Raw genomic sequence first — 50514 nt, 5'->3', positions numbered from 1 at the left:
CGAATTAAAGGCAAAAAAAAATTGTTTTATTGTGGTTATCTCATAAATTTTAGCCAATCTGACAATTCTGACTTCGGATTCGGATTCAGCGGGAAAAAGTACATGGGAATACACTAGTGTAGTGTCTCGGCCAAGACACTTTTTTTTTTGTGTGCCTGTGTTATTAGATGTGTAGTAGATAAACTCATATCAAATAGATCTGCAACATTACGTATAACACACTTGTTACCTGCAAACCTAAAAATAAATAAAAATTAATGTAAGCAATTATACAAATATAAAACTTATTTCTCATTAATTCATGGTATGAATAAATAATACAATATATATTTGAATGTACCATAAAAAACACAAAATATGTTCTAAAGCTGTTTTTGATTTATAACCTCCTTTTCTTTCTCCCTCTAAAGAATAATATTCACTTTGTTCGAATAAATCAACAAGACAATCAACACGTTTCACGTGAAATACGAAAACGAGATTTAAACTGTAATCAAAACATATTTTTGTATAAAATTTTCTACATACTTTTTATTTTCAATAAGTATGTCTAAGGTTATGTTCATACTAACTTTTTTATTATTATATAGTTCAATTACTTGTAAAAATGTTAGGGCGGCAGTGTGGTCTAGTGGTAGAGCGCCAGACTCGTAATCTGAGGAACCAGGTTCGAGTCCACTAGAGCCATGTAAACATGGAATGTTTTTCCGAAGCTGCGCCCCTCCGTGCAAGATAGGCTCTTGTGCGGAGCAAACTGGGCTCAGTAATGAAAGTTCTGGCTACGAGCACCCACGGTGCTCTTGGAGTGGGGGAACGCCACTACAAGCGCGCGCCGTGTCCGTGTGACGCTCCGCGCTCGGCTCTGCTCGGGTCTTAGAGACGAGCAGACATATCTCCTTTCCACCAAGGCAGCCATGAGGCGACGCGCGACGCATTCCGCGTTTCTGTTACGTTGCTTCCGTAATGCTGTTTTAAATGCTAGATTTTACAGATGTATTTTCCAATAACTCTCGTCAGAGTCGCTAAATGTATCTCAGATATATTAAAATAATACTTTTCTAACTTCTTCATATCTATACTAATATATAAAATCCTTACGGGTGGTGTATGTTTGAACGTTAATAACTTAAAAACTATTGCACCGAATTTTTACCACAAGTATATGAAATAGGGGTAGAATTTTCCGGGGAGTGCTATAGGGTGTGTAGTTTTTCGTTATCTATTTTCTGGAAACCGATTTCTTTAATTTTTTTAATATTTAAAAAATAAAGAATTAAAAAAAATCGGTTTCCAGAAAATAGATAACGAAAAACTACACACTCTATAGCACTCTCCGGAAAATTCTACCCCTATTTCATATACTTGTGGCAAAAATTCGGTGCAATAGTTTTTAAGTCAAAACGTTCCAACATACATCACCCGAAATGTGATGGACCGAATTGGACCGAATTTTTACCACAAGTATATGAAATAGGGGTAGAATTTTCCGGGGAGTGCTATAGGGTGTATAGTTTTTCGTTATCTATTTTCTGGAAACCAATTTTTTTAATTCTTTATTTTTAAATATTAAAAAAATTAAAGAAATCGGTTTCCAGAAAATAGATAACGAAAAACTACACACCCTATAGCACTCCCCGGAAAATTCTACCCTATTTCATATACTTGTGGTAAAAATTCGGTGCAATAGTTTTTAAGTTAAAAACGTTCCAACATACATCACCCGAAATGTATGTTTGAACGTTTTTAACTTAAAAACTATTGGATCGAATTTTTGCCACAAGTATATGAAATAGGGGTAGAATTTTCCGGAGAGTGGGAGCAAGCAGAAAATGTTAAACGGAAGACTAGGGAAAAGAGCCCTGAAAAGCGTTACGGTAAAAAATTTTAAAGATGTATATTTGTTGTCTTTTAAAAAATATTGTTAAAAAAAATTTTTCGTTGTATAGGAAGCGAAAGTGTAACGAAAAAGACGAGGAAAAAGATAAGAATGTATAAAATTTACTGCAGAAGAAAGAATAAAAAAATAACTTGAATGTTAAAATGCTTTATATATAAAAAAATATTTATTAATTTAAAATTGAATAAATAAAATTTTATTTTAAAAATATCTCTTTTTTTAAATGATTTGGTATTCAAGATCTCGAATATATCGTATTCATGTATTCACTTATTATAAATGGTGATTGGTATATCGTTCGCCTGTCTTATGTGTGGCATGCTTCATATGTATGTGTCAACATTGCGAGGTTCGTTTCGCAAAATGACTAAAAACTTACATAATTATTAAAAGTAAGGTATTGCAGTCTTCTTGCAATAACCTGCAGTTAAAACGAGAGAAAAAAGACAAAGAGACAGAGAGAGAGAGAGAGAGAGAGAGAGAGAGAGAGAGAGAGAGAGAGAGAGAGAGAGAGAGAGAGAGAGAGAGAGAGAGAGAGAGAGAGAGATAGAGAAGAAAGAAAGCAGAAGTGTGATAAAGGAAAAAGGTAAGGATGTGTTTTAAATATTAAATTTTTATGATAATCTTATCTATATTATCTATATAGATTGCAAAATCTTGAATGTGCAAATTTTCATTTCTAGTTTATCAAAATTTTTAATAATAATCTTGACCTATATTAGATAATATTAGAGAGACACAGAGAGGAGAGAGAGAGAGAGGAGAGAGAGAGAGAGAGAGAGAGGAGAGAGAGAGAGAGGAGAGAGAGGAGAGAGGAGAGAGAGGAGAGAGATGAAGAGAGTAGAGAGAGAGAGAGAGAGAGAGAGCGAGAGCGAGAGAGAGAGAGAGAGAGAGTGAGAGAGGAGAGAGAGAGAGGAGGCCAGAGAGAGAGAGAGAGAGAAAGAGTAGACAGAGAGAGAAGAGAAGCAGAAGTGTGGCAAAGGAAAAGGTAAGAATGTTAGGAAAAGGTAAGGGGATGTATTTAAATATCAGTCTCTGTTTACCGCTTATATTATAAGCATCTAAAATTACATCAATTTAAAATGACCAAGAATGCTTGGTGGAAACGCGGTGACGATTCGTCACGACAATTATAATTAAAATGTATTTTAAATATGAGTCTCTGTTGACCGCTTATATTATAAGCATCTAAAATTACATCAATTTAAAATGACCAAGAATGCTTGGTTGAAACGCGGTGACGATTCGTTACGACAATTATAATTAAATTATAATTGTCTATATAGATTGCAAAATCTTATATTTTACGCAATGAATTTAAGGAGGTTGGTTCGCTCTTCGTGCGGGGAAGGGGAAAAGCAATAGGTTAGATTTTCGTCGCGTGAAATAAACGAATTTTAGCAAATAAATATGTGGAATGCATTTAATTGCTGTTTCTTAAGGTTTAAAAAGAGTTGTTTGTACAATTGAAACCCAAATACGTTATTATCCACATTGAAATGTGGAAATAATAAATGTGGTCCTATTTTATTTTTACAATTTTTTGATAACTATAAAGACAAATCATTTCAGTCTTCGAGAAAGTTCTTCCTAAATATGTAAAGAGTTATTTGCACCTATTTTCACTAAATTCTTATCATTTTTAATATGCTTTCGAGAATTACATTACAGGTTAGGTAACATTTCTGCTGTGTCGCCCGTGTATAAGAGAGAGACAAGAGTATAACTTCAATAATTAATTACTCGATAACCATGCAGACGATTGTCTTCAACTTTGGCATGGACGACAGATTCCCATAGACGAATATTCTCCGTAAATTTGAACTAATTCTTATCAAAGTGATTGAGATTGCTCGCTCGCGATGAACACATAACCTCGATTTTTCACTTAAAAAACTAATGGAAAAAATCGGTAATTGGTAAGATTTTTCACTTAAAAAACCAATGGAAAAAATCGGTAATCGGTAAGTGAAATATCGAGGTTATGTGTTCATCGCGAGCGAGCAATCTCAAAATTCCCTAAAAAACGCCAGGGTAAACCAAAGGATGATGTCGCTAATCGGTAAGTGAAATATCGGAGAAGCGGAAATGACTCAATAGTGTGAAACTTGAGTAGAAAAAGACCGGTTACGACATGTTTAATCCATGAAATCATTTATGCGGTCCATTTTGAAATTAGAAACATTTAGTTATGATTCAAATTACGAATATCAATTTCATTCGAAAGTAATAATTTGGAAAATTGATTTAATATGTGATCATTGTTAAGCAAAAAAGTTTAAAACTTAAGCACCTAAAATGTGTTATTCATGTGTAAAAGTTAAACTACCGTCTTTAAATCAACCCGACTCCTTATGGAACTCCTTTAAGAAAAACGACTCCCGGGCGAAGCCCGGGTAACCAGCTAGTGTTTAATATAAATTTCTTCCCAATAATTCCCTATAATTGTATATGTATAATTATTAGACATGTATAAAATATTTTTCCTTATAAAATAAGAGAATAAATATAATTTAACAAATAATATACATAAATCTTGTAACATATTTATTTTGGTCGTAGTTAACTTATATTAATATAAGTTTACTATATAATAATATGATACATATTATTATATCATACATATTAATGACGTACAGAAATGAATAATATTAAAGACACATAATATTACATTGTAATAATAGAATATATATATATATATATATATATATATATATATATATATATGTTTTACAAATAATTGCTATTGCAAATTTAAAAAATGCATTTTCTGCTGTGAAATTAGAATTTGCGTGTTATTTGCGTATATTAAATATAATGTATAATTTATTATTATTAAAAGTGGTCTTCCACACTACCCATGAGGTGCCACTAATAAAGCGCGTTAGGTTTTTTTACGTGGACCTTCGCCTGTAGCCCTATCATACCACATTTTAATATATTGAAAATTTTACTTGGTATGCTTAAGAAGATATGATGTCCAACACACAAGGTGTATCCGACAGTTTTTTTACACTTGTATTTTTTATAGACGTAATGTCCGACATACAGGGTGTGTCCGACAGCATTTTAACACATCTATTTTTTATAGATTTGATGTCCAACACACAGGGTGTGTCCGACAGTTTTTTACACATGTATTTTTTATAGATTTGATGTCCAACACACAGGGTGTGTCCGACAGTTTTTTACACATGTATTTTTTATAGATTTAATGTCCAACACACAGGGTGTGTCCGACAGTTTTTTACACATGTATTTTTTATAGATTTGATGTCCAACACACAGGGTGTGTCCGACAGTTTTTTACACATGTATTTTTTATTTTAAGGCATTGTGTTATATTCTATGATACAGTAGACGAGCAGGGACTAGTAATTTCATTTTCATCTGCAGCATATAATGTTAAATTACTTTTTCGTTTTCTGGGATTTGCAGCATATAATTTGTCCGTTGACATTAAAGATAAATGTTTTGTAGTAATTGTTATGTCTGCAGCAGTTTCCTTTCTCGCTTTCAATGCTGATTTAACAACACAAGAAGCATTGACACTAGCAGACGAAAGTTTATTGCGTTTTTTTGTTTTTAAATCTGGCAAAATTGAAAAAACTCTTTCTGCTTCGGCATTTGAATTTGGCATCGATCTAACTGCATTTAAAAGAGACTTTAAATTGGGATACTGATGAGAACATTGAAAAATTTGTTTCCACATATCATCAAAATTTAGTCTTGCAAGATTATCTTTTTCTATTTCTGTAATATCTTGATATAAAGCAAACCATTCTTTCTTCAAACCGTTGTCATCAAATTCACTAATAGTTTGAGCAACAGAAGAGACATCATTAAACGAAGTTTCTCTGTTAACATCACGTAAAGCTGTCTCCGATTCGAAAACTTTTAATTTTGATAAAAATTTGTCGTTAATTGGCAATCTTTTGCAAATATCTTGGGCAGTAGTTATGTAAAATTTTAAACAATTTTCCCGAATATTTACAACTACATCTATATGCCCTTGTATGACTATTTGATTAAGATAATTTTCACATTCAGGTCCTACATTTATTTCATTTAAGGATTTTTGATTTTCTTTGTTACAAAAATCGAAATTATTATTTACATTATTTAATACGTTAGATTTTATAAAATGTTTACAGATTATAATTAGGAACTGAAGTGATTTTGGCTGTAATAATTGAATTCTTGTTTCGTTACTTTGGAAGAATGCATTAAAAGAATTAAAAAAATTTTAAATATATTTTAAAAATAATAAGTATGCTTTTACATCAAGATTTTGCATTACAGATAATAAATATTCGCCAGACTTTGTCTTTTCACTCATTACTATTTCTCTTAAAAAAAGCTTAATAGTACTCCAAAATTCAATAAGTCTTTCAATACATGAATGGCGAGAAAACGTGTCTCGGACAACTTTAAAATTTTGCAGTTTCTTTTCTGAAAACATTCAATAAATTCTTCAAAAATAGCAGATCGTTTTGGGCTACTGTTAATATAATTTGCTATTTTTTTTACAAATTCCTCACAATACTCTGGAATTTTACTACATGCAGCATGTGCAATTAACGCAGCGGAATGGCATGGGCATGGTAATGTTAATAATTTTGTACACTTTTCTTCAAGTTTTTTTTTAAAGGATATATATTTGCCCAACATAACGGATGCATTGTCGCTTGACAAAGCTACAATATTTGAATATGGAATTTGTAATTCCAACATTTCATTGTTAAATGCTTCAAATAATTTTTCCGCGCTACTATTTTTTGCATCAATATTAATTAATTTAACTAATTGTGAGCGAGTATCTAATGTTTTAGGCTCGACATATCGAACAAGAAATGTCATCCATTTCTGATTAGAAATGTCCGACGTTTCATCAATAAAAATACAAAATTTTGTATTTTGAATAATATTAACAATACGATCCGTTTCAATTGGACACAACACATTAGAAACAATTTTTTGACATTTAGTCCGACTCATTGTCATGTCTTGCAACGTTTTAGAATCTTTTATAATTTTTTTAAAAAATGTGAGATTTTGTTGCGCAGTTTGATACGGAAGGCTTTTTTCAGTAACAAAGGCAGCATATTTAATTTCTGTCACCTTTTTTTGCTCCTTGTACGACAAAAGTGATTTATTGATTGCACTAACATTTTCGTCACTTCTTTTTCCTTTATTTTTTTGTTTAGCAATTGTTGAATGCTTAACGGAATCTGCATGACGATAGATTTGACACAACTTAGCAAATATATATTTTTCACAAAAAGAGCAAAAACATATTGTTTTATCATGTGATGCCTCACGCAACCACGGTTGGAATTGCTCAATTTCTAACCATTGTTGTCGAAATGTTCGTATATCATCAGTATTTTTTTTCAAGATAGTATTACTGTCAGTTACAGTATCATTATTTAATACTTCAGGTGTGGATTTTTTAATGTTATTTATGTGACACGCAGAATCCGCATGTCTTGCAATACGCGTGTTGCAAGAAAAATCTTTCTTACATATTATACAATAAAATAAACTATCATTAAGAGGAACTTTCCGTATCCAACTTTTACATTTATCATCGTTAAGCCAAGCTTCTGAAAAGCTTCGCTTATATTTTTTTTTTTGTTAAATCGCTCATTTTAATATCTATGTATGTATATATATATATATATATATATATATATATATATATATATATGTATATAAAATATATATTATATATAAAAACTTACACAGTCTATTTCAGCTTCATGCAATGATATTGATTGCAAGATTTCAATTCAATAAGCGTGATTATTATGCTTTTGACACTATGTCGAAGTGAAGACGCAGCTCACTTAACACGAATGCTTCGAGCGCACACGTATATACTTTCTTTCTGTGAGCGTATCTCTAAGTCAACTGTTTTTCTGGTAAGCCGCGTCTCCACTTCAGAAGAAAATAAAAGAGAAACAATGTACAACGCGCAACGCGATTGTTTACGCGTGGTGGCGCGGCGTGGACCACGAAGCGATTTCCACTATTTTGGTTTCGACATGCAAAAGGAGAACATGGCAGACAATTCGTCCCGTAAGTAATCATTATATTTCAATGTTTCTGTCTACTATCAAGCCACGTTATAGTATAATTAATACCACAAACTTGAGTTAATAAAATATAATAATTAAAAACGTAACGTAATATTAAACGTAATATTAAACGTAATTTTTTAAATTTGCACTTGTTGATCAATAAAGCCAGTGAAGATTTATATTGAAGATGGTTTGATAATAGGCAGAAGCGTTTTTATAATTTTGTTCATAGCTTTGAGATATATTTATTAATTGTTGATTATACAATTATTTGTACAGAAAACGTAAATCAGCCAAAGCGAAACCTCGCTAAAATTTTGGAGGAAATGCAGCGAAAGCTGGATTTCCTGTACCAGCAGCAGCAGCAGCCTGTTCCAATAGAACAGGGACAGGGGTAGGGACAGAGACAGGGGCAGGAGCAGGAGCAGGAGCAGCAGCAGCAGCAGCAGCAACAACAGCAGCAGCAGCAGCCGCTGCCAGTTAATAAAGGTACAATATTTAATTAAAAATAAATAAATTAGCGTTTTTGTCTAATAGAACTTTCCTTAATATTGCTTGATCTTGGTCATTTTATTATGTGATAAATATTATTTATAAGTTTCATAATTAATGTATAATATATAATAATATTAATTTTAATATGTATATTATTTTATTTCACTAATAATGTTTATTTACATTTATTTTTTAGTAAAACGGAAAAGAGGAGCGGGTAAAGCCCGCGCCAAATGGTACCGGCAGCGGGGTGGCCGAGGTGGTAGAGGTGGCCAAGGTGGCCGAGGTGGCCGAGGTGGCCAGGATGGCCAAGGTAGCTGGGGTGGCCGGGGTGGCCGGGGTGGCCGGGGAGGCCGGGGAGGCCGTACTTGTAATTTTTACATTAATTTTTAAAAAATAAAAAAAATTTATTATATATATATATTTATTAATTATATATTGATTTTATTTTTATCTTAAATCCTTTTCCCCTACCAATACATTCTATATACACAAGATGTTATCCTAAAACGATTTGTATCTGTTCTGAATCTTAAAATGATCTACTTAGGATTCTCTTCAAATTCTTTTTTTAAACGATTTTTTATTAACAATTTAAATTATTACAACTCAACATTTTCAGTTTTTATTTAATTGCAACAGTAATTATGTGTGTGTGTGTCTTCTTTAGTAGTATACCAAGTAATAAAATTTTCAATATATTAAAATGTGGTATGATAGGGCTACAGGCGAAGGTCCACGTAAAAAAACCTAACGCGCTTTATTAGTGGCACCTCATGGGTAGTGTGGAAGACCACTTTTAATAATAATAAATTATACATTATATTTAATATACGCAAATAACACGCAAATTCTAATTTCACAGCAGAAAATGCATTTTTTAAATTTGCAATAGCAATTATTTGTAAAACATATATATATATATATATATATATATTCTATTATTACAATGTAATATTATGTGTCTTTAATATTATTCATTTCTGTACGTCATTAATATGTATGATATAATATGTATCATATTATTATATAGTAAACTTATATTAATATAAGTTAACTACGACCAAAATAAATATGTTACAAGATTTATGTATATTATAAGGAAGTATAGTATAAGGAAAAATATTTTATACATGTCTAATAATTATATACAACTAGCTGATTACCCGGGCTTCGCCCCGAGAACATATGTATAAGACACACAAATAGTCTCTCTCTCCTCTCGCTTCTCTCATCTCTCTCTCTCTCTCTCTCTCTCTCTCTCATCTCTCTCTCTCTCATTCATCTCCTCGTCCTTCTCTCCTCCTTACACTCTCTCTCTCCTCTCTCACTCATCATCTCCCCTGGTCTCCGTGTCTCAATCTCTCCTCCTCTCTCTCGTCGATCTCTCTCGCTCCTCTTCTCTCTCCCTCTCTCCTCTCTCTCCCCTCCCTCTCTCTCCTCCCTCGCCCTCTCTCTCTCCCCCTCTATCCATCCCTCTCTCTCCCTCTCCCTCTCCCTCTCGTCCGTCCCTCCCATCCCCTCCCTCTCTCCATCCCTCTCATCCCTCCCTCTCTCCCTCTCTCTCCCTCTCTCTCTCCCTCTCTCTCTCTCCCTCTCCTCTCTCTCTCCCTCTCTCTCTCTCCCTCTCTCTCTTCCCTCTCTCTCTTCCTCTCTCTCTCTCCCTTTCTCTCTCCCTCTACCCCTACTTCATGTATAATTCTTTGAAATTCAATCAATTATTTCCCAAAAAATTGGAAAATTATAAAAACCGGTTTCCAAAAAGATCAATAACAAAAATAGTACACTTTATAGCACTTCCCGGGAAATTCTACCCCTACTTCATATACAATTCTTTAAGATTCGGTCAATTAATTCCCGAAAAATTGAAAAAATTTTGGTACCGGCTTCCAAAAAGATCGGTAACGAAAAATTATACACTTTATAGCACTCCCCGGAAAATTCTACCCCTGTTTAATCTATAATTCTTTGAGATTCGGTCAATTATTTCCCGAAAAATTAGAAGAATTGGAAAAACCGGTTTCCAGAAAATCGGTTACAAAAAACTATACACATAGTGGCACTCCCCGGAAAATTCTACCCCTATTTCATATACTTTTGGTAGAAATTTGATCTATAATTCTTTGAGATTCGGTCAATTATTTCTCAAAAAATTAGAAAAATTAAAAAAACCGGTTTCCAGGAAATCGGTAACGAAAAACTATACACTCTATAACACTCCCCGGGAAATTCTACCCCTATTTCATATACTTTTGGTAAAAATTCGGTCGAATAGTTCAAGAGTGTATAAAGGACATACATACATACATACATACATACATTCATTTTTATATATATAGATTATAGGGAATTATTGGGAAGAAATTTATATTAAACATATGAAGAAGTTAGAAAAGTATTATTTTAATATATCTGAGATACATTTAGCGACTGACGAGAGTTATTGGAAAATACATCTGTAAAATCTAGCATTTAAAACAGCATTACGGAAGCAACGTAACAGAAACGCGGAATGCGTCGCGCGTCGCCTCATGGCTGCCTTGGTGGAAAGGAGATATGTCTGCTCGTCTCTAAGACCCGAGCAGAGCCGAGCGCGGAGCGTCACACGGACACGGCGCGCGCTTGTAGTGGCGTTTCCCCACTCCAAGAGCACCGTGGTTGCTCGTAGCCAGAACTTGCATCACTGACTGGGCTCCGTCTTTCGCAAAGAGACGTTAAGCCGTTGGTCCAAAAGGGTTAAAGTGAGAGGAGAAAGGGTAGTAGTGTGAAGGTTGGGTAACGTTCCTTATAAAAACAACTTGCAAACCCTGCGGGGATAAGCAATAAAGATAGTTTATGAGTTTTTTACTTGTAAAAATGTTGGTATGCGAGGTATTTTTCTTGGTATACTGTTTATTACTTTTGCTATTATTTCCATATCTTCATTATCAGAACTATCCTCAGAAAATATAAACTCTGTAAGAATTAGTACTAAACGTTGTCGATTCATAGACGATACCTAAAGATATAAATAAAGCTATTAATTTTATATCACATAAAAATATTAATTGCAAATCAAACTTAATTTATTATATTATATAATGTTATTCAATTTCTCAAGTTTTTACCTTTTGTGGTTGTGGTTAAACGGGACGTCACTTTTTAATGCTTTATAACCAGAACCTGAACCAGATTCAAACACATTTTAGGTTGAACATATGTTCACATGGAAACGAGTTTAATCGACCTCGGGTCGATCAAATCCGCTTCAATCGAAAACGCTATAAGATGTGCAGGTTGTAAATGACAAGATATTTATTTAAGGACGTTCTCGTGATTTTCACATTTCTACAGATTTCCTTAAAACTTGGTGTACAGCTTGATGGCAGCACTATCCATAACATGTTTAATTTTTAGAAGTCCCAGCCTCACCGAATTAGAGATATAGAGCTTCAAAGTTTCATTATTTAACACGTAACCCCTATACTGAGGCTTCACAAAAGTAACGTTTTCATTGATTGTAGACGGAATTTTCTACAGATTTCGTCAAAAAACTAGTATGTCGCGCACATTAATATTACAAATATTGTAAAAAAGATCAAGGAAGCCTAGCCTCACCGTTACTGAGTAATTTTAATTCAAAGTCTGCAATTTCTCGCTCGCATATGACGCGAGTCAACACGACGGCGGCGGCGACGGCAACACTGCGCATGCTCTCTCCGACGTAAGCTAGTGTCGCGTATACAGACAGAACGTCGCTATGTGTGCGCGTACAACCATAGCAAAAAGTTCCCCTCTCCAGAGAGGCACTGCGTACAGCAGTCTCTCTCGCCCGGCGCGCGGAACTTTTGAGAGGGATTATACCAAGAGAACGTCCTTAAGTAAGACGCGTCGAAGTACACTACATATGTCGCTACGGAGCATGCGCATGTGGTCGCGGGGCATGCTCGTAGTCGCTACATCTTGTCGGTATGACAGGTCTCATAACCTGATAGTCGTCAACTTTAACTGTTAATATCTCGCTTCGCGGGGCAGAGCGACACTTTTTTCTGCCAGATTCGGTCGTTTTGTGCAAAAACGCGTCGATTAAGCCTAAGTTCAACGAAATCGGTGAGGAGGCCACTATTCTTCAGATTTACCCAAAATTTTACATAAAACGCGAGATTCACTTATGTATGCAAGTTTAACGCCTATTGAGTTAATATGTAATAATTTTCCTAAAATCAAAAATAACACGATGTTATATATGCGGTTTGGCGTGAAAAAATATATATATATTATATATGTGTGTGTGATTTCTGTCCAGTGCTCTGAATGTTATGTGATTTTTGCCCAGTGCTCTGAATGTCATCTAGTCATACATATCAAGAATTTTCGATGGGCTTCTTCAGAAGATAGGATACGAAGAAAATCCTAATGATGACGATATCACAAAGATGCTAAGGCTAGATGCCACGAAATGGGCATGTACCGTCGATCATGTGGAAGCGGAATACAAGAGAAAAGCCGCCGTTAAATTGAGCGAACATCTCACGAATCCTGATACCCACAAGTAATTTCTTACAATCTTCTTATGATCCCGATTATCTCATAATTTGTGTTTTTGTATATTTTATGATAGAAGGAACGTGAAAAAGAGCAGGAAAAGGAAAGAGCGCTAGCGGCGAAGCAGGCAAAAAAGAACAAACAGAAGAGACAAATTCAAGCTTTGTCTTTTAATTTGGACGAAGACGAAGATGAAGCTGAGATGTCTTCTGACGAAGACAATGCCGAAAAATCCCCGCAGTCAGAAAATGTGCAATCTGATGGCCCCGCGATTAAGAAGATTAAGAAAAATCCAGATGTAGATACAAGTTTCGTGCCAGATAGGGAAAGGGAGGAGGAGGAAAATAAACTTAGGGAAGAATTGAGGCAAGAATGGGCTAGAAAGCAGAACGCGTTGAAGAAAGAAGAAATTGAGATCACATTTAGTTATTGGGATGGATCTGGCCATCGTCGGAGTGTTATAATGAAGAAAGGTGAATGTCTCAGTGATTTAGAGAATTTTTAAGTTATTAAAATACTCCAGTGTAGCTTTTGGAGTAACATTGGCGTGATATATAATGTTCTGCTGCATAAATTAAATTTTTACATACAGGTAATTCTATCTATCAGCTTCTTCAGAGATGTTTAGAAGTTCTGAGGCGTGAATTCAGCGAGCTTAAAACAGTAATAGCAGATCAGTTAATGTATCACATTTGACGTTCACGATGATATTCGTGTTATGCACGATGCTTCTGTCGAAACCAAGGAATCACATGCCGGAAAAGTTTTACTTAGGTATTTATCATTAATTAAAAGAATACTTTGTATAATTCTCTTATGTTATTTTTTTATTTTAGATCATGGTACAAGAGGAACAAACACATTTTTCCAGCGATTGCTTAACTTCTATTCGCCTCCCGACTCGACGTATACGCTACTATACTCGTCCAAGACGTTATTCGCGACATTTACAAGCTCTCTGTCTTTCTCTTCAATCGCTTTAAAAAAAAAAAGAATGTGCCGTCTTGAAGCGATTGATCTCCCTAAAGGATTTAAAAATTACGCTTTGCAAAGGCATAAGATATACGTTATAGCTGGAAAGTCGATTCACAGCGGGATTAGAAAAAGTTATATATACCAATAGTTTCCCTTCCATATATCGTTACAATCTTCTTTAACAGTACTCTAAGAAACCTGCAAATCTTATCACTTTACGCACTGGCGACAGATGGGCACATACGAATTGTTTGTCAAAAACTTAAAACTGAAAGAAAGATACGCATATCAACAAATATTTTGCAGATTTTTCTACTTAACGCGATCATGAATATCGTCGTCACTTAACATTATCACAAACATTACGTTTGTCGTTTCGCTATAATAGCTTTGGAACTTAATCAGTATCGCAAAAAAGAACGTACCCATCCATCCCTACACTTTATTCATTATCCCTACACTTTTCTCTTTCTTATTTGCTATCCTTATAAATTTTACAATCTTCTAAAATTATACGGCATTCTCAAAAGATTCAACGAATTGTCCAATTTTGTTTAAAGAATTCAGATTCAAAGGACTGTAAATATTATAATCAGATAAATAACTTTGTTTCATCGTACAATTGATTCATTATAGAACAGATTGTAATATATAAATATATATATATATATATATATATATATATATATATATATATATATATATATTGTAGCTACATTGTATTTTTAAGGACTGTGATTTTAATTCATTCAGTTATGTGATCATATCATCATAACCAACGTGAAGGCTTGCATAACATATCGCGAGAAGGCTTAAGGCGGAGTTTGAATCATGATAACGTACATACAGCGACCAGATTGTTGCTATTTACTGAAACAAGTCGGTAAATACATGATATGTATTTTAGAATCACAAATTAGTAACTGGTAAATACAAAATAAATAGAATGCATAATAATTATTGTCACATGGTATATGTAGGGGAGACCGGGGCTAAACAGTCTGGATTTTTTCGGTGCCGATTTTTAACAACAAAATAAATAATTGTAGTTAAATGTGGTATACCACTGTAAAGATTGAACCTTTAGCTACAAAATTTATTAAGGAAATTTTTATCTACGTCGCTTTGTTTAACCGGTATAGAGCAAAAACGACAACGGTGCAAAAATTGAAATCTCAAAAATGCCGGGGCTAATCGGTCCCCCCCCGGGGCTAATCGGTCACACTGCATTTTCAACACATATACGTACATCTAATCCTGAAAAATGATAGGATACATTTTAATAATTGTTTTTTAAGAGAAAAATATAAAAATTTATTAAAAAATTTTATGCGAAACATTATTAATTGTTTTACCTATTCTATAAAACAATTAAGGCACGTGAATACAGATCCTGACAAGCGCACGCATGTGTTGTGTGCCCTACGCTCGCACGCAATGCACTGTTTCCTATATGCTCTGCTTATTGTCAACTTCTCTGAGCACACGCAGCACGTATTATCCAAGTTTTCGTCAGAATCTGACCGCTGCTGCTTCCTTGATTTCGATTTACGCCCACTGCTCGTCGAAGGCTGCGGTTCTGTTTGTGTGGCATTTTTTTTGAGCCGGCCTCTCTTTCTCGGCGCAGTGGCAGGTGTAGATTTTGACGTCTTTCTCGTAGCAGGTTTTCCTTTTTTTTTTCCGCATGGACTCCGCCTGCTCAGCCGCCAATTCCACCATTTCAGGCAAGTCAGTAAGAACGGCGCTCTTTCTTCGTTTTCGTCCTTTACGAGTCTGTTGCCTCGGAGCGGCTTTAGGAAATGGTCGAATACTTTGAAGCGTCGCGCTCAAGTTCTGTGTATCACCAGGACGAGACATGGAAGAAGCCGAAGGATCGAATTCGTTCTGGTCGGCTGTGTCGGGTTCGGTTGTCTCCGAATTGGTTATGTCCGGGTCGGCTGTGTCCGGGTCGGCTGCGTTGAGGTTGACTTCTTCGGGATGAGCGGAAGTAGAAGGCATCTCCCTATCCGTAACACTGCTCGGCAAAAATTCGTATTCCTGGAAAATGTCCGGGTTGAGTGGACAAATTCCAGTGCATTCAAACCCGGACACAATATTTTGATACGTTACGGCAAGTGGCAGTGACTTAGCCACGATTCCGGGGATATCGTATATTGTCATTGTTCTACCAGGATTCATCGACATCCAGTTATCACACTGTGCGTGTACACTTTTCTTTAACGGGCCAAAGACGGTGCGATCCAGCGGTTGCATTTTGTGCGAGCAATGCGGCGGTAATGATAGGAGAATGATTCCATTCGCTTTACAAAATTCGAGACCAGCGATGGACAAATGTGATTCGTGATTGTCGAGTATTAGTAAAACTGGGGCGTCGACGGAAGCACGCACATGGGACTGGAAGAACTGTAAAAACTGGACAAAATGCTCCGCATTCATCCAGCCACTTGAATTCGCTACACCTGTGCAGCCTGTTGGTCCGCCGTTAAGGAAATGTTCCTTGAAATTTTTACGAGGAAAAATAAAAAATGGAGGTAGAAAATGCCCGGTCGCTGACACCGCCATCGCCAAAGTTACGAGGGTTCCTCTTTCCGCAGAAGTCACTCGCCCGACTTGTTTCACTCCTCGACGTCCGATGACTTTATTTGGTGTCTGAACGGTTGTAATTCCCGTCTCATCCATATTCCATATGCAGTGAGCCTGGAAATGATGAGAAACGTTATTTTCGACCAAAACTGGCAACATTTATTCATCAGTTAACACACCTGGAAATGATGTTTATCCATCAGAGATCTTAGCAGCGCAAAGAACCTTTCTACATTTGTTCGATTGAAACTGGTGGCACGTGCTAAACTTGTCGCTTCTGGTTTGCGTATGGATAACATTGGATGTCGTTTGAGAAAGCTGCTTAGCCAATCTTCACCGGCCATGCGAGCGGCTTCCCACGATGCTGGTACCTTGACATTAAATTTTTTGGCTAAATCAAAGGCTAAACCACGGGTGTCCTTCGCAGATAGCCCAAAGTACATATCGTTGCAATGTACTAAGTATTCCACCAAAGTCTTTTCAGTTTCAGAGTCCATAACCTACATTTGAAATTAAGACGTTGCATGAATATAAACTTTGCTGAGCAGAGTGCATGCTTTTAAAAATTAATAATCGTTAAGTACTCACCGAGAAGTGTCCTTTACGTAGTACGACCACGTTATCTAAGTTTTTTATCTCATCGTTGTTCTTCTTTAACCAGTTGTTCAACGTGGTTCTCCGGACATCGAATTGTTTTGCGGCTTTGTAAGTGCTCATTTTATCTTTTCTCACCGCAAGAACTGCCTTCTTGAGTTGCTCCTTGTCGACAGGAGTCGTTTTGCGACGATACGTGCGTACCATTTCCCTCCTACACAAACTGACGCACGTGCAAGGGAAGACAGAATCACGCTCGAGGGAAACCTAACCTGAAATCGCCGTGAGCTGAAGTCGTGCGCCCGGCGCGCCACAGTGACGAGATTAGTCCGATTAGCCCCGGGTGCTTGTAGACTGATTAGCCCCAAACACAAGTTTCAGGTTTGATCGCCCATGAAATATTAGACATCAACGATAATGAAAAAACTACACTGGATTCGTGTTCAGCATGCATTACTCTTTATAATCACTTACTTTGAGATTCGGTGATACAATAATATTTAAGATATTACAAAATTTCCACGCGCAGAAAATTTCACTTTCACCTTCCGAAAACACGTTTGCCCTCGTAAAAATCATAACACGGCAGGTAACCTGCCGAAACTCCGTTGGTCATATGGGTACCATAAACAGCGTTTACAATGTTAATAGCGAGTTCGCACAATATACAGGTTCCGAGATATTTGATTAGACGTATTTACCCCGTAGACTTTTTAGCCCCGGTCTCCCCTATTTCAGAATCACAAATTAGTAACTGGTAAATACAAAATAAATAGAATGCATATGCTAATTGCAAATGCTTATACGAGTAACCATTAGGTTTTGTTTATCATGTGATATACGGTTATATAAGATAATAAGAATAATTCCTAAAATCATTTTATAAAGTAAAATAGCAAAATGTGATATATGCATGGTTATATAAGATAATATACAATATTAGCTTAGTACATATTCCTAAAATGATATAAAGTAAAATAGCGAAAGCTATGTGATATACGGTTATATAAGATAATAGCAATAATTACAGCTAATCTACGTAAAGCTTCTAGAACATTCTCACGCATATCTCAAAGACGTCATAAACACGTTCAAAAAACGTGAAAAGTAGGAATTTTAAATGTTTTTATCTAAAATGTCTTTATCATTAAAATAAAACGCTCATAAAACATTTCTGAAACGTGTATGTGCTACCTAGCTTATATTACCCACATAGCACATAATATTTCAGTAATATTACAGCAATATTATTTTTCCATTGCAATATTACAATGAAATATAGCAGAAATATTGCAGTAATATTACTGAGATATCTCAGTAATATTAAAATGTCCGCGAAAATGAATCACAGTAATATTACTATAATATTTGCGTGATATTTGTATAATATTGCTAAGAATTAAACCATTTTAGTAATTTTTATCTGCACCGTATGCATTTCCACTGATAAAGAGTGACGTAACACTATAACATAATACAAAAACTGTAATTATTATTATATCTGATTACACAGGGTGAGTTTTATTTTGTATGCCAATTATCTCCGCTAATTATCTCAGAAAGTATTGGTTTATTGGAAAAATATATCAGATAAAAGTTGGAGGGTTCAAAGAGAAATAATGGATGATCTTATTAGATTTTGGGTCCGGGACCCATGTTGAGCCCAGTAGGGTCCAAGTTTTTAAATAAAAACTCCCATTTTTTTATTATATTATCTATTTCTACTAATTAATATAAACAACTTTTGTCTGAAACATTTTTTATTTGCCTTATACTTTTTGAGATATTGAAGAAAAATTTGGTAATTTTTTTTAATATTTAGCTTATAATATCTTAACCTTGGGACGAGTGTACCTAAGTCCCCAGGATCTGGAAAGTGCTAGGGTTATAGATCTAATAAACCTGGTACAAAGCTCAAGACTGACCTTAGAAACCTAGCAGGAAAAAGAGTGGGGAGGCACAAAGGATCAGTAAGATCTAGGTGCCGTCGGGGGCCCCAGTGGAACCACCCACTATTCTACTACTACTACTACTACTGTAATACCTTGATAAATGTTTGTCGGAGGGAAAAATGATACAAGACTTTTTGACTTGATATGGTCTCAAGAATATGCTATTGCAATAATACCCCAATTTCTTTAATTATTATTTGTGTATACATTTCCTTGGAGCTTTCATGTGTACACAATTATTTAAAGAAATTGGAATACTATTGCAACAGTATATTCTTGAGACCAAATCAAATCAAAAAGTCCTGTACCACTTTTCCCTTCGACAAACATTTATTGAGATATTGTAAGCTAAATATTGAAAAAATTACCAAATTTTCCTTGAATATCTCAAAAAGTATAAGACAAATAAAAAAATGTTTCAGACAAAAGTTGTTCATATTAATTAGTAGAAAAAGATGATGCAATAAAAAGGGAGTTTCTATTTAAATAATTTGGTTTGGATCCTACTGGGCTTAACACAGGTAGGTCCCGGACCCAAAATCTAATAAAATTGTCTATTGGTCCTCCTTGAACCCTCCAACTTTTATCTGAGTTTTATCTAAAACATCTTTCCAATAAATCAATACTTTCTGAGATAATTATAGCGGAGATGATTAGCACACGAAATAAATTACCCTGTTTATTTCATACATAATTATATGTATGGTAATACTTAAGGAGAGCTCCCTCCTCACCGATTTCGCTGAATTTAGGCTTAATCGACGCGTTTTTGCACAAAACGAACGAATCTGGCAGAAAAAAGTCCCGCTCTGCCCCGCGAAGCAAGATATTAACTGTTAAAGTTGACGACTATCAGGTTATGAAACCTGTTATACCGACGCTATTTAGCGACTACGGACATACTCCGCGACCACATGCGCATGCTCCGTGGTCACATGTGTAGTGACGTACATTGAGCGCTCAACCTCAATGACATATCACGTATCATATATTGTTCTGTGCAATTCCAAAATATTTATAATGCCATATTCAGTAGAGCAATTAAATAGTAATCCGTGGCTAATGGTTCAGGATGTTGTTGGCGATGCAAAAACATGGCCCAAATTCATCCGAAAAATGTTTTGGGAGAAAAATCTAAAAGATCACAATAGAATGATCCTTGTCAATTTTTCACATCTAAATGCAGTATCCGAAGATTTATTGCACGATATATTAACTTTTACGTTGAAAAATGCGTATACAGCGGAAAGGAAGCGCAATATTAAGGATAGATTTAGCTATTTAAATCACGAGGTAATTGTTTTAATTTCAATTGATAACTATATATCAAATAAGTATTATGTTTTTTATACTTTGTAGGAATTCGGACATATTCGACGCAGCCGTGTATACAGTTATCACGTTTATTTTAAGGAAATGTTAGATCTCAACTTTAATCCAATTAATAAATAATAAAATTTAATATATTGTTTTCAAATTTGTGATTTTGATTACAACAGAGAATATTTTGGAACACAAATTATTTCTGTTACAGATATTAAGCGTTGAAGTTAACGAAACATAAATAATTTGTTAAAGCAGAGAATAGTTAATATATGAAAAGTACACATAAATATGTACTTTTCATATATCAACTATTCTCTGCTTTAACAAATTATTTCTGTTACAGATATTAAGCGTTTAAGTTAACGAAACATAAATAATTTGTTAAAGCAGAGAATAGTTGGTATATGAAAAGTACACATAAATATGTACTTTTCATATATCAACTATTCTCTGCTTTAACAAATTATTTCTGTTACAGATATTAAGCGTTTAAGTTAACGAAACAGAAATAAAATTGTTAAAGCAGAGAATAGTTGGTATATGAAAAGTACTTATAAATATGTACTTTTCATATATCAACTGTTGTGCCCCCTTTTTGCGAGGGGTCACTTGGATTCTTTTGGTCCACGGAGGGTACGGGGTCGATGGAATTAAATAGCACTTTTTGAATAAAGGATAACGTTTAATAGTCACTCTGCGTTACAATCGTTATTCGCGTTTGATGCCCGTTACTGGTCTGCTCCCTGACTCACATTGCCCTCTCGTCTCCTTTTGTCGCTTCCTTTTGTATCCTCGTCCTGTCCTTCGTTATCGCTGAGTTGCTCGATCGTATGTGGGCCGATCGCAACTCATCTCGTTCTGATTCGGCTTGCGTAATTCTGTCGGGCTTTCGCGGTCGCGTTCCTTATTGTTATTCTCGGTCTTTCTTCTTTATTATTAAATTCTTTTCTTTAAACAGTATTTCTTAATCTATTTCGTAATACTACTTGGGGCCGCAACATCCCTCCCCCTTTGAGAGAAGGAAACTACGGTCTGTAGTTTTCGTGACAATGTTTTGTTGCTTATATCCTACTCCTCTTTCTATTAGGGTGGTTTATCTTCTTTATGGTTTACATTTTTCTTATTTTCTAGTATAATATCGCTGGGTCGCCCTGTATGTGCGGTTGGGCTCTTGCTCGTTTCTTGTTTCTTTTTATTATATAGATACTTATTCCTATTACGCTTAGTATTATTATTATCGTGAGTGTCGAGCCTACGGGGTATATGATGTAGGGATTTTTTATTAGGGTGTCTTGGGGTTTTTCCAACTCTTTATTTATGTCGCTTATGTCTAGGCTTAATTCCATTAATTCGTTCGGATTTCTGATTACAGGTTCTAATCTAATTTCCTTTTTCGCTTGTCCGTTAGTATTTTTATTTTCGTTTGTTAGTGTTAGGTTAAAATCTGCTAAGTGCATTTCTATTTGTTTCATAGTTTGTCTTTTTGTTTTTATAATAATGTCGGGTGTGGTTAGTTTACAATTTTCGTTTATAATTAGTTTTCCTGTTCGTTCGATTTCTACTTTCTGTTCCGCCTGATCGTTACATTGAATCGTTAGCTTTTGCTTTTTTGGCGTTGAGAATAGCCACGTTTGTGGTTCGCTTAATGTTATCCATAGGGTTACATTGGATAGTATCTGACGTTTCTCGCAGGTATTTACATATCCTGGCGTTTTTACATAAACTTGCACCTCGCATGGTGCGTCGGCTTTTATGAAGTATACCGGGTAGTTTCGGTTACATACATATTTCATTCCGTTTCGTTTACAATCATTTAACTCGCGTTCCCCTAGCGTTATATAATTATGATTCTCTCTATCTATCGCTAATATGTTATGAGTAATTCTTAGAAATGTAAAAATATTCGCGTGGTTGTGGATAGGTAGTGGTGTCGTTTTTATTATTTCGTACACGGGGTATGCTACCACGGGAAATTTGATTATCGTATAAATGTTCGGGTTATCGTAATACGCGTTAATTTCTACGTAGTTTTGTATGTCGTTCCAATTCTCCAGTCTAACTTTAAATGGGAAATGAGATCCTCGCGTCAATTGTGACGTCGCCTCTTTTAATTCCGTTATTATTTTTTCTATCGGTAACAAGCGAGTGAGTATGATTCCTTCTCGCGAATATGTGAGGTAATCTATCGTGTCTTTCACGTCTTCTATTAGGTCTTCAGTAATTGTGGTTAGTACTAATAACTGTTCGTCTACTTTTTCTCTTTTGGCGTACAGTGCTGTGTCCACCTGTATCCGTGTCGTGACGTTCGTCAGCAGTTGCTCGTTATGGTATAACGATTTTTCTAAGGCCTCCATGTGGCCTATTGTGGCATTTATCACCTTTAATTGATTTTTTGCGGTGTGCCGTAGAGTCTGTTGCTGATTTTGTATCAGTTCAAGCTGCTCCTGTATGTGCTTTGCGTCGTCGGCATCCATAGTGCCGAACAGCGTTTTGCTGATCGTGCCGATCGCATCTATTAAACCACGTTTATTATCGGTTGTTCTATATATTGACTGTAATCGCGTTAGTAATTGCGTTAATTTTTCATTATCTTTCTCTATCGTATGGAGAATATTTTTGCACCTCTGCTGCGTGTCCATTGCGAGTATCGTTTCGCACAATGCTTCGGTTTGCTGTAGGAACGCTTGTAGTTGGTGATATCTGTTTCCTAGGGCTGATATGTCTATTTTGATCGCTAATTTCCAGGTGGCTTCTACCTGTTGTAATTGTCCGGTTCTCTCGAAGTATATTCCCGGCTCGCTGCTGAATTGTCGTATCTCGTACGATGGTGCTGTCTCAGGTTTCGCTTTTTTCGCGAAGTGCTGGACGACGATCAGCGTCCTGTAATTTTTCTCTTGGCTTTATTCTACTGTCTCCTTGCATTCTTTTTGTTGCGCGTTTAGTCGCTCTTGACGCTTAGATCTGAGCACATTATTCGTTGCGCTGATTTGTGGTACCATCTAAAATGAGGTGCATACGGTGTGACCTCTATTTTGCTCCATCAACGTGTGATGCGTGTTGGCGCACGTATTGGCTACGCGCCGCTCGTGCGGGCGCCGTGAGCGTGAGTGTCGCGCCTCGTGCGCCTAGTGCGCGGGTGGCTGCGAATTTAGGTTCGGGGCCGACGTCGCCCCCTCCCTCCTACGCGGAAGTGTTATTAACACCTCCGGGCACATGGGTGCCCATCATGCCCTTGGAAGTCTCGGTGGATGTGGCCACCGGTCGACGGGTGGTGCGGATGGTTCGCCGTGCTTGATGTTCGGTAAGTACTTATTATCTTATTTATCTTATTTTTTAATATCTTCTACTTTCTATCGCCTACTTTCTATTGCTTGCTCTTTTGCGCTTTTTACTGTTCTATAAAGGGCTTTAGTCGGTTTACGTGTACTCGTGTGGTTTTCCGTCCCTTTTTGATCGTGTAATTGACGTCTGAGTGTTTTTCAATTACTTCGTACGGTCCTATCCACGGGGATTCTAATTTTTTCGATCTTCAGTAATTTACACGTGCTTTTAAATATCTCGCTAAGGAAATTCGTTCCTCGGTCTGTCAGTACTTTGTCGGGGATACCGTATTCAAAGATGATCTTTGTGACAAATTCTTTCGCGATTGTATTCGCTTCTTGATTAGGTACGGGTATCGCTTTACTGAATTTTGATAAATTATCCTGAAACGTGAGGATATATTTATTTCCGTTTTCGGTCACCGTCAGTGGTCCTACTATATCTAGAGCACATTTTTCGAATGGTCTGTCTGCGGTGTCTGTGATTACTAAGGGTGCTTTATTTTTCCGCGATAATTTGTTCTTCTGACACAATTCGCATTTATTAATGTACTCTTCGACGTCTCGAGTTAATCCTCTCCAATTATGCGTCAACCTTATTCGGTTTATGGTGCGTTCCACACCTTGATGTCCTCCTACAGGTGCATCATGGTATTCGTATAATATACGTTGCTTCTCTTCTTCTGTGTATTTTCTTTCGCTCTCCTCTTCGTTGTTCTCTTCCTTCTCTATCTTGTTGATATCTGTCGGCACATGTCGACTCAGCGCATCGGCGTTTCTATTCTCTTGACCGGCCTTGTGTACGATAGTGTAGTCGTATTCCTCTAATTTTAACCTCCATCGGATTAATCTGGATCCGGGGTCTTTTACGTTAAATAGCCAAACCAATGATTTATGGTCTGTCACTATAGTAAATTTTGTTCCATAAACGTATGGTCGGAAGTGTTTCACCGCCCATACTATCGCTAATAATTCTTTCTCAGTAGTGTTGTAATTTTGCTCGGCCTTTGACAGTACTCTGCTCGCATACGCCACGAGTTGATCTTGACCTATCTTTCCCTGTGACAGTATGGCTCCGATTGCGTAGTCTGACGCGTCGGTCGTCACTACAAATTCTTGGGAGAAGTCCGGGTATTTTAATACCGGTGCTGTAGTTAATTTTTCTTTAAGTATTTTAAATGCGTTTTGTTGTTCTGCGTTCCACTCGAATTTGATATTTTTTCTGGTCATTTTTGTGAGTGGCTTGGCGATTGCTGAGAAATCTTTAATAAATCTTCGGTAATATCCGGCTAATCCTACGAAAGCCTGGATGTCTTTTACCTTTGTTGGTGTCGGGAAGCTTTTTACTGCTTCTAGTTTTGAAGGATCTGGCGAGATTCCGTTTTCTGTTATTACATGTCCGAGATACGTCACTTCTTTCCGAAGGAATTCGCATTTATCGGGCTGTAATTTCAAATTGTACTTTCTCAGTCTTTTTAGTACTTCTACTAACCTTTTATTGTGCTCTTGTAAACTTGCTCCGTATACTATTATATCGTCTAGATATACTAAGCATTGTAATCCTACTAGTCCTGCTAGAACGGCTATTATTGCTCGTTGAAATGTCGCTGGGGCATTTTTCAGTCCAAAAGGCATTCGATTATGCTCGTAATGTCCGTATTGTGTAGAGAACGCTGTTTTTTCTTTATCTTCTTCTTCCATCGGGATTTGATGATATCCCGAGGCGAGGTCTAGCGTGGTAAAATATTTTGCTTTTCCCAGTTGGTCAAGGATATCGGTTATGTTTGGCAACGGGAAGGAATCTCCCTCCGTTAGATCGTTTACAAACCGAAAATCTATTACCACTCTCAGTTTTAATTTTCCTGATGCGTCTCTTTTCTTCGGTACTACTAGCAACGGCGCATTCCACGGGCTCGTGCTAGGTCTAATTATTCCGTTTTTTAACATCTCTTTCACTTGTCTATTTACTTCTTCCTTGTGCTTTTCTGGCAAGCGGTACGGTCGGACGTTGACCGGTACGCTGCCCGCCTTCGTGGTAATCTTATGCGCGACGATATCAGTGCATGTCAGTGGCTCTCCTTCCACATGCAATACATCGCTGTAATCTCTGCAAATTTCCATAATGGCTTTCTTTTCTTCTTCATTTAAGTGTTGCGTGCGTATCAATTTTTCGACTCTTTCGCTACGCGGCACTGTTTCTTCTGCCTTGTTTACTTGGTTTACTTCTATCTCTTCTGCTTCTTCTTGCTCTAACTCCTCTAATGTCACTTGCGGCATTAGCATTTCGACTGTCTTCTCAGTCGTATTCAATATGCTTGCTGGACATAGAAAGTTTTCTGGCATCACTAGGCAATTTCCTATGAACACTCCTGGCATTGTCTCTTCTGCCTGTATTATTCCTAGTGAATTTTTATCGGTCGCGACTTGTACTATTGTCTCGCTTCGCGGTTTTAAAACCATTTTCTTATACGGATATAATTTTAATATGCTTTTCCCTATGCGTATTGAGCTTGACTCGTAACTATATGACGCTTGATGCTTCTTTATAAAATCTACGCCTAGTATCCCGTCGTATTCAATCGGAAAATCATCCTTGACGACATATATCGTGTGCTTGATCTTTCTATCTTTCAAATCTATGGTCGCTGTAAATTTTCCAATCGTATGGGCTTTGTGACCTGTTACTCCGGTAAGGGCCATTTTATCCTCTTCTATCATTGTTTCGCCTTTCAAATGTTTTACTTTTATTATTGATACGGCCGCTCCGGTATCAAACAGTAAATTTATTTTTTCGCGCTTCGCTTCTCGCATGGGCAGAGTGATTAAGTCCAGTCCTGCATGCTTCCGCGGCTTGTTCGTCATGTGTGACACCTGATACTCTAATGCCGGTCGGCGGTGCTTTGTGTCCTCTTTGTCTTCTTCATCGCTATTCGCGGCTGAATTGCTGTCTTTTTTTCTCGGTCCGTTCGTTTTCGGATGAAAGTTTTTGTTTTGTCCTCTCGGATTATTAGGTTTGTGGTGGTTTGTTCTTTCTTTATTTGGTCGACCATTTAACAGCCAACATTCTTCGCGCATGTGTCCTGCTTTCTTACAATAATTGCAGACTTTATCTATCGCGTTTACGCGGGGTGTCCTATCGGGTTTCGGTAAGGGGAAACGGTTCGCGTATCTACTGGTACGACATTCCCTTCCGTGATGCCCGTATTTTCCGCATTTTTGGCATTGTACTATCGCTCGGTTATCGCGCGGTTGCGGCGAGTACGCATAATTATTTTTGGGACGCGCGGAATTCCGCTTGGCCCGTTTACTTTTTCTTCGGCGCTTGCTCCGGCAATCGCTTCTTGCAAGGTTGCGAAATGTTGAGCTCGGACAAGTAACTTGATCTCGTCTCTCAATCCTAATTGGAAATTCTGTAATGCCTGTTGTTGAATCGTTTCTAATATAGTTCGCTTGCTTTCTATCGTGTGATTTCTTCCCTCTATCATGGAGTCGTATAGCTCCATTGCTAGTTTATCTGCTCTTAATCCGAATGCTCTTGCATTTTCTCCGGGTTTTTGCTTGAGTGTATTGAACTCTAGTTGTAAGTGTGTTGTGCTTTTGCGGCTCAGATAGCAAACTTCTAATTCTTTCTTTAGTTGTGCGAAATCTCTTATTTCTCGCGTTTGAAAATCTATCATCGCTCTTCCTTTTAGCTTTGTGCATAATACTGCTTCTAATAGCGTTCCTTCTTCCATAGGATTTATGTTTTTTATTGCATATGACGCGGCGCTTAAGAATTCTTGTAACTTACTCGAGGATCCGTCGAACTCGGGTATCATATCTCGTGCCTCTTTTAAGCGTAGATATCCGATAGCGCGTTCCGCTTGGTTCCGGATATCGTATGACGTTCGTCCGTACGTTACTTCGAACGGGAGGTTACTTGGCTCGCGTCTCGCGACAAATTCGCGGCGTTCAGGATTCGCCGTTTCTAGTTGATTTACGCGGTCTTGTAAGTTGCGGATTCCATTTAATATCTCGTCGAGAATGGCATCTCTATCGTCCGGTTGTAATCCGGGAATTCGGTTACGATTATTCGCCGGTGTTCTCCTCTGAGATAACACTCTATTAAGGCGGTTGATTTCTGCGTCTACGTCTTCTGGAGTTATCGGCGCGTTGTCATTTACGTTATTCGCGTCGTGGTTGCTATTAGTTGCTTCCGCCATCTCGAGTACGTTCACGTTTCTCGAGGCAGAATAATACTCGTGCGGATTAAATACGCTGCTATCATACGAGGTTAATGAAAACTCTCGTCTGTGTGTTAGCCTACTGGTCGTACTGTCCGCGTCTTCGGATTGTGTGTGCGCGTGTGAGGGGTGGAGTCTATCTTCGTCGGGGCAGTTATTTTGTCCTATTACTCTCGCGTCTAAAATTACAACGGAATCGTCGAATTGTTCGCGTTCGATTACGCTGTTCGGGTGTAATTCCGGTTCCGATTCGCTTTCGCTTGAGTAGTACGCGTCTAAATTTCTACGCACGGTTTCGCGATTATCGCTTACGACTTCTTCGGTCGTTTGCACGGGGCTTAACGGTCTATTTCTACGCGCTCGTCGTGACGTCCCGCTATGGAGCCACGATTGGTTTAGTTCCGCAGGTGGATTTTCGTTTTCCGACATCTACGGTAATTGCGTTTTACATAATTTGCTTAATCGACTTACATTACGGTCGCTAGTCGCATGTTGCTGGTCGGTGCTCGTGCCGCTTTATCAGTCGGTGAGCCCTCGTTGAGGTAGGTCGGTGCCGTCTCGGGTTACGCTGCTTGCTTGTCCCTCGTCGGCCGCTACCGTGTTGTCCGCTGCTTTTGAATCTGGCTGCCGTGTCTCCGTTGAGGATGTTGCACTGCCTCACTGATTCACTTGTTTTTCTTTTTCAGCTGTCGTTCCCGTCTTCCTGCCAATGGATCCCACCGCTGCCACCATTTGTTGTGCCCCCTTTTTGCGAGGGGTCACTTGGATTCTTTTGGTCCACGGAGGGTACGGGGTCGATGGAATTAAATAGCACTTTTTGAATAAAGGATAACGTTTAATAGTCACTCTGCGTTACAATCGTTATTCGCGTTTGATGCCCGTTACTGGTCTGCTCCCTGACTCACATTGCCCTCTCGTCTCCTTTTGTCGCTTCCTTTTGTATCCTCGTCCTGTCCTTCGTTATCGCTGAGTTGCTCGATCGTATGTGGGCCGATCGCGCAACTCATCTCGTTCTGATTCGGCTTGCGTAATTCTGTCGGGCTTTCGCGGTCGCGTTCCTTATTGTTATTCTCGGTCTTTCTTCTTTATTATTAAATTCTTTTCTTTAAACAGTATTTCTTAATCTATTTCGTAATACTACTTGGGGCCGCAACACAACTATTCTCTGCTTTAACAAATTATTTCTGTTACAGATATTAAGCGTTGAGGTTAATGAAACACAGTAATATGATTATTAATGGATATATCGAGCCTTATTTAATTGCTAAAGAAATACAGAAAAATTAATTAGTTATTTAATCAAGCATCATTTAATTGCTAAAGAAATACAGTGTCCAAAATGTGGTAATAAATTAATAATTGATACAAGTAAGCTCAGATTTCGATGCCGAAAAACATATTATGAAAAGAATTCCAGCAAAAAATATGTAAAAAAACAATGTATGTTTCAAATAAGTACAAAATGTGATACGTGGTTTAGCAAATATTCATTTTAAGTTGTAGCACTTGTAGAAGCCTCCGGCTCTGAGATATCTGCTTCATCATGGATCTTCGGTGGATACAGTTCCGCAATGGTACAGAAAAAACTGTTCAAACGGTCTTCGTAATCATGAACGCGTTTGAAGAGATATTCTGCTAAATATCCCACTAAGTGTGAAGTACGTGTTCCGTACCGTGGGATATTAGCTCTTACCTCTCTCCAAACGCGTTCTATATGCTGGGTGTGGGCTCCTAAAAATTAGAAAAACTGTCAATACATTTATGCAACATTTCTTTATTTTTTTATCTTAAATATATTATAGTTAAACCCAAACATTTGTAAAACTATTTAAAGTTTATACTTACCAGTATCTGGGTCGACGAAATTCATGGAATGATTAACGGTCAGATGTTGGAAGCCTTCATTGTTTAAACAATTGTATGACCTCCAACAATCTGACATTATCGTCGTCCCAGGTAGAATCCACTCTTTTATAATTTCCAGCAAAGTTTTCTCTGTACAATCCGGAACCGCAACAAGAAATATTTTTCTTGAGTCGCGTTCGTATCCACCGAAGATCCATTTTCCTTCGATAATTCGGCCACAGTTGTATTTCCTTTTGCCGATTTTAGCCTCGTCTATTTCAACAATTTTGTTGGGGCCTCCAAGTTTGGTCGAATTTTTTTTGGCCCAGTATATGCAAACCTATATCATTTTTAAATAAATTTACTAAATATATATTTAACATATTTATATTTAATGTATTAAATGTATCAAATTATACTTACTTCTCGGCAAAAGGAAACCCAATCAATAACCGAAGGCTCGGAAAGTTGTAACTCCGTACACAAAAATTGATGTCGCGGAGGCCGTAACATAATAAAGTATGCTGTTAATCGGCATACGGTTTCTAAACTTAATTTTGATTTACTAAACCACGTATCACATTTTGCACTTGTTTGGAAAATATATTGTTTTTTTACATATTTTTTGCTGGAATTCTTCTCATAATATGTTTTTCGGCATCGAAATCTGAGCTTACTTGTATCAATTATTAATTTATTACCACATTTTGGACACTGTATTTCTTTAGCAATTAAATGATGCTCGATTAAATAACTAATTAATTTTTCTGTATTATGGGTTACAGCGAGAAACTCGTGCAGTCTCATTGTTGACAGTTAGACTCGTAAGATTAAAACAAAAGAGATATTTGATTAACATTTGAAATTGTGTTACTTACCAAGCAGACAGTTGTCACGTGACCTTCTTTTACATGCGCGTGCGGCTACGGAGCATGCGCATGTGGCCGCAGGGCATGTTTGTGATCGCTATCAGTCGCTACACCGCGTCGGTATGACAGGTTTCATAACCTGATAGTCGTCAACTTTAACAGTTAATATCTCGCTTCGCGGGGCAGAGCGGGACTTTTTTCTGCCAGATTCGTTCGTTTTGTGCAAAAACGCGTCGATTAAGCCTAAATTCAGCGAAATCGGTGAAGAGGGAGCTCTCCTTAAGTATTACCAATTATATTGTTGCGCACAACCGCGCGTTCGCTGCACTCACTCACACACACTCGCGAACGCGGCGCGCAATCCCGTCGGCGGGAATAAAGACTCTCAGTTAGAAAAGAGAACTCGTTTAATAGAGAAATGCGATTATACAGAATAGCCCGTAAACACGTCTGAACGGTTTCGAGGCTCGGCGAATAATCTGAATAACGATGAACGTCAACAAACAAATACACGGCTCGTCGTCAGGCACGTCGTCAGACAGCGCTTCGCGGCTGCCTTCCGGGTTTCTACCGGGCGTCACGGCTCGGGCGCAACAATATATTCAAACATAAGGGGTTAAGTAGGACTGTGTTCCGATATTCACTGTTTATACTGAAAATCTATGGTTAATGTTATATATACATTTTAGATTTTCAGTACTAAATATTAATATTGGAACGCAGTTTATACCAAGTTTAACTTTTTCTTACTTATGTATTTAATAAATAAAGCTTTTGCTCTTCTATCAAACTACTTGGTGCTACTCTGGACTGCATGAACATCCACTGATGGAAAGCAATACTGTAACATATAGCATAAGAACAATAATTATTATAAAATCACATAAATGGTTAAATAATAATTAAATCACGTAATTAATGGTTAAACTGCTTTTTAGGAGATTTGGGATAGGCATATTCCTATCACGTATCTACAACTGAGGGCTCCAGTTGGATTAACTGTTAAAAATTTTGAGGTTAAGTTAGCATCAAGATTTAAGTATGAAGCCATTAATAAATAATCCCATTAGAGACTTGTTCAATAAGGTTACAAAGGCAAATATATGTATTTTAAGATGGTCATTGAAATGATTTTTTTTATGATATTAACGTGGTTTTTGCAGATAATGCCACGTAATCTCTATTTTTGGATTTAATAACAAATCTCCAAATATATATGTACAATGTAAGTATTAGTGGTAATTATACAAAAATAATTTTAGAAATATTTATGTAAATAATATTTATTAAATAAAGAAAAATTACCTAAAATTAAAACGATTGTTTCTGTGCGGTGTCGTACTACGTGATTGCGTGGTCCCACGTAGCTATGCGAGAGACAGCGAGAGAAGACCGGGAAAGGTGGGGGTCGGTGCTGCGAGCAAGCGCATAGCCGCACACACTAGCGTTCTTCCCTCCACTTACGCACAAAGAAACGTTCTGTTTATCCGTGTGACAAACTCGTAATTTGAAAAATTCAATATTGATTATATAAGAAATATAAATTCCAAAAAATTTATCCATTTATTTTATTATTAATTTACTTACTGGTTCTTAATTAAAAATTAATTGTACATATAATTATCTTTTATTATTACAAAACAAATAACAAGTTATAAAATTAAATACCACTTATAAAATTTTTCTTAATCACTTTTATTCCCCGAAATTACAGTTTCTTTTGATTCCACCACATTTTCCATCATTTTTTATTCAAATTTTTCTTTTTTTAATCCAAAATTTTTTAACTGGTATATATTATCTGTGCAATACGTATGATTGTGTGATACCATAATAACGTCTTAATGACGTCAATAAGATGTCATTGAAATGTCATTTGACATTATTTTGCTACTTAAAGTATTATATTTCAACAATATATTGCAGCAATATTACTGTAATATTTCAATATTATTCAAAAACGTGTAATACATCAGTAATATTTCTGTAATATTTTATTGTAATACTTCGACTATATTGCAATATTACTGCAATATTTCTGTAATATTACGTGCTATGTGGGAATGTTATCTTTTTTTCTTTTTTAGGTGCAAGTGAAGGCGCCCGTCGTAAAGGTGACCGTGAGGGTGGAACAATTACACAGAGCCATCACGTTCCCGCAAATAGTTGCCCGCAAAAGGCGACGGCGACGACCTCGCAGGAGGCGAGGACCTCGTCAGAAACGCCGTCCACGTCGTTACATCGCCGTCAACGGCACCAGCCGTCACCATCGCCATCACCGCCTTCATCGCCATCACCGTCGAGGGCGTCGAGAGCGTCGAGGGCGTCGAGAGAAGGAAGAGAAGGAAGAGAAGGAAGAGGAGGAAGAGGAGGAAGAGGAGGAAGAGAAGGAAAAGGAGACAGAGGAGACAGAAGTTTCTCAAAAAAGATAAGAGTAATCCTTTCTACACACCAGTGGTAGTCGCGCGCGACACGTAATCCAATGACGGTACAGATTGATAATCTGTACGTTTATTAGTATATCGCGTATCGCACGCGACATCGCGCTGGTGTGTAAAAGGGGTAAGAGTAAATAAACTGGTCCGCTCATGATACGGTCTTTCGTCGCTTTGTTTTTTTTTTAATTTGTTTTCGTACTTCCTCGAATCATCCGTACGGTTATCGGTTCGTCTGTGTATTCGTTGGTTCGGTCCGTACATTTGTCGTTTCGTCTATTCGTTCGTCTTTCTATCGCTTTGTCCCCAACCCCTTCTTCACACCAGAGCGATTGACGTCGCGTGCGATAAAGTGCCATAAAGTGTATAATTTTTCGTTACCGATCTTTTTGGAAACCGGTATCAGAAGTTTTTCGAATTTTTCGGGAAATAATTGATCAAATTTTAAAGAATTGTATATAAAACAGGGGTAGAATTTCAAGGGGAGTGCTATAAACTGTATAGTTTTTTGTTACCGATCTTTTTGGGAACCGGTATCTTTTTGGAAATCGGTTACGAAATTTTTCCAATTTTTAAGGAAATAATTGAGTGAATCTCAAAAAATTGTATACGACAGAATTGAACTTTAGTCGATAAAAAAGTAATATTTTTTAATTTATAGCATTTTAGAGAGAGAGAGAGAGAGAGAGAGAGAGAGAGAGAGAGAGAGAGAGAGAGAGAGAGAGAGAGAGAGAGAGAGAGAGAGAGAGAGAGAGAGAGAGAGAGAGAGAGAGAGAGAGAGAGACCCATACAGCACATGATATCTTTCGAATGTTCTGTACTCGTACTGTACATGTACGTACCGTATATAATATACCTGGAACATTTATATAACATCTCTAATAGTACATTATTTTTCGTAAATTCTCAGGATGTACTTGTAATATCTCAAAGTAGTACATTATTTTTCGTAAATTCTCAGGATGTACTTGTAATATCTCACAGTAGTACATTATTTTTCGTAAATTCTCGTATACTACTCAGAATATATAAATTAATACGGATTAGAAGATAAAGTGTCCGCTCGCGGTGTGTTGCTTTCACCGACGACGCCGAATCGGCTAAGTCCGAAGGCGGCGTGTTGATGCGCGCGCTAGGCGAGCCGAAGTCGCCCCGATGAGAGTCGATCGGGCACGAAGCCACGAACACGAAGTCGGACGTCGGCGGTCGGACATCTTGTCGAAGTTGTGTCGTGCACGCAAGCGAAAAGCGCGCGAGGACAAGAAACGATCCGTGAGTGCGAGAAACGGCTGTCCATAGTGTCCATGTGCGCGACGGTCTCGTCGACATAACCTTCCGCGGCTTCTTTGGCCCCGTCTTTATTAATTCCGTCATTATTCGCGTATGTGCACGCGAGCGAGGAAACGATCCGCGAGTGCGAGAAACGGCTGTCTCCGTTCGACAGCAACGTACGACAGCACGTATACGGATACGTGTCTCGTGTGTCGTCCTAAAACGTTGCTCAAACGTTGCGTCAGCCTCTCGCTTTTGCCTTTCGTTCACTTCTACATTCGTAAAGAACGGAAAATATTGGTAAGTTTATTATCATAATTCGTAAATAGTGAATCGAGCGAGAATCGGCACAAATTAATGTCACTGTTGTTATTATATTTTTCAGACTCGACGACCGGTGTTTCCTCCGTTTATCTTACACGGACGTATCTCGTGTGTCGTGCTGAAACGTTGCGTCAGCCTCTCGCTTTTGCCTTTCGTTCACTTCTACATTCGTAAAGAACGGAAAATATTTACATTTAGAATTATTCACATTTAGATTATCGGAACATTTAAAACGTTGTGTCTGGAGGAGCAGCTTATTTGTTTACTTTTCTAAACGCGAGATGAATTCCATTTATCGCTCCTGTTTCGCGTGCTGGTTCTCGTTCCCATAAAACAGATTGCGTGCGACGACGAAGTGTTTGGCTCGCATACGTTGGAGTCAATTTGTGATACCAATTGTGTATTTGTGCAATACATACCAACAGCTCAACGAATTTTGCTTCGTATTCTCGTTTTGTAATAGGTATGTTTCGTCGAGAGGATGACATGTAGTCAGGTTTTTAATAGTGACGGCGGAAAGGATTATATATAATATGCGCTGTCGTGCGAATAAGTGTCATATTGTCTATAGAGGAGGATGTTTCAATGCTATGCTCACCGATATTACGTCTCTATTGGTTCTCCATATATACAGAATATCCCATAATATGTTTTTTTTCTTAAAAAATATATTATGTACAGACATGTGCACATACGTATGTAACATGATATATGTATACTTATGTATATATGTGTGTGTACATCTATGTATACTGAAGGATGGTCCGTATATGGAAAGAATTTTGTAACATAATACAACACGTATTGAAACATCCACGGACAATATGATGCCTTCCCTTGCCATATATATGTATCATTCGTACAATTATAACTTGCCGCTTACTGTAAATGCGCTGCAATTACGTTATAAAGTCCATTCTAATTATTTTCTATTCGAAATATCGAGATTACCGTCTGACATAACTTACAAGATAAATGTTCGCACTGTAAGAATTGTTTGTCTTAATTATTCAATTGATTTATTATTCAATTGAAAATGTATTCATGAGATATTTGAACGATTGCAGTGTTCTCGAACTTTAAATATTTTCCTATTTCTTTTTTGTTTACTTATGTGCAGTCCTTTTTTTAAGAAAACGATTATTTTCGCTAGTTTTAAATATGTACTTCATATGTACTCAAATCACTATGTGATTTAAAGTTCGAGAACACTGCAATATAAGGAAATCGTATGTCACATAAAACAGGCAGTAATCTATTATTCATCCACGACTTTCAGGCTGTATCGCCCATCTCTAGTATAGGATAAACAAAATGATAATTACTTACGCGACTATGTAAATGATTAATGTATTATTCAATTGAAAATGTATTCACGAGATATTTGAACGATTGCAGTGTTCTCGAATTTTAAATCACGCTTAATTTGTAAGTACATTTTTCTGTGCAAACGATAACTTACGAGTGAGGACTCAGATTTTTAAATCTTTCCAACAAGTCGTGTGACTATAATACATTTTCCTATCCTTTTGTTCTAAATAAGCGTCATTAGATATTAGATACACGACACATGTAAAAAATGCATACTTTCCTATTTCTTTTTGGTTTACTTATGTGCAATCCTTTTTAAGAAAACGATTATTTTCGCTAGTTTTAAATATGTACTTCATATGTACTCAAATCACTATGTGATTTAAAGTTCGACAGCACTGCAATATTCTATAAGGAAATCGTATGTGACATAAAACAGGCAGTAATCTATTATTCTATAGCAATTCTCTTATCACGTATGACACTCGAAGTAACATAAGCATTAAACTCGGCGTTATTGCGGTATTAATTGTCAGTATTAATATTTGTAGTGTATAATGTACACACATTGACAATAATTTACAATGCACATATAAATAAATATAAATTTATAAAATATAAAAGAGTACCAATTATTTAACCCTAATCGAACGTAATAAGTATATACCGTGCATATTCTATCCTTGGTTCTATATTGATACCTGAGATATTTTTGGTATTTACTGCGGGATATTCTCAGTAGATACTAATAAACTAGGTGGGGCGGAAATAGGAATGTTCTGAGTATGTTCTCAAAAAATCGTGGTACGTATCTCGAATGTTGTGAGAATATACGCAATCTACTGCTGAGATATCCTTCGAACATTCTCAGTATCTGCTTGTGCTGTATGGAGAGAGAGAGAGAGAGAGAGAGAGAGAGAGAGAGAGAGGGGGGGAGAGGGAGAGGGAGAGGGAGAGGGAGAGGGAGAGGGAGAGGGAGAGAGAGAGAGAGATTGATTGATTGATTGAGCTTTATTAGCCTTCTCGGCTATTTTTTACATAATTCCTTAAATTAATTCCTCTACATGAGGTACAATATATTCTCTTAACCTACGTTTGAATGGTTCAATTCTTTCGCATTGCTTAATTTCTATCGGTAGGGCGTTATACATATTCAAACCTTCATAAAATAGACTTTTCTGTGCGCTTCTCGTCCTGCGATATTGAATTCTAATATTCTCAGCCTGCCTCGTTTGACGTCCACTCACAACTCCTACTATTTCTATCCTATTACTTAAATGTTTTGGCATTATGCCTCTTACTATCTTAAAAATAAAAAATACATACATTGTACATTAGTCTCTGTCTTACATTCATAAACTTAAGGGTTTGCAGCATCAATTCTACCTTTGTATATCGCGAGCATTGCAGTATGACTCTCATGGCACGGTTTTGTGCCACTTGCAGTCGATTCAGTTGCGTTTCACCCATGCCTACTAACATCGTTGCGCAATATTCAAAGTGAGGCGCTATGATAGACTTATACACAGTACATCGAGTGTACATCGATATATCATTTCCTATTCTATTTAGAAAACTCACTTTTTTCCCTATTTTCTTTAACATATAATCACAGTGATTCTCCCAACGGAGTTTACTATCGATCATTACACCCAGATGTTTCGTTATTTCGACACGCTCAATTATAGTTCCATCCAAACTTTTTACTATTATGTCTGTTTTTATTTCTTTTCTTATACTTCTAACTATCAAATATTTGGTCTTATCTGCATTCATTTTTAACATATTCACATTCATCCATTCTTCAAGTATACCGAGCACCATATTTAGTTTTATTTCTAATTCCTCACAACTTTCACCTGTTACACTTGCGGTCGTGTCATCTGCAAATAATCTAAATATACTTCCCTCCGGACAGACTTTAACTATATCATTTATATACAAAATAAACAATAGAGGTCCTAATACGGATCCCTGTGGCACGCCATATATTGTCTCAATTATTTTAGAACATATATCATTGAATCTAACTTGCTGCTTTCTATTACTTAAATACGATATTATCCATTCCAACACCACTCCTCTTATTCCATACTGATATAATTTTTCCACTAATCTTACCCTATCTATTGTCTCAAACGCTCTCCTGAGATCCAGGAATAACACCCCCACCATTTTTTTCTCCTCAATTATCAACTTCCATTCCTCGATAAAACTTTGAATTGCTGTCTCACACGACTGCTGTTTCCTAAATCCCGATTGGTATTCGGTTATTATTTCATTGTCTTCTAGAAATTTTTCCAACTGTTTTTTTACAACTAACTCTAATACTTTTTCATATATCGGTAACATATTAATCGGTCTATACTCGCTCGCTTTTTTTGGTTTGTTTACCTTTGGTATCGGTATTATCGTGGATGTTTTCCATCCTTCTGGAAATTTACCTGTCCTAAGCGAATCATTTATTACCCCTACAAACTCATCTTTTATCACAGGTAGCACCATTTTCAGTATATTACTATTTATCTTTTCCTCTGTTCCGTTCTTTCGTGGTAGTTCCCTAACAATTTGTTCCAGGTCTCTTGCGCTAATTGGCTCAAAATTTTCCATAATCCCCTTATTCTCAATTACATAAATAGGTCTCCTACCTGTGCCTTTTATCCCCTTATTACTAATAGATTGCACAATGTTACTAATACTTTTTACATAATATGTATTAAATTTATCAGCTATATTGCATTCTTCCATGTCTTCTAATATTTCAAAATCTACATTATCGATGTTCTCTGAACCCCTTTGCTCACCCTTAATTAATTCTTTCAAAGTTTTCCACATCTTTGTAGGATCCCTCCTATTGTTATCTACCATATTCTCATAATATTCCTTCTTTTTTGCCCTGATAAGTTTTACTACTGCATTTCTTTCATTCTTGAAATATTCCCAGTCCTGCTCCTTACCTGTGCTTATTGCTCTACTGTGAGCCTCATCCCTTCTATCTGCTGCCATTCTAATTTCATCTGAATACCACTTTTTCCCTTCCCATACTTTCGGAATCTTGAACTTTTTCTTAGGTGCTACAGTATCCAATACACTTACTATACTATTAACAAATCTCTCCGCCCTTACACTTATATCCAGCCCTTGACCTTGCTCAGTTCTTTCTTCCATTATTCTAAGAAATTCATCTACATTAAATTTACTATAGTCCCTGCCTCTAAATTCTTTATATTTATTTCCCTTTTTATTCATATTAAATTCTACTTTTAGCCATGCATGGTCCGTTATTTTAGGTTTCTCATTCACTTGTACCTTTATTTCCTTATTCGAAAAAATTAAATCTATCCTCGTTCGACTATCTTTTGTAACTCGCGTTGGACAATCAACATACTGCCTCATCCCTAAGCTTTGCATTACCGTTAATAATTTCTTTGTGTAAAATGAATCTACCATTATATCTATATTAAAGTCCCCTATCACTATACAGTTGTACTTTATTATTAGATCTTCGACCGTATTTTCCAGAAATCTCACGAAATCGCCATTTGTCGCACTCGGCGAATGATACACTACTGCTATTATACCTTTAAACAAATTCTCTCTCAATTCTACCACCACGCACCAACAGTTTGACACTATCTTTTTCTTATCAACTATCCTAAATTTAATATCCTCCCTAACATATAACAGTACTCCTCCTGTATTTCTATTTTCAGCATCACATCTAACTATACTGTACCCCGGTACATTGACCTCACTATCCTCAATTTCTACAGTCAATCTAGTCTCGGATAACGTTAGAATCGCAGGACCCTCTTCATAATCTGATGTTGAATTTCATCCTTATGCGCCAAAAAGCTTTGTGCATTCGTATACCAGAGTAATTCCGCTTCTTCCTGTGGTTGCTATTTTGCATCTTCCCAGCCGGCTCTTTTTTTCTCCTCCTCCAGTACTTTCTTAAATGTCGGACATTCCGAATCCAGCGCCTTGTGTTCAACATTTATCTTCAAGTTGTATGTCTGATTCTTGTAGGTACAATTTACACACCTCTTCTTTGCCGTCGTACATTCATTCGCCTTATGATTTCCTGCACATTTATAGCATGTTTCCTGTCTCGTGCAATTCTTGGCAATATGATAATAGCCCCAGCATTTAAAACATCTTCTAACACTAATGTAATTAAATATAGGACACTTTCGCCATCCTAAATTTATCTTTCCTCTGTTTATTAGTGATTTATGAGTGCTTTCATCCACTTCAATTATTACGGATCCTTGCTCAATATCCTTATTTTTTCCTCTTAAAATTTTCTTCACTAAGTGCATACAGCATTCCTCGCCAATTCTATTCTGCTTCTTGATTGTATCTAACAATTCATCATCCTCCATTTTCATTTCTTCTCCACCAACATTAATTATTTTAATCTTAGGTTTCCTCTTCTGTGGCTCAGAGACCTTGACCTCCTTACCCATTGCCGCTTGTACCGTCGCCTTTAGCTTTTCCTTCTCTTCTTCCGTCTCACATCCTAAGATCACTGTCCCTTTACCTCCCTTTCTTAATTTGGTAATTCCTATTTCCATCTTGGTTATATCAATTTTATCTTTAATTGTTTTCTTCGTAATTTCACTCTCTTGTTGTACTTTTGGTTTTATAATCAAGATATTTTCTTCTTTCCTTTCTTTAATCACATCGCTATATTTTCTTGTCGCTCCACCTGATGGTCCATATGCTCCTTGCGTTAACATTTTTCTTAATTCTTCTATTTCCTGTTTAATGCCTCCCATCTCCTCACGGACTATTTCTTTTATCATTGACTTGATCTCCTTTCTACATGCTGTCTCATCTTTTAATTCTTTCACTGTTCTTACAAGCCAATCTATTTTTCTATCAATATCCCCTGCTCCACTCGCGGCTGCTACTTTATTCCCGCTGCTTGTCGCCGGACTCATTTTTGCAGGTCCCGTTGTTCTTCCTGCCAATGCCGCTGCTTTATTTATATCAGCTACTTTATCACCATCACTAATAATAAACTTCTCGAATGGGCCAGGACACGACACCAATTCGCGGTTTTTATCATAAATTTTGTGCTTAGATACACATCCTGGATGGAAGAAAAGCTTAACACAGAACTTGCATGCAATTACCTCCGTTTTTATAGACTTCTTACATGCCGAGCATCGATACTCGGCGTATTCCTCGTTCATTCCGCTAATATCGGCAGAGACAGTTAATTGACTCGTCACTTTCACACGTCACTTTCACACGTCAGCGTTTTGTGTTCGCCGCCGATGTCTACCTGTCGTACGAGGCTTTGATGACCTCTATACGAAATGCAGTTCTCGTGCCTATGTATCAGCATATTCCGGCTAGATAACACTCATGGCTAACCCCGGTCTATGCAGATATTCTTTACACAACTTTTTAACACTCTCCCTCACTTCTAAACCACTCAAAAATTAACACTTTTACGGAGCGATGTTTCACACGTCTGCTTCTGCTGAGAGAGAGAGAGAGAGAGAGAGAGAGAGAGAGAGAGAGAGAGAGAGAGAGGGAGAGGGAGAGGGAGAGGGAGAGGGAGAGAGGGAGAGGGAGAGGGAGAGAGGGGAGAGGGGGAGAGGGGGGAGAGGGGGAGAGGGGGAGAGGGGGAGAGGGGAGAAGGGAGAGGGGGAGAGGGGGAGAGTGGGAGAAAGGGAGAGGGGAGAGGGGGAGAGGGGGAGAGGGGGAGAGGGGGAGAGGGGGAGAGGGGGAGAGGGGGAGAGGGGGAGAGGGGGAGAGGGGGAGAGGGGGAGAGGGAGAGGGGGAGAGGGGAGAGGGGGAGAGGGGGAGAGGGGAGAGGGGAGAGGGGGAGAGGGGGAGAGGGGGAGAGGGGGAGAGGGGGAGAGGGGGAGAGAGGGAGAGTGGGAGAGAGGGAGAGTGGGAGAGTGGGAGAGAGGGAGAGAGGGAGAGAGGAGAGAGGGAGAGAGGGAGAGAGGGAGAGAGGGAGAGAGGGAGAGAGGGAGAGAGGGAGAGAGGGAGAGAGGGAGAGAGGGAGAAAGGGAGAGAGGAGAGAGGAAGAGAGGGAGAGAGGGAGAGAGGGAGAGAGAGAGACTATTTGCGTGTCTTATTACATATGTCTTCCGGGGCGAAGCCCGGGCAACCAGCTAGTATTGTATAAATTAGAATAAAGTAAGAATAAGATCTTTTTCTTATTTTATTCTAATTTGTACAATCTTATATTTTGTGATGTTACCAAGATCAAGTAACGGTTCATGAACAGCTGGAGCAAGATATGTAATTTAGCAGTGTTATCAGATAATAACCAATATTCAACTGCAGGAATCTATCTTATAACACATTACAAACAATACAGAATAAGATGCATAAGAAACACTGGATATATAAGGAATGAAGGGGAATAATAATTTGATAGAGAATTGTACATTGATCGTTATGTGAAAGTAATGCTAAACCACACATCTCAAGCTATTCTTGACACATTATTTGATAAAATCACAAATAATCAATCACAAGTAATATAAAATAACATTTTTATTGCGGTGCATGTTTTTCACAAGTGTCTTTATCTGTCAGAGTCATAACAGGTTATAAACACGCGGTCAAGACGGCCACGTGTTTATAACCTCCTCTGACTCTGACAGATAAGCAGGGTTGGGAAGTAACTAGTTACTTGTAACTAAGTTACCGTTACAAGTTACTTTTTTTGGTAACTTACTGGTAACTGCGTTACATTTTTCTTTTGGTAACTGTAACGGTAACTTAGTTACATTTTTTCGGTAACTGTAACTAATTTAACAGTTACTTTTATCGTTACTTTCTATATTTAGCTTCGGAGGGAAAAACGCCATCTCTTAGAATCATAAACCAATCACACGAGCCGTATTTGGCATGAAAACGAACTTTAAAAACTTTATGAACACCGGCTTTGATGCCGCGCGCGGTGCGCGCTCACTACTGCGCTTGTTTTTGTTATAACCCATGGCCCATGGCTGAGTTTTCGGTTTCTTCTTCACACGTGTACATGGTAGATTTTTCATGTGCTAAAAGTTAAAAGTCCTAAAAGTGTTTGTGAAGGTGTGTTACGTGACTTACGTGTCATTTGTGTTACATCGTGCCGTCTTTTCCTTTTCTTATCGGGACCCACTATCCCGTAAGAAGTTTCGCTAAATAGCGTGATTCAAGGAAAGTGGTTATTTGAGGTTATTGACGTATCCGACGTGCGTGCTAGACTTTTCGTGAGTGACGGTAATCGAGATCAAACTTGCGCGGATTAACGACCTCTTGTACAATTACTGCAATTACTATTACTGCTATTCTAGGAGCGGGAAGACGGGCGCTTGTAAGTTTTCGGATTGAGGCGGCTTCTTTGAGTCGCTTCGCGGCCTCGTGGCACGAAACGCTTTCTACGACGTGCGATAATCGAGCTCACCGGACCCGATCGCTCGCCACCCGGCTTTCGACGATTAAAAGAAGAGTTCGGCGTTCCCCGGGGATCGTTGTACGGACTTATGCTTGACGAGCGAGAGGATTATTTGCCTGGGTATACGGTATACTTGAAACTGTTTCATTGGCGAACGATGTTATCGAGCACTTTGAACGGAAATACGAATGCAGGCTGCGAGGAACGGCTTTAAGAACGGATTATTTCGAGCGTTGAGAGCCGCCGTTGAGCTTATCTCCTCTCTCCCTCTCTCCTACGTAATTTCGCTAAAATAATAAGATGATTAAAAAATTAAATTGAAATACCACAGTATTAATTATAATAATTATTAGGATTAAAAGTCTGAAATATCGGTAAAGCTGCAGTTTTTAAAGATGTTAACTGACAATGAGCCATCTATTAAAACATTTAGAACAAAGTTGCGACTGATGTAGCGTCATAACCGCGGTTAATTGACGATTAATGACAATAATGACACAAGTTGACACAATCATCGTTCTATCTTTATCTTTCTTGGTCTTCAATAGGCCTGGCTGTTCTCTTTAGCTAAATTTCTATTTTTTTCTTGCATCGTTCAACTTTCCTCTTTTTCTCTCCACATTTAAAGTTTAGCTAAGGAGAATTAAGAGAATAGGCCTATTGAGTAACAAAGACAGGACGACACTTATGTCAACTGTTGTCACTAAATGAAAAACAGTCAAGGATTTCTATTCCTAATCCAATCATTTCAATCCAATTTTATCTTTCCGATTTCAGTTAAATATTAATACCCGGCGCAGCTCTTTTGTATCTGTTTCCGGTTTTGCACGACGGACCCGCAGAATCAATATTTTGTACGTATTGTAGATAAACGATAAACTTCTAATTTTCAAATAACATAATAAGGAATGCTTTCCATTTAATGACAATAATGACACAAGTTGACACAATCATTGTTCTATCTTTATCTTTCTTGGTCTTCAATAGGCCTGGCTATTCTCTTTAGCTGAATTTCTATTTTCTTGCATCGTTCAACTTTCCTCTTTTTCTCTCCACGTTTAAAGTTTAGCTAAGGAGAATTAAGAGAATAGGCCTATTGAGTAACAAAGACAGGACGACACTTATGTCAATTGTTGTCACTAAATGAAAAACAGTCAAGGATTTCTATTCCTAATCCAATCATTTCAATCCAATTTTATCTTTCCGATTTCAGTTGAATATTAATACCCGGCGCAGCTCTTTTGTATCTGTTTCCGGTTTCGTGTTGCGCGTAGTGAGAGAAGCATTTCTCCTCCATCGGTAGGAAGAATTCAGGAATTAAATCTAGAATCTAGATTACGAGTTATACGAGTATTACGACCGCTGCGAGACATTTTGTTAATTTGTTATTTCTTTGAATTAGGAATCACTCCGAGTTAGGACAATCAACGCTTAAAAGTCTGAGAACAATGACTGACACTGAAGAAGCAGAACAAGCTCAAGCGAGTACGTCTCAATCCGCGAGTGAAACAGATTGTGAAACACCATGGCCGGCATATTCAGAAATTTTTACATTCGAACCGAAGCTGAGCAATGAAAAAAATTTTTCATATACGTGCAAATTATGCTTAGGCAGAAAAATTATTCAGGCAAATAAAACCTCTACATCCAATTTGAGGAAACACACAAAAGTAAGTGTTATTTATTTATATAATGTATTTTTGATGTTAATTATTAATTCTGTGTAGTCATAATCCGAGAACAAAGCTTTTCTCTTTTTATTGAAAACGATACTGCACAGACTATATACGATTTTACGATTTGTATATTAATATTACTCAATATTAGCTGTTTATTTTTATTTGCAAAACATAATTTTTATATATGTAATGTTAAATGTAATTGCTTTTTAATAATTTTATAACTTTAATGAATTAAGGGGGTAGTACAGTCTGGCGGCCGAAAATGAGGGTCAATTTCAGGATTTATTTGTGACAAAGTGTTAGGCCAATCAGGTTCATGGTGTATACGATATTGAAGTACATGTTTAGGTGCATTTACAGTATTTTTTATATGGAAAAATATTAAGAAATGTAGGAGTTATGAGTCATCTCTTTGCGCGCGCGCTCGACTACGATGTACAGTAGCTCCTATACGGTGTGCCTGAAATGAAAAACGCAAAAAGGGTATTAAATTTAAATGTATTCCCCACAGGTTGACGTTCAAAAATTGTAAAAATGTTAAAAATTGTGAAAGTTATAGCACTTAACAAAAAGAAGTTCATTTTGTGCCAATTAAGTGCTATAACTTTCACAATTTTTAACATTTTTACAATTTTCGAACGTCAACCTGTGGGGAATACATTTAAATTTAATACCCTTTTTGCGTTTTTCATTTCAGGCACGTCGTACAGGAGCTACTATGTACACCGTAGTCGAGCGCACGCGCGAAGAGATGACTCATAACTCCTACATTTCTTAATATTTTTCCATATAAAAAATACTGTAAATGCACCTAAATATGTACTTCAATATCGTATACACCATGAACCTGATTGGCCTAACACTTTGTCACAAATAAATCCTAAAATTGACCCTCATTTTCGGCCGCCAGACTGTACTACCCCCTTAAGATTGAGCTAATTGAGACATATATAATATATAAAATAAAACTAGATATTAATATAATTAGATAAGAATTTGAACTAGATAATATATAATATTAATTAATCAAAATTACAAAAAAAATTTATTTTTATTTTTTTAGATTTCCAAGAAATTTAAACAATTCTACCCTATGTTCTACATTGAATCAAATGTGCAACATAGAATAGTAGGTATAAAAAGCATGACATGCAAAAGCATGACTAGATTAACGATCCTTAATTAATGAATTATGAATTAATAATATAGTTATTTCTGTATTTTCTGTCAAAATTTCTTTCTTTAATATATACAAATATTATAACAAACTTTTTGCAAGGTTTAATATCTATTTATCTATTTTGTTATAAATTCTTTTATAATAACTATTTTCCTTCTAAATATGCTTCTAAATATGCTTTTTTGCCTTTTTTTACTTCTACTTATGATCAAAAAATTTCTTGGTTTATTGGGCTTTTACATAATTTTTAGTAGCATTGGATTGTATTATTTTCCACCTTATTATTATACCACCTTACCCTATACATATTATATTATAACATTATCATCTACCTATTACATACAACATCACATAAACATCACATTATTTTATTCTGATTTCTACATGTTAATTTAATAGGCAAAACATCCACGTTACTTGACAAAAATAGACGAAGCCAAATCTAAACTTGCAAATAACAAACGTCAAAAAGAAAATGAAGATATCTCCAATAATAGTGTTACAAAAAGACAATGTGTATTACAAAAATGGGGTTCTGGAATATCTGGAATTACTCAAAAAAATTAGATGGTGCTATATTGCGATTTGTCATTGAAAATATTCAGCCCCTCGCAGTTGTAGAGAGTCCTGCTTTTATTGATTTGGTTAAAATTGGATTGCCTTCATCATTTCGAATAATGTGCAGAAAGACGTTAAGAGAAAAACTTAGTCAATTATATTTTGACATGAAAACTGCTCTTGAAAATGAATTGGCTAAAGTAGAAACTATCTCAACTACAGCAGACTTATGGAGTAAAGCAAAGAGGTAGATAGTAGATATTATCTTGATACTTTATTTAATTTCTACATTAATATTTTCTATTAGTATTTTATTTTTTATGAAGGTATATTTTTAATTCTTTAATACGTTATTACTTTATTATAATTAAATTAAATCTCTAAACTTTTTATAGAAGTTATTTAGGAATAACAGTTCATTGGATTAATCCAGGAACTTTAAAAAGGGAATCAGCTGCACTGGCTTGCCGTAGAATGAAAGGACGGCATACATTTGATGTTTTGGCAAAAGAAATTAATTCCGTGTTTTTGGAATATCATATACAGAATAAAGTGTGCTGTGTAACAACAGATAATGGCTCAAACTTTGTTAAAGCATTTCGGTAAATTAATATTATCTTATATGATATTTTATACAATATTTTCTTGATTCATATATATATTAAATAACGCATTAAATTTTTTAATTTATAAATGTAATTTTAAAATATTTTTTAGAGATTTTGCAAGAGATGAAAATATTGAAAATGATGACGAGACTGTTAACATGGAATTCCATAATTTGAGTGATTTATTAATCACTGATGAAATGCAAGATTTAGACGCAGAAGATTTCATTACTCTTCCACCGCACCATAGGTGTGTTAGCCACACGCTTAGCCTTGTTGCAGTCAAAGACTCCGAAAAAGCTTTGGAAAGTGCTTTATATAAAAAGAAGTATAGACCAACATTTGCCAAATTAACGAAATTGTGGAACAAGCAGAATCAATCCACTCAAGTAGCTGACAAAATTAAAGATATTTGTGGCATTTATTTGAAAATCCCCGTTGTTACTAGGTAAAAAGAATTTTTATTACACTTTTTTGTCTTTATTTTATGTTAATAAATATTTTAATATTTCTTAAAATATATATTGTTTTAACTATTTACACAGACACATTCACACATTACACACATATACACACAGAATATATATAATATAAAAACAAAACTTATTAATTTTTATTATAATAATGATGTGTTCGAGATTACGCTCGCGTTGCGCCATCTCATCAGATGGCAGCATCGATCGGGTATCGACAGGCCGGATCGACGCGGCAGCTTGCGCAAGCACGGGCGCGCTCATCGCGAGCTTCTCCCTCGCCTCAGAGAGAAACATGTCCGCGTTGTGATCGTACGTACGACGTGTGCTCTGTGAGTTCTGTTAGTAGAACTGCATACCGTGCCGCTCGCAGTGATTGAAGCTGCCAAGAGACTGTAAAGTGTAAAGAGACCGCTCACCCCAGCCAGCTCTGGTACATCAACACGACGACTCAGGCTCACACGTGCGCGAGTGCCGACCGCCACGTGTCTCAACGGCTCACGGGCGAATCACCACGAGCGAGGCAATTCATATAATTGTCTCGCGCATCAAAGACTTATCATTCATACACCGCTCATCATTTCTCAGGTCAGATTGTATATATTTAGACGCATTAAAGACGGCTCAGACTGTGGTCTGAGTTACATTAAACAAAAGAAAGAATTTGTTAACACCCTCCACGCGCGTCCTTCTCATCCCGCTACCATCGCCGGGATTAATCAGCGATTTCGCGAACATTTGGTCCTTCGAGCCGGATTCGAACCAGCGACCTATGGTGTAACTCAGACACAGATCACGTGAAAGGGGCATGCCCTCCGCGATGTGCCACGTGGACATTGTAGCGCTGTCGCGAGTGAAAGACAGACATTCTCACGCGCGCTCGCGAGTGTTACACGAGTGTACGCGCCCTCGCGAGTGTCACATAAACAGTATCACGTGCTCAATACATGACTCTCGCTTCGCATAGCGCTTTCTCTCGCGTTCCTCGAACGTTCTCGATTCGTGCAGCATTTTCTTACACGTGTCTCGACGTTTCTCAGGTTTCTCATCATGAACAGCTCAGGGGCGGCTCATCATGACGGATCCCGCCAAAACCGGGGACGGGAGGGAAGACCTCTCCATTACTCGAGCTGCCGACCGACAAGCGCACTTCAGAGCGTCAGGCCTCACCGGTGCGGCTGTTCAACCGGCCCGCACGGAATCATCAGACGGCTCCACGGTGTACCCGTGTGACTGCTGCAACGGCACGCATTTCGTTGTGACGTGCACAAAATTTAGGGATCTCTCACCGGTCGAACGACAGAAACTTGTCATCTCACGGAGGCTCTGCTTCAATTGCCTCGGCCGCCACAACGTCCGCTCATGTAAGAGCTCACGGGGGTGCAAGAAGTGCACCAACCGACACCACAACGATGCTGCATGAAGCTCATCAGGCGAACTTATCAGCGAAGCCGAGCACCAGCTCAGCTGCGTCAGCTCAATAGGAAGATGGTGCAATCGTCGCTCACTCCTCTTTGGCCCGCTCATCACACTCAACCTTATTAGCTACGGCCCTGGCTCAGATAAATTCATTTGTGGACTACTCAGCGCGTACGGCTTCTCATCGATTCAGGTTCAGAACTCACCTTCGTCTCTGAATCACTCATTCGTCAGCTCAACATTCCTCGTCATCATTCTGTCATCATCATTACTGGAATTGGGGGCGAAAAGTCAACTCAAACTCGAGGAGTTGCCTCACTCCAGCTCCGCTCACTTTACTCAAGATCAGACGTCATCATTCAAGCTCACATTCTGCAGACGTTAACCAACATCTTGCCATCATTCAACGCTGCACCACAGGAATGGCCGCATCTCACCAAGTTAATCTTGGCCGATCCAGACTTTCTCACACCACGGCCAGTGGATATCATCATTGGAGCTGACTCATATGGGCAGATCATCAAGCCCAACATCATCAAACAAGATCCATTGATGCCAATTGCGCAGCTCTCAATTTTTGGATGGCTCGTTCTCGGACCTGTCGACACATCATCATCGGCATCTGCTGCAGTGCACCATGCCTCGATTCAGGAGAGAGAAGATGCTCTCGACGAGTTGCTGGCGAAATTCTGGACACAAGAAGAAGTGCCTGCAAGTAATACTCATGATCTTACGCCTGACGAGCAAAGATGTGAAGAATATTACAAGAGCACTGTTTCGCGGGACTCAACAGGTCGCTACACAGTTCGACTTCCGTTAAAATCATCACCTGATACTCTGGGGATTCGTATCACACTGCGCATCGATGCCTGCAGGGCTTACTAAGAAGGTTCGCACGAGATGACAACTATCGACGCCTGTATCATCAGTTCATGACAGAATATCGAGAGCTCAATCACATGACGGAGGCTTCACCCGTTTCCAGCCAGCACGCGCAATATTACTTGCCACATCACGGGCGTGCTCAAACCAGACAGTGCAACCACAAAATTACGTTGTGGTGTTTAATGGCTCGAGTGCATCTACATCCGGCCGCTCACTCAATGATATCATGTATACGGGAGCCAAGTTGCATTTAGACGTCACAGACGT

At 37.5% G+C, this 50514-nt stretch overlaps 3 protein-coding genes, 1 long non-coding RNA gene and 1 pseudogene across 4 annotated transcripts; 3 read left to right on the top strand and 2 right to left on the bottom strand.

Moving 5' to 3' along the window:
* Nucleotides 1–22287: 22287 nt before the first annotated feature.
* Nucleotides 22288–28747, bottom strand: LOC139786048 (uncharacterized). Its single transcript, XM_071725209.1, is given in 4 exon segments — nt 22288–22293; nt 22394–23309; nt 24303–27019; nt 27022–28747. Coding segments are annotated over 4 exon segments (5019 nt in total). The 5' UTR covers nt 28402–28747.
* Nucleotides 28748–34166: 5419 nt separating this feature from the next.
* Nucleotides 34167–35640, top strand: LOC139786046 (uncharacterized). The gene is made up of 2 exons (XR_011722165.1): nt 34167–34693; nt 34779–35640. It is a non-coding gene; the product is annotated as an uncharacterized lncRNA (long non-coding RNA).
* A 4179-nt stretch (nt 35641–39819) lies between these two features.
* Nucleotides 39820–41437, bottom strand: LOC139786045 (uncharacterized). Its single transcript, XM_071725207.1, has one exon. It carries the CDS (start codon nt 41227–41229, stop codon nt 39931–39933), a length of 1299 nt encoding a protein of 432 aa, XP_071581308.1. The 5' UTR covers nt 41230–41437; the 3' UTR covers nt 39820–39930.
* A 4120-nt stretch (nt 41438–45557) lies between these two features.
* LOC139786047 (uncharacterized) lies at nt 45558–47922 on the top strand (annotated as a pseudogene).
* A 1096-nt stretch (nt 47923–49018) lies between these two features.
* LOC139786043 (uncharacterized) lies at nt 49019–50247 on the top strand. The gene is made up of 2 exons (XM_071725205.1): nt 49019–49307; nt 49556–50247. Exons 1-2 carry the CDS (start codon nt 49019–49021, stop codon nt 50245–50247), a joined length of 981 nt encoding a protein of 326 aa, XP_071581306.1.
* The last annotated feature ends 267 nt before the right edge of the window (nt 50248–50514 follow it).

Source organism: Temnothorax nylanderi, unplaced genomic scaffold (assembly GCF_030848795.1).
Source record: "Temnothorax nylanderi isolate EJ_2023f unplaced genomic scaffold, tnyl_v1.0 TNYL_tig0943_pilon, whole genome shotgun sequence".
Taxonomy (NCBI): domain Eukaryota; kingdom Metazoa; phylum Arthropoda; class Insecta; order Hymenoptera; family Formicidae; genus Temnothorax; species Temnothorax nylanderi.
The sequence above is the reverse complement of the archived record's forward strand: the minus strand, read 5'-3'. Positions and strand labels throughout refer to the sequence as shown.

Coding starts and splice junctions, on each gene's coding strand:
- LOC139786043 (XM_071725205.1), top strand. CDS start 49,019: ATGACGGATCCCGCCAAAACCGGGGACGGGAGGGAAGACCTCTCCATT. Junction 49,308..49,555: donor CCGCCACAACGTCCGCTCAT/GTAAGAGCTCAC, acceptor TCATCGATTCAG/GTTCAGAACTCACCTTCGTC.
- LOC139786045 (XM_071725207.1), bottom strand. CDS start 41,229: ATGAACGAGGAATACGCCGAGTATCGATGCTCGGCATGTAAGAAGTCT.